Source organism: Solanum dulcamara, chromosome 12, assembly GCF_947179165.1.
Source record: "Solanum dulcamara chromosome 12, daSolDulc1.2, whole genome shotgun sequence".
Classification (NCBI taxonomy): Eukaryota; Viridiplantae; Streptophyta; class Magnoliopsida; order Solanales; family Solanaceae; genus Solanum; species Solanum dulcamara.
The window spans coordinates 13490288-13562376 of record NC_077248.1 but is presented as its reverse complement, the minus strand read 5'-3'; the positions used below and the strand labels follow the sequence as shown (position 1 = coordinate 13562376).

General features: G+C 36.0%; 2 protein-coding genes across 2 annotated transcripts; one reads left to right on the top strand and one right to left on the bottom strand.

Moving 5' to 3' along the window:
• The first annotated feature begins 20145 nt into the window (after nucleotides 1-20145).
• Nucleotides 20146-38727, top strand: LOC129875613 (uncharacterized). The gene is made up of 5 exons (XM_055950905.1): nucleotides 20146-20509; nucleotides 20665-20861; nucleotides 23725-23790; nucleotides 38422-38481; nucleotides 38659-38727. The coding sequence occupies exons 1-5, from the start codon at nucleotides 20146-20148 to the stop codon at nucleotides 38725-38727; spliced, it is 756 nt and encodes a 251-aa protein (XP_055806880.1).
• A 1617-nt stretch (nucleotides 38728-40344) lies between these two features.
• Nucleotides 40345-45675, bottom strand: LOC129876453 (protein ALTERED PHOSPHATE STARVATION RESPONSE 1-like). Its single transcript, XM_055951902.1, has 4 exons — nucleotides 44179-45675; nucleotides 43780-43985; nucleotides 42685-42908; nucleotides 40345-41872 (listed from the first exon to the last, which is right to left on the bottom strand). Exons 1-4 carry the CDS (start codon nucleotides 45446-45448, stop codon nucleotides 41125-41127), a joined length of 2448 nt encoding a protein of 815 aa, XP_055807877.1. The 5' UTR covers nucleotides 45449-45675; the 3' UTR covers nucleotides 40345-41124.
• Nucleotides 45676-72089: the final 26414 nt, after the last annotated feature.

The window sequence follows — 72089 nt, the reverse complement described above, 5'->3', positions numbered from 1 at the left end:
TCTTTCTTATAGACATTGAGACACCTTATTTATTTGCTACTCTTAGACAACTTTAGTTAGAGTCTTAGTACAATGACTTTTAAATTTCAAAATGTATTATTTTAGACTTCTGTTATTTATTATTTATTTATTTTAGAGACTTCTACTTATGTTGTTTACTCCTTTATCTTGCTTAGTTACTTGGAAATTTCATATGGTAGAGGTTAAGGTTTGGTTAGCCTACAGGGAGATTTGGTGTGGGTATCAGTCACGGTGGTTTAGATCATGACAGAATTGATATCATAGCCCTAGATTCATTGATTGCATCATAATAAAACATGTCCAATACAGTCTTGGTGAACAGTATAGAGACTTTTGTACTACTCATCAAGAGGTTGCATGACACAAGAAAAACTCACTACTTTCTTTCCTTTGTGTTATTACTTAATTTCAATTGGAATCTGGTGATTCAAATTGGTATCTAACTTTTTCTCTCTTTTCTCTCACAGATGGTGAGAACACATTTAAGTGAGGCTAGAGCTGAGGTTATCGAGCCAGTTATTGTTACCGTGACTTGCAATATAGGATGGGAGTTTAGCATACCGCAGTTATGGCTTCATAAATGGAAGAGGTTTATGATATGAGTGTGTTCTTGATGTTGGTGACTAGAGAAGAGCACGATCTATTCTAGAGGTTCACTAAAATGAAGCCTTATTTTCTAAGGTACTAAGTTTGAGGATGCTTGCGAGTTCATCATTAATTACCATGAGAAACTCCATAAGATAGGGGTAGTAGATAGATATGAGGTGGAGTTCACTTTCTAGTTGATGGAAGATGATATGTTATGGTGTCATACATGTGAGAGTCACTACAAAAAATACGGCTATTAGCCACGCATAAAATCGTGGCTACATGTTAACCAAACCGTGGCTACCACAACTTTGCCACGGTACCTTAGCCACGGTTGTCAGCATACCTATAACGGGCTTCGCCAGTAAATTAGACACAGTTTTATCATCCGTGGTAATATTTATGTAGCCACGTTCTTGTGTGTGTATTAGCCACGGTCTTATGTGTGTATTAGCCACGGTTCAGTCGTAGGTAAAGTTAATTGCCGAAAAATAAATTTCATTTTTAAAAATTAATTAGCGATGATTTAAATTTTTAAGTAGCTACGATTAACCTAATAAAATGCAGGACATTAATCTTAGCCACAGTTGAACAGTGGCAAAATGTGCAGTTTTTTTTTTTACAAAGTAGCAATTAATTCCCTACAATAACCTGATACTATACACTAACAAATCCACAAATCCTTACTTTAATTATCTACTCATCATATATATATTACTAACAAAATGTAAGTTTCATTAATAGCACAAGACTGCTAGTGTAATCAAAATGCAAAAAGGTAGAAGCAACACCATATATATATATGTAAACTAAGAAGAATCTAAGTTCAAAGTAGGAAATTCACTACCAAATTTAGCTTGTAAAAATCTATGAAGAGTTGCCAAGTGATTCTCATTTTGCGCAAGCCATTTCTTGGTCTCCTCAAGCTTTTCCTTAGTCTCTTCATATCCGATCAGCTTCTCTTCCAAGGTTTCTACATGTTTCTCTAGGTCATCAACATGTTGATGAGATATGTTACTGGAACTACCGACGTTAGCATGACTAATTGAATGTCTAGGCATCCCAAAAGCTGTTGAAGGACAAACATTACCACTTATACCACGCACACGACCAGAATGTTCAACTCCAAACACTTTTCCAATGGCGTCATTAGGATGAGCCAATATCTTCAACGGAACACCTAAAGTAGCAGCACATTCTTGATCTTCAGGTAGATGCTCCGATATTTTATCCTACAAACAAAATAGAAGACATGATACTAAGTAGTTGCAACATTTGATCCATCCAATACCCTGCAACAACATCAAAGAGTCAACAACTGATCATGAAGCTGCAAACATTCATCTAAACTGCAGCAACATACAGAGCTACAAACATTCATTTGAACTGCAGCAACATACAGAGCTGCAACATGTTGTATTCAATGAAAGCTACAACATGCTGTATTCAATGCAAGTTGCAACATTCTTGGAGTTCAAATCAACTAGAGTGCAGATACATAGAGTTCAAATCAAATAGAGTGCAGATACATAGAACTTTAGCTCAACCAAGTCAGAATTCAACACTTCCTAAACTTATAGAGAAACAAGAATTGCTATAGGCACTTCAATATAAAATTCAAGTGCAGTGTTACAAAAAAAAACATAAGAAAAAAGAAATAGGATGATCTCTATAGCTAGTAACACAAATCATAAATCATTAATATGGCAAAGACCGGAGAAACAGTTAATTCAAAAATATGTTGAATTGTCTATCGCTTTCCACTAAAACTAATTATTCTTTCGTGATTCAGTTATAGCTACATGAATCAAATGAGCCAAACAAAATCTTTAACCAGGTCATCATCTTTTTTCCCAATACATTCAGCTATGTTTATGTCTCAGCTTAACAGATAAATAATTATGATTAACTCAATTGGCTAGCAGATCTAACATACTGCAGCACCAATACTGCCAGGTAAGTCAACAGAATCATGTTCTCTGAATGTGGAGTTCCCATTGGATGTTCAATCAATAAAATGGTTTTGACTTCTAATTGATAATCAGATTGAGAATTGTATTATAGGTGTGCAACTTACAAATACAGCTAGATGGCTTATTTTATCTCATACTACTATAGACTATAGTTGTTATTTCATTGTAACATGGCTTGTCTGACACCCTTCCTTGAAAAGGGGAAAAACCCTCTGATTTTTTCACTTATATAAGAGAAGATATTGTCAGAAATGAAACTCATATGAATAATAATTAAATGGAATTATAATTATGATAGTATGTACTAATTGCTTACTGTTTTCATGTTGCATACTGCTTTGCAAGCACGTAGTATTCTACTTAAAATCCACATGTCATCAAAACAAAGAGCATGTGCAAATTCATTTACCAGTTATCAAAACATATAAAATAAAATGATTTACAACAGATGAGTATCTCTAGTATCATAAACAAATGGGATGAAATTTTTTATCAGTCAAGACTTGTTCAAAGTTCAGTATTACTAAAAGAAAATTTGTTGTATGTAAAAACTAAAAATGGAACAGAACTCAATGACCATAAAAACCATTAGATATTCTAAGAAGGCAGCTGCAATGTCACATTGCCACTGTTAAAAGAAATTTCCAGGTGGTCATTGGCAAATACCCACGTAGTTCAGTTATTTCCACAAAGATCAACAAACCATGTGTAGTATAAAGTTACATAACTTAAGAAGATAAATAAATTATATTTAAAACAGAATAAAAAGATGTCATTACTAGACCAAGACTGTCACAAAAAGTAGATAAGTATTTAAATCTTACCGCTAAAATCTTTCCCTCTTCATTAACATAATTGCCATTCTTTTTCAGTAAAAATGACAAAAACAACTTCACTTCGGCACACGGGCCTTTCCAATTTTTGCTCCTATCATTAACCAAGTATAGATAAAAATAATTAACAAGCAAAACATTTTATTTTGTATAATAAAGTTGCTCTCAAATAAGAATGGAATTAACACGCAAGCAAAACAAAGAACTACAAGAGTTCTGCTTGTCCCTTTGTTTGTCCCTTTGTTTGTCCCTCTGTTTGTCCCTCTTTAAAGAACTAATAAATCGATATTTATACAAAATCTTCTAGGAAGAGTTGTCTCAAAAAAGAACAACCTACAAGAGAAAACAACACTCTTCTTCTTTTACGTTACTGCAATAGGATGACAAACATACCAAGATACATATAAAAAGAAGAAAGCTTAAAAATAAACAAAATGAAGGGTAAAGCTGTAAATTTATAATTCAAATGCATCTCATATTTTCATTTTGATGGCATTAACATACTTATGGAGTTTTTCATATACTTCTTATCTACATAAGTTAACAAAATTTAAGAATTACAGCTCCATATCAGACTTTGTGAATTTTCTTATCAAAAACAAATTTCTATTCAGAAAATGTTAAAAATTGTTGTTCCACTCTGAGGCTGCAGCTAATTTGGTCTATTCAAAAAGTACTTGTGTTTCAAAGGGATAATATAACATATAATCTTGATAATTCAAAAATTAGGAAGTTCTTAATTTATTTTAAGGCGATATGTTGCACACATGGCTAGTAGATGACGGATTGAGTGAAGATGAACAATTGAAAGCACCAAAAGGAATATTATTTTATATAATAAAGTTGTTCTCAAATAAACTTCAAGGTAAATAAACTTACCATTTGACGATCTCTCCTTGCATTGCTTTTACTACCACCGGCATGTGAAACTTTAAGTTTTTTTCTATTTCTCGCATTTTGTGCACTTTGTGTCTGCGATAATCAAACATTCGTCCAAATATATAGACTCAAAGTAGCAATATCTATACATTAAAGTAGCGACATAGAAATTTGTGAAGCATAACAGTTCTTTAAAAGTCTTTAAGGCAATAAATTTTGGTCAAAAATGTAGAAGTAGTGATTGTTTTGAGTTTCAGGGTGAAGGATGATGAAATAAACTAAAGATCCAAGTACAGACAACCTAAGGATGGATTACTTCCAACTTTAGAACTTGATGTTAACATAGCTCTTGAGAAATGCAATTGTTTTGCTCGAAATGTAACTCAAATTTTCTCAAAAAGCTGCAGTAGTTTTACTTAAAATATGGCTGCAATTTCACTCGAATTTGACCAAAAAATAAGAGTGTACTTCAACTACTAAGGAGAAAGATAATCATTCAAAGACCTCCAAGCAAATTCAAGTTACAATGCATTCCTAAGACCTTTACTTAGGCGAATACAATCTAAATAATATTGTATTATCGAAAGGAATGTAGTAAACCAAAATAAAGCAGTAAAATAATACCAAATCTATAGCAAAATTGAAGATAAAGAGAGAATAAAATTATGAAGATCAATTACCTTCATCTTGTCCTCTTTATAGTGATGAACAAAAGCAGTCCAATCATTAGAATCCATGCTTGTAGGACGATTAGTAAGTATCTCTTCCTTACTTTTGTTAGGATAGAAACGCTCACATCTTAACTTATATTTATAGGACCTCCATCTTTCGCATAGAGAATGCATCACCCATTTAATTTCCACCGCATAATCAAACTCAAAATTCTCCTTCAAATATTTTTATATTTATAATTCAATGTCTAATGAAAAAAGATACATTAATTAAAGTAACTTGAAAGAATGTATTACCTCAACAATCTGCCACTGAAGGCGTGTTTTTGCCTCTGGCATCCTATCCCATCTCTCAACTGATATGGGGCAAAATATTGACTTTTGAGAAAGTTTGCCAAGAAAGCTTACGAGCAAATTTGAACCATTATCACTTCCTTGTCCATCTCCATTGAGTTCCACCATTATTTTTTTTATTTTTTTCCAAGTTCCAAACTCGATCTGGTTGAATCTTTTGAGTAGTAACTTCTCCGGTCGAAGTATCTATTATTGTAACAAGCAAACAACATTAATCAGTTGTTTTGTTAATAATAAAACTTGAAAAGTTTGAAGAAGAAAAATATGGTCTCTTACAGATCTGCTAATTTGAAAATAAATGTTACTTTTATTGCCAATAAATAAATAATACCAAAATAAGATAGAGATTAAAAAACAATAATCAACTCTAATATGAAATTACTTCTAACCTTTAACCTTGACAACTAAGGGCTCCTCTTTCTCTTGGATGTTGGCTTCATTAGAGCTTGAAGAATAATTTAAGTTGTTATCACTGAGTGTAGGAGTTATTGTGTTCTCATTTTCAAGTTGGTTTTCTTGTTGATCCTCATTAAATTGTTGTTGCAGATCTTGAAAAATTATGCTAATGTTGTCAGCTTGTTGTCCTCGTAAGCTTGCCAACAGTTCTTGTACCGACTTCTTACATTTTTGCTTCATATGGAAATTATCCTGTAGAGAATACTTTAAAGAAACAAGCTTAAAGTAAAAATCAACATGTATTATGCACACATACCAGAAAAAAGCTTTTTCATGATCACAAGACTGTAAAATTCCTTAAAATGTAAGTTTTTATTCCAAGTCACTAGCAAGCAAGACAGGAAATCATCCATACAATAGATTATGCAAAATATCTATCATATGAGTAGATAAATATACTAAAGATGCAAAACACACACAATTAATTAAAACAAGGCAAGCAGACTAGAATCTTAGTGCAATTCTTCAATTTCATAAAAAAGGAATTGAACTAATCTCGCATTCCTTCACCATTTCAATCACTCCCATCATCATCATCTCCATCACTGTCACCATCATCATCATCTCTGTTACTGTCACTTTCATAATCATCATTACTGGAATCGTCTTGTTCTTGTTCATCACGAATATCTCAGACTAATGATAAGTCTTCAATATTTTCCAAATGTTGCTCACAAAAAGGTATGTCCTCCATTGATGGCTCCTCTAAATCTACAAAATCCACATCTCCCATATCATATATGTCTCTCAGCTTCATATGACAAACACAACAGCAATCTTCTTCAATTGGATCATCAACATAGTACACCATTCTAGCATCAGTTACAAGTATAAATGGTTCATCTATTTCTTTTGCACCTGTGTGTATCAAACGGGAAAGGTTTACACTTGTAATTCCAAATTCATCTATCTTGATTCCCTTGTTAAGTGTAGCGTCTACCCAAAAACATTTGAATAACACAACCTTTAACTTGCCATAATAATTTAACTCTATGATGTCAATCAATTTACCATAGTACATGTCATCACTTGATTGTTCAATAGATTCTCTACCATTTGAAAATCTTTTAGTAACAACAGACATAACAACACCACTATTTTGTGTTTTCAATCCTTGCTTCTTCCACATAGTACGAAACTTAATTCCATGAATGTTATACTCCTTGAATCTTCTCACAACATTATTTGGTCCATTTGCAAGCAATTCGATTTCTGCGTAATCTCCACACCATTCTGACTTGCAACCTTTGTTATAAATATATATTAGGACAGTTATATATAAATTATAAGATTGTAAGTTTAAAAGGGAATAAAATATTTGAGATCTTACATATTTCTTAAACCACTCGTGAAAATGTTTGTGCACATATTCTTCCACAAATTTTGAGGAGTTTCTTTTGCCACGATGTATCCTAGTGACTTCAATTCTAAATTTTCTGAATGTAATTATAAATCATATATCAAGATATATATATATATATATATATATTAGAATTAAAAAATGAACAATATGAAAGATCATATAACTTACTCTCGAAATATATCAACTAATTCACAATTAGTTAATACATATCGGTGAGCTTGTATGATTTCCAAGGAAGATATGGATAGAGTCTTAATAGCCCCAATAGGCTTGCCCAATGCAGGAAACAAATTTGACAAGATAGCAGATTCACTACTAGCATTAATTTCACTTTCATCATCATTACGCCTTGGTCGATTAAACCTTGTTTCAATATTACCATCCTGAAAATATCTAGAAAAATTAGTAAGGTTTTCCTCTGTAAGGCAACCTTCAGCTATACAACCTTCTGCAGCGGAATTGTTACAAACATAAGATTTAAAATGACCCATTCCCCTAATAAAATATTAAAACAAATCATAAGATTAAAAAAAATTAAAAATACATAGACTTACTAAGCAAAGAATATACCTTTCAATAGGGTACATCCAATGACCTTGTACAGGACCAGCAAGAATTGCTTCCTCTCCAATGTGAATGACCAGGTGAAAATTGCTTCCATATTAGCATGATTTAACCAAATTCGTCGCTAGAGATCCTCTACATGCTTAACATCCAAAACCTTGCTTGATATTTCTCTAAAGTAGTTACATAACTCAATCAACATTGAAGTAACTTCTTTAGGAAGAGATCTTCTACAGGCAATTGGCAAAATATGCTCCATCAAAATGTGGGAATCGTGACTCTTTAAATTAGAGATCTTGCATTTCTTAAGATCAACACATCTTGAAATGTTTGATGCGTAATTATCTGGAAACACGACATTGTTTAAAACTTTTAGAAAGATATCCTTCTTATCTTTCTTCATGTTAAAGCATGATGGAGGAAACTTAGAAGAATTATGATATGGATGAAGTTTTTCTCTAATTCCCATCACTTGCAAGTCTTTACGAGCTTGCAAATTGTCTTTTGATTTTTTTTTGTCACCAAGTATTGTAACAATACATTTTCACAAACATTCTTCTTTATATGCATTATGTCAAGGCAATGACGAATAAGATAGTTCTTCCAATAAGGTAAATATCAGAAGATACTCTTCTTCTTCCATTGTTTTGGGCCAGCCTTACTTGTACTATCATCACGAGGCCTATTTCGACTCTCCTCAATTTGTCTTAACAAGGTTAATCCTGATGGTGGGATAGGTACAGGTCTATGCTCCTCAAAACCATTAAAAGACTTCTTATTGTACCTATATTTGTGATCATGTGGCAAAAAATGGCGATGTCCCATAAAGCAATTTTTTCTATCAAACTTTAGCCTCATAGAATCTGTATCATAATTACATAATGGACAAGCAACTAATGTATGTGTATTCCACCCAGATAAGTTATCAAGACCTAGAAAATCACTTATGATCCACATCAATACAGCACACAATTGGAATATTTCCTTAGTTGAGGAATCATAAGCATTTACACCATTCCATAATTGTTTTAACTCAGCAATTAGAGGTTGCAAGTAAACGTCAATGCTATTTCCAGGCATTTTAGGATCAGGAATTATCATCTACATGAAAAGAAAAGTTTGCTTCATAAAACACCATAGAGGATAGTTATAAATATATAACATCATAGGCTAAATGCTAACACTGGAACTTAGATTTCCAAATGGATTGAAACCATCTGTAGCTAAAGTAAGTCGCACATTACGAGTCTCTGAAGCAAAGTCTGGATAGAATGAATCAAAATGTTTCCATGTTTTTCCATCTCTAGGATATCGTAATAACCCATCTGGATTAGCTTTTGTAGCATGCCACTTCAACAGTTCTACAGTTTTAGAGCACATGTATAGCCTTTTCAGTCTAGGTATAAGTGGGAAGTACCGCAACATTTATGCTGGCTTTCGCTTCTTTCTATGTTGGTCATCAATTACAACATTTGCACCAACACCATTTTCATCTGATATATACCTGAAAGTATTACAGACCTTGCATTTATCTCTATTCTCATCCCCTGATGATCCCCAATATAGCATACAATGGTTCGGACATCCATCAATCTTATTGTAGCTCAAACCTAATTTCTTAATCATTTTTTTTTACTCATAAAATGATGATGGTAGTTTCGCTTGGAGAAAAGCATCCTTTAAAAGGTCAAGAATCATTGAAAATAATTTATCTGTTGCACCACATAAGACCTTAATATGATAAAAATGAATAATGAATGACAATTTACTATATTTTCTACAACCATCATAAAGTTCTTGATTCCCATCCTCCAACAACTTCTTAATTTCCTCTCTCTCTTCTTGACTCTTACCTTCATCACCTTTAGGATTGTCATTATTTAGTAGATTTGATGGACCAAAATCTTGAAATTCATTATTATCAAATACACCAAAAACATCATTCAACATATCATGCATAGGATAGTGTCGAGTCGGCTCATTATGTACTCGGGGTAATGATTCTACATTCGATTGAGCATGCTTTTTGCCATGCATATGCCAACAAGTATACTTTTCTGGAAACCCCCTTTGAAGAAGATGACTAAACACTTCAGCTCTATTGCGCATAATAGAAAATCCATATAAAATACAAGGACATAAAAAATTTCCATTAATAGAGGCATTTGAAAAGGCAAATTCCAAAAATTGAACAATACCATCCGAGAATTCTTTCGACCTAATTGGACTCTCAATCCAACTCTTGTCAATCATGTTGGACTAAAGTTGTTGAAGATATGAACAAATAAAAAATTAGGACTAAGTTTTTTATAAACTTAAGTGGAAAATGTTTTAGTGAATTTAATCGTATACTTACTTCTCCCCTCCAATTAAACCATTCAAAATTTCAAATTACAAGCATATCATAAAAATAACTAATAAAAAAAATCTTTATATTAGATGTTATGGCTTTTTATTACTCTATTTCTTTCCTTGCATTATTGTTTTAGCAATTTTGCCTATGAATGCCCAAATTGTGATATCTCCATGTACAACAACAATGCAGACTAGTTTTACTCCTTCTGAAATAGAGGCTCCAAATTGTGCCAAACACTTACTAAGTGTAAGTAAATATACTTGTGGATGACGTGACACAATAACTAATTAAAAGAGAACATGTGTGGTATGTAGATGCAAACTAATAATTTTAATATCATAAACTTTATCGTTGCTCACTCTAATCAGTGCACAAATTAAATTAATAATAATGATTAAAAAAAGAGTAGAAATACCAGAAATCATGATTACCATGAGGCCAAAAGATATTAGCAAAAGTTTCAACACTTTGAGGATTAAGCAAATCAGGAATACACAAACTCTTATATAGTGGCAATTGTGGAATCATCCCCATGTAGCCATGTAATGGTTTTTCTGAGAAATTTTTCAATTTGGTCTCCAAAGGAAATTCAAATAAACACTAGACATATATAGACTCACAAAATGGAATAAAGTTAGAAGTATAAATTCAAGTAGTGAAAATGGACACTTCAGGTGCCTTTAGCAAGAATGGAATAAAGTTAGAAGTATAAATTCACACCATTCATAAAATTGAGTACTACTACTTCAGAGTGAATCAATAAAAGTCCACAACTTTATAGCAATTGTCACATAAAAGTAAATAAAAATGGAATTAACACACGAGCAAAACAAAGAACTACAAGAGTTCTGCTTTTGAATCTTTCCTAGTACAACAGAAGCAGAAAAAAGCATTTCAAACCGAGAAGCTAGTTCACGATGTGTAGATTGTCGGACACACAACACATTTGGAGACAACATAAGAAAGTTCAATACCAATAATATGGATTATTCTTCTACAGAGTGTACATAAGCTAAACTTGGCTCACTTATCATGGACGATTATTAGTAATTATCTTTTAGGTGATGTGATAATGTAAAAGTCCCAATATAGAAATATTTTATTCTTAAATACTTTGGGTACTAGAAGAGCCATCACACATGCACCAGCATAAAGGCTTGTAAAGAAATATTTCTCAACAATATGCCTCTCCTAGCAGTATATATATTAAAGCCATTGGTGACTGGGGAGTGGCATCAACATAATCTGTAGTAACAAGTAGTGAAAATGGACCCTTCAATTGCCTTTAGTAGAAGAGTGAAATCAGAAATTCAACCACAACAATCAGGACTAGGAATGGATTAAAGTTAGAAGTATAAATTCACACCATTCATAAAATTGAGTACTAATACTTCAGAGTGGATCAATAAAAGGCCACAACTTTATAGCAATTGTCACATGAAAGTAAATAAGAATGGAATTAAAATGCAAGGAAAACAAAGAACTTTTGAGCAGTTCTTAGTAGAGCAAAAGCAGAAAAAAGTATTTCAAACCATAAAATTCCTATTCTACGATTACAAGTCATGTGAAAATAGAAAGTAGTATTTGTTGGCCAATAGAAGACTTGAAGGATTTCAAAAGACCATAAGCCCCGACAGGTTACTATTAGCTTTAGATTTTTGTACTGACTTTGTCATCACTTAATTTATCTATGATTCAAGCAAAACTCACATTGTTCTTTGGTACTTCTCTTCATTTCAAACTCAATATTGTAAGATTGATTGATTTGTTGGATAAGAGTGTGATCACTTGGGAAGAGTCTACTTCCGAGGTCAAGGATTTACATTCCAACAGATTAGGAGCTCCTTACTCTAGAGAAGTGGGAGAATCACCAAGATTAGAAGAGAACTTTTATGCAAATCCTTTTCAGGTTGTATTTATGATAGATCTTTGATGGAGGTGAGTAAGCAGCAAATTAAAAAGAGACCGAGTTTGAAGGCTATTGTACAAAGATATGGATTTATTTCAAAGTTTAAATTCTAACGAAAACAATACTAGGTGATTTTTTTTTGAGTTACTCAATCCTTGTGTTGATTAGATTGAGTTGATGGGTGGGAGGTGACATATATCTAATAGGATTAGTCGATTTCAGACAACACCATATTTTAGACACCATCTAATGAACTAAAACTTGCTACACTTCAAATTCAAATTCGACGTTTATCCTTCAAACATTGCGTCTGATCAGTAGGATAGTCAGTACAACTTCACTCCCAGTAAATAAGTACTATTTCAGAATGCATAAAAAGCAACAACTGCTCAAAAGTCTTTTAAAAGGGTTTAAAACAACTTGAAACCCATTTTCTGTTGATATATTTACAGGAAAATAGAGAAGGAAACTCTCAAACCCACAACAAAATTGTCTCCTTAGAAAATCATGTATACACTGATCACTCCTATCTATTTTTGCATCAAAGATGCAGTGCGGAAATGAACAAAAGATAAACTAAGTTGATACGAAGTACAATAGAGAAAAGATACTTTTTATTTGACTTTGAAAAGGGTAATTGGTTGTAGATTACACAAATGTCAGTATTTGATCTACAATACTATTCAAAGGGCTGTCAAGATTTTGGCCTTTTAGTATACTAGGAAGCAAGCAGAATCAAAGAGGACTTTGGAAATAAATAGAGAGCATAGAAAACAGAGGAACGTACTGAAGAACTTCACACTTTGCCGCTGATGAAGTTCGCCGGAGAAGAAGATCGCAACAAGTTTTTGCTGATGAAGTTCACCGCGCGCCGATGGGAAGAACTTCACACTTCAATTTTGGGCGTGAATTTGTGTTTATTTTGGGTGAAGTGAGGGAAAAGATTAGAAGTGTGGGAATAAGAGGAAAATAATAGCAAAAATAGAGGGAGTAAAATTTTTTTGCCGCTTTTTTTTTGCCACAAAATTTAGACACTGTTATTAATGTGTAGAGAATTTTAAATTTTAATTTAATTTTGCCACGGTATTTAAAACCATAGCTAATATACCGTGGCTAACATGCTTTTTTTGGTAGTGAGTGCAGAACTGTTACTTTCTTCTTTTGACATGGACTCAGTTTTACTCTATCTTTATGGAGAGAAGTATGTTCCTCATACTCTAAAAGACAAGAGATGCAATGAGTTCACTAGCATAGAGCAAAGGGGTTTGTCTGTCGCACTTTATGAGGATCATTTCACTCTTTGTCCATGTATTCATTACAGATGCTACCCACAAAGGAGAAGAAGATCAGTTGTTTTGTTAAAGGTTTGAATGTGGGACTTCATCTTTGGTGCTCTGTAGATGGTATTTTCTAGTAAGACTTTTCAGGAGATGGTTGAGCATGTTAAGAATGTAAAGGAAGTGAAGCAAGACTTTTATGCAAATCCCCAAAGAGTGGTGGCTTTAGTGTGTCCTTTTCTAAGGGACAAGTTTGTCAGGGGTATTCTTGTCATGACCCAACCCACTAGGCCATACGGATACCTACTCTATCACCTAGATAGGAGAACTCTTATCCCAAACTGAAATATGAAATGCGGAAGTGAACAAAATATAAGATAAATACCCTGTTGTAATTATAGAGATACTCTAACTTAGTTAAAATATATTACTTTTGTCAAGCAATACACTGAACCCTCCTGAAGTAACTAGTCTAAATAGGTACAAGAACTTTTAAAAAGCTGAAATAACATAAAAGAAAAATGGACTCAACTTTAACCATGGGCAGAGATAATTAAAATTTATCGGATATCATCATTATTTTCACCTACAAAACTTCACTGATCCTATAATCAAACTAAGTAGATAGCAAGAGTAGTATCAGTAAAAACAATACATATTGGTAGGCATCATCAGCTGATCCGAATCCACCATATCATATAATATAAATATTCAAAAAACTATCCAATATAAAAATCACCAAACCCAACCTTTAGCCATACGCTCTTACTATCCCAGACTATAAATCATGACCCAAAGACCTTATTTGCAGCCTCCGTACCTTATTCGCTGCCAGCTCTACCATTAGCCATTCTACCTTCTTCTCACTTAAGGCTTTCCAAAGTATACCCTTTATGCCATACTAAGACTTACCTTGTATGTCAACCACTACACATGAATGCAGAAAAATGAGCAGTTTTAAGGAATTTTCTACATTAACTGCGACTAACCCCGCTATAGCGGCCCAATCGAACTTCCAATCCCACTATAGCCACCTCAATCACACTGTAGCGATCCAAATCATCCCCATAATGGGAATTAATTTCCACCAATTATAATGTATCACCTGCTATAGCGTCTTTCATGAGACAGAACCTCAAAAATCCTTCTAAATAAGCCTATTTTACAACACACCTTCAAATCCTAACATAGTCAAACCAACTCCTTCACGCTAAGTTCAATATCGGAAGTTCTACTAACCCTAATTCACTTTCGTCAGGTCATACATAATAAGGAAAATAAAACCCACTTAGATGGTTCACCCGTTCTTTTTCCCAAATAGTCCAAGAATTCACCTTGCTTAAATTTTATTTGAGACTAACCCTAGCTTGAAATTTTCAACTTACTATTCTAGAAGTTTCCTCGCCTGATTTCTTTTATAATTAGTTTTTCCTTAATAAGTGAAAGAGACGTTACAATTCTAGATGCCCTGTTCAATCCTCCATGCAGGTATCAACTAGGGGTCAATTAGGGGCCATTACGCAGAGAGGATATTACACCTTTTTCACTTCAATGCAGATGTTGAATTTAGGCAGATTCTACTATAAGTGTATTCAGCTAAGTGTAACTCCTCAAAAGTTGGAAAGTGTGATTAGAAAGAAAAGAGTTCAAAAAGTTTCTGGTGTACTAGTTCTACGAGCCCATGTATAGATCATAGAAGGTTGTGCAGGCTGTAGGAACCAGCTATGGAATGAGGGTTGAGACTTGGAAAATGTTGAGTATCAGAAGTTGTTATATGAGGCAACCTACAGACCATAAAAGTTCTAATGGTCCATAGAAGAAAGTCTTAAGTGAGGTTCTGAAAGTTGAAAAATTACCAATCTCAGAAGATTTCTATGGACCAATAGGAAGGTCTGTAGATAGGGTGTATGGCTTGTTGGATGGATCGTAGATGAGATTTAGAGAGTTGAGTTTTCAAGGTTTGATAGGATAAGAGCTTCTATGGCCCATAGGGTGATTTATAGGGTATGGTATGGAATTTGGGTCTCCGAACAGTGATCTACAGACGACCAGGATGGTTCGTAAAAGGACCGATGGTCTGTAGATCTATTCGTACATCACCTCCGACAGTTATATTTTATGTTTATTTGGGTCTTTTCCTACCCTTTTAATTCCAAAACTATGTCGTTTTAAGCCTACTTCTAACTCTTATAATCGTTTCTAAAACCCCAAACCCTCCTCATTCCCTCTCTTTCCTCCAAAACCTAATTCTCTCTTCTCCGAGTTCTCTCCCAAGGAAAGCTAGGGTTCTTCAAGCTTTACGTCACTATTAAAATCTACCTTAGGGCTTAGAGTCGAGGTATGTGAAAATTCATCAATGATTTTTTTCATCCATTGAGTATAAAAGATTTCTATACTTCTTCCATGATTTTCAAATCTCATTTTTTAGGGTTTTGAAGTTTCTTATGGGTTCAATTATTTATGACTAAATTCATCCTAGTTGATCATATTATGCATGATTTGATATAAATTATATTTTCTCAATGGTTTTCTCATGAACCCATGCATTATGCCTATTTTAAGATTATGAATCAAACTTTGAGAATTATACATGCATCATCAAGAAACTATGATCTAAGGATGCTTTTAGATAAAATATCAAGTATTTTTTTACGAAAACAAGTTGCTTCAAAGTGAAGTATTCTCATCATGAAGGATTTTCATGATTTTTTATGAAAATCTTGTCATGATCTAGATGCTTTAGATAAGTGTCTTTTATGAGTATGTTATGAAATAATAATATTTTAAAGGAGCTATTCTTATGATTCAAGTATGTTATGATGAATTTTGTATTACTAGATTCTTATCATTTTCAAAGACTATGTTATATTCATAAATGATATTTTGGTGAGAGTTTACTTAGCACTGAGAGGGCTTTGGGATGACGGCTCACCTGTTAGTAGAGGCAGAGTTCCTTAGTAGCTATTCCTTAGTCTTATAACTATGTGCCCCCGTAAGATATCCCAATTGAACAAGCAGCCGAAGCTAGTGGATCCACAAATAACTCTTGTTCATGGTCCTTACCTAGCAAGTAGAATTATCTCTTTTTGGTGTAGGGAAAACACTGAATTCTATATTATAGCTCACATGGTTTATGTCGGATAATGGTATCTCTCATAAATACTTACGATTCTCATTTATGTTATGTTAAGTATAAGATTTTCTAACGATTATTGCATTGACCATGTATTATGTTTTTAACTCAGATTTATTAGATTATGTCATGTTTTAGCTTGGTCATTGTATTTTCATATTTTAGATTCATCATTTTATGTTTCTTATGTTCATGCATCTTTCCTCTTACTCAGTATATTTTGAGGACTGATTGCATACTTTTGGCTATATTATTTTATAATATAGATCACGACGCTTCTCATCAGGATCGTGATTAGTATAGAATCCTATCAGCTGTCACAATATTGGTGAGTTCTCATATTTTGAGACATTCATATTAGACTTTATTCATTATTTTATTTAGTTTTCCTTATATTAGAGATAGCTTAAGACATGTTCTAGCATCTCATCTATGATAGAAGCTTTTAGACAATTAGATGATCCCGCATATGTTTATTTGTATTTGATTTTCCTATTATATTATATTGGAGCATGTTGAGACTTATCTTCTACTTTTCGAACAACTTGCTAATTTTGATTACCTTAGTATCATGCTTATATCAAGTGGACTTTTAGGGACTTTCGGAATCATATTCACCATGTCACATCTAGGTAGTATCTTGGATTATGACAAACTTGGTATTCAGAACATTAGGTTTTAAAGAATCTTAACCAATATTTGATTGGATCTCTAATTTTCTTCATAGAAAATGGGATCAACTCCCCCATTGCGTATTGGTACTTATCGAGTATAGAATAAATCTGCTTCTTTTTGTTACTACGAATAGAAGGGTATCTAAATATCGCGTTAAGTAGAATTTTGTTCATCAATGTGAAGTGCACTACATCTATGAACAGGAAGCTACAAGTGGAATACCCTAGAAGTTGAGAAGCCAAAACAAGGGGAAAATATTGCATTAAAGTTGTTGGTGCCACTTCCCACGAGCCAACCTATAGATCGCAGGAAGTCCTACGGACCATAGAAAGGTTTTGTGGGAAGGACACTTAGGGTTTAAAATCTTCCCAAGTGTGAACTCACTCTACAAGGGGTTCCTACGGACCGTAGTAGACCTTACAACCTATAGGAAGGACCCATAGAACGAGTTCAGAGACTGAATTTTAAAAAAGTTGGCAGGACATAGATAAAACTCTTAGAGTAGGTCCTGAGGTTTGGAAATTTGACTAAGTGTAAGGGCATTTGACGAGTTGATTTAATGACCTGTAGAACCATCGACGATATGTAAACTTGAACCGTAGAGTGAGTATGCAATTTCCAGTAGCTGAAGTTTTGGTGCACTAGTCCTATGAAGGATTCTAACGACCTGTAAGATCTCCTACGACCCATAGGGTTATGGTAGTAGGAGTTGGTTCATTTTAAAACTGAGGTTCTACGATCCCTATGTATGGTCTGTCTCTCAACCTACGACTCGTAAGACTTGCTCATAGGTCCTTTTGATACTATTTAATGAAGAGTTTTTTAGACATTTCATATCCTATCAATGTCTAAGCTATGTTATTTTGAGATGATTTTCTAAGCCTATAAGTACCCAAATCCTTCAAAATTTACTTCATTCCCTCTTAAACTAGTTCATACAATAATTCTCTCACTAGAACTCTCTCCTAAGGATCATTCTTGTCCTCCAAGCTAGGGTTTCAAGATCAACTCAATTCTCCATTTACTTAGAGTTTTCTTTTGGGCTTTGATTATCCAAGTATGTAGGAACTCATCCATGGATCATCTTCCATCCATAGAGTCCCAAAGGTTTATCAATTATCTCTTTTATGAAATTCTCCTAAACCCTATTATGATGATTTTGCATTGGGTCAACTAAACTATACTTTTAATCAATTGCAATGATCTATTCATGCATGATTCTATCTCAATTATATGTTTTCAATGAGCTTTATAAAGACTCATGCATTATGCTATGAATTTCAAGTATAAATTATGGATTTATGATCATGAATTTGATGAAGTATAATGTATGATTTATTAAAGTCATGACTTATAATTTAATAATGTTTGCAAGCAACCATGAATTGTGAAATATTTTCTCACAATATAAAGTAAATCATAATTTAGATGCTTAGAAAGGTAAATGTCTATATGTTTATGTTATTATCATGGTTTTGAAGAGCTATTCTTAGGATGTTTTCTATGATGTGGATTGGTTGATTATTGACTTTCCTAATAATTATGATTTATGTATTTTGTTGGGATTAACTTAGCATCGAGAGAACTCTGTGGTGGAGACTCCACAAGGGAGCCTTAGTAGCAACCCCTAGTTCCAAACTACGTGCCCCTTAGTTGCTTTTATGGCCTAGCTAGTGGATTTACATATAGCTCATGTTCATATTCATACGGAGTCTACCTTGGCAAGTAGCCTCTCTCTTCTCTGTGTGGAGTTACATTAGATTTTATGTTATAACTCACATGGTCTTAAATGTCAGTTAAGATTAATATTCCACATATGTATATGCTTCTTCTTATAAGTTTTTTAAATGATGTTTTATGCTGCATTGATCTTATTAAATGCTTTCAAGTGTTTTTAAGCTTTACATCATGTTTAAAAGATGTTTGGTCATGCATTATTTATTCATATTGATTATGTTTGATTGTTCTTGTACATGCATGTTTCTCACATACTTAGTACATTTTATGTACTAACACATACTTTTGCCTACATTGTCTCATAATGTAGGATCCGACTCTCATCCACTCGTGGCTAGCTCGAAGATCAATTCACACTTTAACTTTTGGTGAGTCCTCAAGATTCAAGGGAGAGACTGTTATGTTTTTCCTTTATGTTTGGTGAGTTAATGAACTTTTCCTATGCCCCATCTTAAGTAGTAGATGCATTTTAAGACTCTATTAGTAGGTTTAACTTTTTTGACTACTCCTATATTGAGATTCTATCTTTTGAGAATTACCTTCTGCATTTATGATTTTCTTACATATATCTTATTTATCTTGCATATGCTATGTGTGATAAGAGACTTGGTTAGAGTCCTTCGAGATTCTAATCATTATGTTACATTTAGGGACTAGCCTGGGTCGTGATAATAAGACATTTAAGAAACTTCACTTTTTTCATACTCTTCATCATGCAATAGAGTTAAACTCTATAATTTTTTATTCTAACTCATGTTCTATGTATTTCAGAATCATGTCTCCAAGAAGATCTCCATTGAGAAAGAATTGAATCAAGATGAAGAGCAATAAACACCTCATGTTTTGGCTGATCCTTTGGCTGAATAAGTCACTTATCTCGTGTTTAGAGCCATTTTTCAAGTGTCGGCCTAAGTTATGATGACATAATTTAACCGTAAAGTTATAGCTCATGTGAACCCAAATATGGGTACGACAGCGAGTAGGGTTCGAGACTTCACTCAAATGAATCCTCTAGAATTCCATAGTTCTAAGGTGGATAAAAATCCACAAGAGTTTGTTAAGGAAATCCAAAAGATTGTGGACATTATGGGTGTGAATCCGATGGTAAAGGTGGACTTGACCACGTATCAATTGAAAGGGGTTGCTCAAGTATGGTTTTCTCAGTGGAAGGAGGAGAGAGTTATTGATATGGGTCCATTGTATTGGGAAAAGTTCAAGGGTGATTTTCTAGATCGATTCTTTCTACTTGAGATGAGGGAGGCTAAAGTGCTAGAGTTCACTAACTTGAAGTAAGGTAATATATGTGTGAAGTAGTATTCTTTGAAGTTCAATCAATTGTCTAAGTATTCCCTGGCAATGGTAGTCGACTTTAGAGCTCGAATGAGCAAATTTGTTTTTTGTATCTTGGAAATAGTGGTCAAAAAATGTAAAACTGCTATGCTGATCAAGGAGATAGACATCTCGAGGTTGATGACTCATGCTCAAAAAATTGAGAAAGATAAGCTTAAGAAGAAGGCTAGAGACACCAAGAGGGAAAGGACATATAGTGATGACTACTCTCATCAGAGCCCCAATAATGGCGATCATTCCCAGTTTCAAAAGAAATTCTCTAGCCCGACTGCATCTAGTGCTCCGGTTCAGAAGTGCAACAAGGATAGGCTGTCTAATCCTAAGCCTGAAAAGAGTGTTCCTAGTGGTCATACTTTCCTACTTGCCAAAAGTATGGAATGTGTAACCCAAGGAGATGCTTAGCCTGTACCGATGGATGTAATGGTTTTGACAAGGTTGGACATAGATTGAAATATTGCCCTTCGATTGCTTGCAAGGGTAAAGATTTTTGGCAACAGACTCAATCTACCTTTTCATGCCTCCCAGCTCATCAGGGTACTTCATATGGTTCTAATTTTCAGCATCATAATGGGTCTTATGCACTTCAGACTCGAAAAGATCAGGAAGATTCCCTTAAAATAGTTATGGGTATTTTAGGAGTCTTTCAGTTTGATGTCTATACTTTGTTAGATCCTAGAGATAATCTTTCTTTTGCAACTCCTTATGTTTCTATGAAGTTTGATGTCAGTCCCAAAATCCTATTAGAACCTTTTTTTGTCTCTACTCTTGCCAATTATTTAGTTTTTGCTAAGTGGGTTTTCAGGAATTGCCTGATCTCAATTTTTCTGAAAATCACCTTAGTCGATCTTGTAGAGTTAGATATGACTAACTTCAATTTTATTCTTGGTATGGATTGGATTCATGTTTGTTATTGTAACACCCCTCAAAAATTTTCCAAAGATTCGGGCCCTTCTTGTGTTCGAAAGGGGTCGAACCCGAGTATCTTAAAGTATATTCGTGAGTTAAGATGAGTCTCTGAGGGACTGAGCAGTGTTAGAGGTGATGTGGGGTCACCAAGGACCCCTAGGACCGAACTAAGTCCAAGATATTCGTCGTGGCTAAGTTTAGGATGAGTTCATATAAGGGTCGACTTTTAATGACCCTATCTTTTGAAGGACGTCAATCTGGGTGGCCCACGACCTATTAAATTAAAGGTCGTCGAGTCTTCTTTCCAACGCCACCAAGAACGTAAATTTTGGAGTTCGGAGTCAAAAGATATGACGATCCTAAGATGAACTAGCATGGCAAGAATTTTAAATTTGGCCTGGGTTGCAACTGCTGGGGAAATGGCCTTGGCGCTGTAAGGGCGCGACGCGCCACTATAACGCCAGAAACATGCCTCAGTAGTTTGGTCTTTGGCGCGATGCGCCACTAAAAGTTGTGCAGGGTTTCTCAGGCTAAATTTCCAGAACCCAGAAAATATGGCATTGGCGCTGTAAGGGCGCGACGCGCCACTATCACACCAGAAACATGCCTCAGTAGTTTGGTCTCTAGCGCGGCGCGCCACTATGAGGTGTGCAGGTTTTAGGCGTATTCAGCCTGGCGCTGCAATGGCGCGACGCGCCACTATCGCGCCAGGTGCGTTTTTAGCCTATTTTCAAAACTTTTGAGGAGGGGTAATTTGGGAACTTACCCAAGTTATATAGGTATTGACCTTGGTCATTTTGGGATCAAAATATTTTCATCTCTCTCTCTCTCTCTAAAAGCCCTAGAAATTCCTCTCTCCCTCTCTCTTCTTCATCTCCTTCTTCTTCTCCATTCTCAACAAAGATTTGTCCCAAGAGCTTCAAGATTTGAGTCCTCCATTGAAGACCCAACATCAAGGTTTTCTCCAAGTCTTCACTAAGGTATGTAAGGCTATCTAAAACATGGGGTGAGTCCACCCATGTGCCCTACTCTTGCTTTGAGGTTAGATGTCCATAGAAATGGAGTTTCTTGGTGTGGTTTATGCTTGTATGAACTTTGTCCCCTATGTATTTGATTCTATATGTGTTGATGTTGTTGAGCCAAGAAGTTTCTAAATTGAGCCTTTATGTGAGTATGAGTCGATGAAGGCGAGTTATTAAATATGCTTTATTGATCTTCTTAATTATGTGGATTATGATGAAGGATGCTATTTTCTTTAAAAAATGTTGCTTATCTTAAATTGTTGACTTAAAGCCTTGGAGTTGTGATAAGTTTCAAAGATTGAGTAAATGGATAGAGGAAATGATTGGTTGTGCTTATATGTTGCTATAAATGTGCATTCAAATTTCTTTTGAAAGATATGACTGAGATTGATCGGATAGTATGATTGAAAAAGATTTGATCATGATAGAGTTGATGAGTTGACAAGGTTGTAATGAGACTTGTCGATATGATTTGATTGAGTTGATTGGATGGAGTTTTATGAGCATTGAGTCTTGAAAGGAGTATCGAGCACCGAATTGGGCAAGATTAAAGTCCATACTCGAACCCAATAACTACGTCGCCAAACGTAGGAGGGGATTGAATCGTTAAAGTCGGATGTTTCCCCAAAAATATTTGTCCTGACATTATAGGACTTGATTGGATTAGATCCATGACTGGTTGATTCGTTCATACCCTGGCAAGGTATGAACGGACGCAGCAACAACGTTGGTTTGTTGTACTTTCACTGGCTCATAAGTGATGGTTGTCGGGTAAGAGAAACTCCCAAATAGGTCTTGATAGTACTGAGTCAGATTGAGTTAAATTATATGTGATTGGTCCCGTCTAAATCATATTCGTGTTTAGACTTAGGACATTTGATTGAGTTGTTATTCCTCTTGAGTTGAGCTTCCGAGTTGATAAATTCTTTCTTGATGTTCGTTGTATTCCGCCATTTTACATACTCGTACATTCTATGTACTGACGTCATTTGGCCTGCATCGTTTCATGATGCAGAGACAGGTACTAGCGGTCATCAACCGGTGCTCCGTTGAAGATCCACATACGTTCCCAGCTAGTTGGTGAGTCCTCCTAGTTCTCGGAGGATGTTGAGTCTTCTTGTATAGTTTTGTTGTCATTTCCTTTATTTTGATTATTGGTAGCCATGGACTTGTCATTGGCACCTCTTGGACTTAGATAGAGGCTTCATAGACTGGAGTGTGGGGAGGTTGAACGGTTATTTTGAGGAGTCTTATTTTATTTGTTTGTCGAGTTTATAAATATTTGGCCTTTGGCCCTCATATTGCGAATAGTATTTCATTAATTGAGTTTCCACTAAGAGAATGTGATTGAATGAATATGTGACTGGACCAGGTGGTTCGCTCGGAGGTCAAAAATGGCCTTCGGGTGCCGGTTACGTCTAGGGTACCCTCTCGGGGCATGACAAATATGGTATCAGAGCACAGAGTTCAAGTGTCCTAGGGAGTCTATGAAGCCGTGTCTAGTAGAGTCTTGCTTATGGGTGTGTTGTGCACCACACTTATAAGCAGGAGGTTATAGGACATTAGGAATTGTTTCACCTCTTTCATACTCTGACTTCGTGCGATAGAGTTAAACTCTATAAAACTTCTTTCTAATTCGTGCGTTTGTACATTACAGATAATGCCTCTTAAACGTATGGCTAGCCAGAGAAACATTGACAACGCCAAGATACCCCAGTCGGAGGTACGCCCAGCACGGGCTAGAGGCCGACCCGCGAGGTATGCGGAGGCACCCCAAGTGCCTGCTACTCTGCCTACACCCACGTCAGAGGCAGAATTCCGAGGGGCGATTGCTATGCTCACTCAATTAATAGCTGCCCGAAATGGTAACCAGAGTTCGCCGGCTCTCAGCTCTAGTTCCCAGAAGCCATCTGCTGCCACTAGAATTAGAGACTTTCTGAGGATGAATCCACCAGCATTCACGGGTTCTAAGGTCGATGAAGATCCCCAAAACTTTATTGATGAGATGTGAAAGATTTTGAAAGCTATGCATGCTACGAAAATCGAGGGGGTCGAGTTGGTGTCTTATCAACTCAAAGATGTGGCAAACATTTGGTATAACCAATGGGAACAGGGTAGGGGCGAGGATGTTGAACCTGCTAGATGGGATGAATTTGAGGGAGCCTTCTCTGACCACTTCTTTCCCCGAGAATTGAGGGAAGCGAAAGTGGAGAAATTTGTGAATCTGAAACAAGAAGGCATGACCGTTAAGGAGTATAGCCTGAAGTTCATCCAGCTGTCCAGGTATGCCCCAGAAATGGTTCCTGATGTGAGGTCAAAGATGAGGAAGTTCGTCTCCGAATTAGAGAGGCATGTGAAGAAGGAGTGCAAAGCAGTATTGTTGATCTCGGACATGGATATTTTGAGACTAATGATGTATGATCAACAGGTGGAGGATGAGAAAAGAAAAGACAGAGAGGAGCATCTGAGCAAGAAGGCAAAATCAGCGGGCCCTGAGGGTGAACTGAGGCAAAGCAAGGGCAATAAGTCCTTCTTCCAGAAGAGGCCTCCCAATTATGCCTCATCTACCGTAAGTGCACCTATGCCGCAGAACAAGTATGATCGGCAAGGACAGAGTCACCAGGATTTCAGACCTCGGGGTTTGCAATCCTAATCTAGCGTGGGTCAAGGCTCGCAAGGGAAGCCACCATGCGTCAAGTGTGGTAAGTTCCACTTAGGAGAGTGCAGAGCGGGAAGGGATGGTTGCTATAAGTGTGGCCAAAGAGACCACTTTCAGAGAGAGTGTCCAGCATGGGGGAAATAGGACCCAGCATTCTACCACTGCACCACCGACTAGACGTAATCAAAGGGGCACTACTTCAGGCACCGGCGGAGGTACAAACCGTTTATATTCTATGGGTAGTCGCTAAGATCAAGAGAACTCTCCAAATGTTTTGACGGGTATGATTCGAGTCTCTTCTCTTGATTGTTATGTGTTGATTGATTCGGGTGCCACCCTATCTTTTGTGACTCCTTATGTGGCTAATAAATTCAATAAAATTCCTGAATGTCTTCTTAAGCCTTTCAGTGTAGCTACTCTTGTCGGTGATTATGTCTTAGTTGAGAGAGTCTATAGAGCTTGCACTATGTCAATTCATCACAGGGATACCTTAGTTGAGTTAGACATGGTAGATTTCGACGTGATCCTTGGCATGGACTAGCTTTATGTCTGTTATGCCTCTGTTGATTGTAGAACTCAGATTGTCACATTCAAATTCCCAAACAAAACTGTATTAGAGTGGAGGGGTAGTTCTGTTATGCCTAAGGGTAAGTTTATTTCTTACCTTAGGGACAGGAAGCTAATCTCAAAAGGGTGTATCTATCACATTGTCCGAGTGAAAGATGGCAATGTTGAGTCTCCATCCCTTGAGTCGGTTCCGATTGTCAATGAGTTTCCGAATGTCTTTCCTGAAGATCTGCCTGGAGTCCCTCCTGATAGGGAGATTGACTTTGGGATTGACGTTCTTCCTGATACCCAGCCTATCTCAATTCCTCCTTATAGAATGGCCCCAACTGAGTTGAAGGAGTTGAAGGAGCAATTGAAGGACTTGTTGGATAAGGGATTCATTAGGCCGAGCGTCTCACCATGGGGTGCTCCCATCCTATTTGTGCGAAAGAAAGATGGGTTAGAATGTGTATTGATTACCGGCAGCTAAACAAGGTCACCGTAAAGAACAAATACCCTCTCCCCAGAATAGATAATTTATTTGACCAACTTCAGGGTACCACGTGTTTCTCAAAGATAGACTTGAGATCCGGCTACCATCAGTTGAAGGTGAGGGAATGTGATATTCCGAAGACTGCTTTTCGGACTCATTATGGCCACTTTGAATTTTTGGTCATGTCCTTCGGGTTGACTAATGCCCCCGCGGCTTTTATGGATCTCATGAACCGAGTGTTTAAACCATATCTCGATATGTTTGTGATTGTATTCATAGATGATATTCTGGTCTACTCCAAGAATGAAGAGGAGCATGCCTATCATCTTAGAGTTGTTTTACAAACTTTGAGAGACCAGGTACTGTATGCAAAGTTCTCCAAATGTGAATTTTGGCTTGCATCAGTGGCCTTCCTAGGCCACATTGTATCTAGAGATGGTATTCAGGTTGATGCTCAGAAAATTGAAGTTGTGAAGAATTAGCCTAGACCCATATCCCCGACAGAGATAAGGAGCTTCCTGGGTTTGGCCGGGTATTATCGAAGGTTTGTAGAGGGATTCTCATCCATATCATCACCATTGACTAAGCTGACCCAAAAGAAGGCTAAGTTCCAATAATCCGATGCTTGTGAGGAGAGTTTCCAGAAACTGAAGGTCAAGCTAACCAGTGCTCCTGTCTTGACTCTGCCCGATGGGATAGAGGGCTTTGTGGTCTATTGTGATGCATCTAGAATTGGGTTGGGCTGTGTACTGATGCAGAAGGGAAAGGTAATAGCCTATGCTTCGAGATAGCTTAAGGTTCATGAGAAGAATTACCCAACTCATGACCTTGAGCTGGCAGCTATGGTATTCGCGCTTAAAATTTGGCGCCACTACTTGTATGGAGTGCATGTCGACGTATTTACCGATCACAAGAGCTTGTAATATGTCTTCAGTCAGAGGGGACTCAACCTGAGACAAAGGAGATGGCTTGAGCTACTCAAGGACTACGATATGAGCATCCTCTACCATCCAGGTAAAGCTAATGTTATTGTTGATGCTCTTAGCAGGTTGTCTATGGGTAGCACTGCCCATGTGGAGGAAGGAAGGAGGGAATTGGCGAAGGAAGTACATAGATTAGCCCGATTGGGAGTTCGACTCGAAGAGAATAATAAAGGTGGAGTAAACGTTCGAGATGAGGCTACAACCTCACTTGTAGCAGAGGTAAAGGAGAAACAAGATCAGGACCCCGTCCTCCTTCGGTTGAAGGAAGTGGTTCACAAATAAGGGGTGATGGTTTTCACCAAACGGGGAGATGGTGTGTTGAGGTACCAAGGTATATTGTATGTTCCTAATGTCAATGATGTTCGAGGGAGGATTATGGCCAAAGCGCATAGTTCCAGATACTCTATTCATCCAGGCTCCACGAAAATGTATCATGACTTGATAGAAATCTATTAATGGAGTGGGATAAAGAGGGATATTGTGGAATTTGTTTCCAAGTGCCCGAATTGCCAACAGGTGAAGGTTGAGCATCAAATGCCATGTGGTTTATCCCAAACCATAGAAATTCCAGAATGGAAGTGGGAGATGATCAACATGGACTTTATTACAGGCTTGCCGAAGTCCCGAAAGCAACATGATTCCATTTGGGTGATTGTGGATAGAATGACGAAATCAACTCACTTCGTGGCGGTTAAGACTACTGATACCGTAGAAGATTATACAAAGTTGTATATACAGGAGATCGTCAGATTGTATGGGGTCCCTTTGTCTATCATCTCAAACAGAGGAGCTCAATTCACTTCCCAATTTTGGAAATCCTTTCAGAAGGGATTAGGTTCGAGGGTGAACTTGAGTACAGCCTTCCATCCCCAGACAGATGGCCAAGCAGAGCACACCATCCAGACATTGGAAGATATGTTGAGGGCATGTGTGCTCGACTTCAAGGGAAATTGGGATGATCACTTACCTCTCATAGAGTTTGCATACACCAATAGCTATCATGCAAGCATTCAAATGGCTCCTTATGAAGCTTTGTATGGGAGGAGGTGTAGATCGCTCATTGGGTGGTTTGAAGTTGGTGAAGCCGAGCTAATTGGGCCTGACCTTGTTCACTAAGCCATGGAGAAGGTGAGATTTATTCAAGATAGGCTAAAGACAGCCCAAAGCCGCCAAAAATCTTACACCGATGTAAGGAGGAGAGACTTAGAGTTTGAGGTGGATGATTGGGTGTATTTGAAAGTGTCACCCATGAAGGGTGTCATGAGGTTTGGAAAGAAGGGGAAGCTTAGTCCTCGATATATTGGTCCTTACCAGATCTTGAGGCGGATTGGGAGTGTTGCTTATGAGTTGGGATTGCCTTCAGATCTAGCCTCTGTTCATCCGGTATTCCACGTTTCGATGTTGAAAAAGTGCTTGGGCAATCCCTCGTTGGTAGTCCCCATTTATAGCATTGGAATTAAGGATAGCTTGTCTTATGAAGAGGTTCTGGTCCAAATTCTTGATCGCCAAGTTCACAAACTGAGGAACAAAGAAGTCGCCTCAGTCAAAGTCCTGTGGAGGAACCAATTTGTTGAGGAAGCCACATGGGAAGTGGAGGAAGCCATGAAATCTAAACATCCCCATCTATTCGTGCCTACAGATGAGAATATTGAAGGTAATGTCCATTTCCTTGATTTGAATTCATTTGTGCATCTTGAGTCTTGATTGATAATTGATTGAGAATTTGATTGATTGAATGACTGAGTTTTGATTGTGATTTTCACCCCGAGTTTGTTCTTGATTTCTCGTCATTCGAGGACGAATGATCCCAAGGGGGAGATAATGTAACACCCCTCAAAAATTTTCCAAAGATTCGGGCCTTTCTTGTGTTCGAAAGGGGTCGAACCCGAGTATCTTAAAGTATATTCGTGAGTTAAGATGAGTCTCTGAGGGACTGAGCAGTGTTAGAGGTGATGTGGGGTCACCAAGGACCCCTAGGACCGAACTAAGTCCAAGATATTCGTCGTGGCTAAGTTTAGGATGAGTTCATATAAGGGTCGACTTTTAATGACCCTATCTTTTGAAGGATGTCAATCTGGGTGGCCCACGACCTATTAAATTAAAGGTCGTCGAGTCTTCTTTCCAACGCCACCAAGAACGTAAATTTTGGAGTTCGGAGTCAAAAGATATGATGATCCTAAGATGAACTAGCATGGCAAGAATTTTAAATTTGGCCTGGGTTGCAACTGCTGGGGAAATGGCCTTGGCGCTGTAAGGGCGCGACGCGCCACTATCACGCCAGAAACATGCCTCAGTAGTTTGGTCTTTGGCGCGATGCGCCACTAAAAGTTGTGCAGGGTTTCTCAGGCCAAATTTCCAGAACCCAAAAAATATGGCCTTGGCGCTGTAAGGGCGCGACGCGCCACTATCGCGCCAGAAACATGCCTCAATAGTTTGGTCTCTGGCGCAGCGCGCCACTACGAGGTGTGCAGGTTTTAGGCGTATTCAGCCTGGCGCTGCAATAGCGCAACGCGCCACTATCACGCCAGGTGCGTTTTTAGCCTATTTTTAGAACTTTTAAGGAGGGGTAATTTGAGAACTTACCCAAGTTATATAGGTATTGCCCTTGGTCATTTTGGGATCAAAAAATTTCCAGCTCTCTCTCTCTCTGTCTCTAAAAGCCCTAGAAATTCCTCTCTCCCTCTCTCTTCTTCATCTCCTTCTTCTTCTCCGTTCTCAACAAAGATTTGTCCCAAGAGCTTCAAGATTTGAGTCCTCCATTGAAGACCCAACATCAAGGTTTTCTTCAAGTCTTCACTAAGGTATGTAAGGCTATCTAAAACATGGGGTGAGTCCACCCATGTGCCCTACTCTTGCTTTGAGGTTAGATGTCCATAGAAATGGAGTTTCTTGGTGTAGTTTATGCTTGTATGAACTTTGTCCCCTATGTATTTGATTCTATATGTGTTGATGTTATTGAGCCAAGAAGTTTCTAAATTGAGCCTTTATGTGAGTATGAGTCGATGAAGGCGAGTTATTAAATATGTTTTATTGATCTTCTTAATTATGTGGATTATGATGAAGGATGCTATTTTCTTTAAAAAAATGTTGCTTATCTTAAATTGTTGACTTAAAGCCTTGGAGTTGTGATAAGTTTCAAAGATTGAGTAAATGGATAGAGGAAATGGTTGGTTGTGCTTATATGTTGCTATAAATGTGCATTCAAATTTTTTTTGAAAGATATGACTGAGATTGACCGGATAGTATGATTGGAAAAGATTTGATCATGATAGAGTTGATGAGTTGACAAGGTTGTAATGAGACTTGTCGTTATGATTTGATTGAGTTGATTGGATGGAGTTTTATGAGCATTGAGTCTTGAAAGGAGTATCGAGCACCAAATTGGGCAAGAGTAAAGTCCATACTCGAACCCAATAACTATGTCGCCAAACGTAGGAGGGGATTAAACCGTTAAAGTCGGATGTTTCCCCAAAAATATTTGTCCTGACATTATAGGACTTGGTTGGATTAGATCCATGACTGGTTGATTCGTTCATACCCTGGCAAGGTATGAACGGACACAGCAACAACGTCGGTTTGTTGTACTTTCACTGGCTCATAAGTGATGGTTGTCGGGTAAGAGAAACTCCCAAATAGGTCTTGAGAGTACTCTGAGTCAGATTGAGTTGAATTGTATGTGATTGGTCCCGTCTAAATCATATTCTTGTTTAGACTTAGGACATTTGATTGAGTTGTTATTCCTCTTGAGTTGAGCTTCCGAGTTGATAAATTATTCCTTAATGTTCATTTTATTCGGCCATTTTACATACTCGTACATTCCATGTACTGACGTTATTTGGCCTGCATCGTTTCATGATGTAGAGACAGGTACTAGCGGTCATCAACCGGCGCTCCGTTAAAGATCCACATACGCTCCCAGCTAGTTGGTGAGTCCTCCTAGTTCCCGAAGGATGTTGAGTCTTCTTGTACAGTTTTGTTGTCATTTCCTTTATTTTGATTATTGGTAGCCATGGACTTGTCATTGGCACCTCTTGGACTTAGATAGAGGCTTCATAGACTGGAGTGTGGGGAGGTTGAACGTTTATTTTGAGAAGTCTTATTTTATGTGTTTGTCGAGTTTATAAATGTTTGGCCTTCGGCCCTCATATTGCGAATAGTATTTCATTAATTGAGTTTCCACTAAGAGAATGTGATTGAATGAATGTGTGACTGGACTAGGTAGTTCACTCGGAGGTCAAAAATGTCCTTCGGGTGCCGGTTACGTCTAGGGTATCCTCCCGGGGCGTGACAGTTATGTTTCTATTGACTGTAGAATTCGAGTGTTTAATTTTCAATTTCTTAATAAAACGGTCAAAAAGTGGAAGGGTAGCAATTCAACATTTAAGAGTCAGTTTATCTCGTGCCTTAAAGCTAGAAAGATGATTTCTAAAGGTTGTATCTATCATCTAGTTCTGGTTAGGGATACGAATTCCAAAATCCCTACTCTTAAGTCAATTTCTGTTGTAAATGAGTTTCTAGAAGTATTTTCCAATGATCTTCCTGGAGTCTCTCCGAAAGGTAAATCGACTTTGGAATTGACCTTCTTTCAGATACCCAACCTATCTCTTTTTCTCCTTATAGAATGGCTCCAAAAATATTAAAGAGTTGAAAGATCAGTTATAGGACCTTTTGGTTAAGGATTTTATTAGACTGAGTATCTCTTCATAGATTCTTCTAGTTCTCTTTGTTCGAAAGAAAGATGGTTATCTCAGCATGTGAATCGATTATCGATAGTTATTTATCTCAACATGTACAACGATTATTGATAGTTGAACAAGGTCACAATTAAGAATAAGTATTTCATCCCAAGGATAAATGATTTTTTCTATTATCTACAGGGTACTAGTTTTTTTTTGAAGAATGATCTTCGATTGGGTTATCATCAGCTTAGAATGAGAGAATATGATTTTGAAGATGGCCTTCACGACTCGGTATGGTCACTATGAATTTTTAGTTATGTTTTTTTGGACTGATGAATTCTCCTGCATCTTTTATGGATTTGATAAATAGGGTGTTCAAATGATATTTATATATATTCATTATTGTGTTTATAGATGACATCTTGATTTATTCTCGAAGTGAGAGTGAGCATGCCGATCATTTGAGGATTGTCTTTCAAATTTTCAAGGATCATCTGTTATTCTCTAAGTTTAACAAGTGCGAGTTTTGATTGAGTTCGGTTGTGTTCCTTGGTCATATTATTTTTGATGATGGAACTAGAGTGATCCTAAAAAGACCGAGGCGATTAAGAATTGGCCTAAACCTCTTTCTCTCTCAGGTATTAGGAGTTTCTTGGATTTAGTCAGTTACTATAGACGGTTTGTGAAAGTATTTATCTCTATTTCTTCGCCTCTGATTGCTTTTACTTAAAAGAAAGTGAAGTTTCAATAGTCGGAAGCTTGTGAGAAAAGTTTTCAAGAGTTAAAAAATTGACTTACTCCTATCCCAGGTTTGACTTTATCAGAAGGATCTGATGGTTTTGTTGTATATTGTGATGCCTCGAGAATTGATCTTGGTAGTGTTTTGATGAAAAAATAGTAAGGTGATAGCCTATACTTCTAGGCAACTGAAAGTTCATGAAAAGAATTACCTGACTCATGATTTGGAGTTAGCGGTGGTGGTATTTTCTTTGAAGATATAAAGACACTATCTATATAGTGTTCATGTGGATGTGTTCACCGATCATAAGAGTTTGCAATACATGTTTAAGCAAAAGAATCTTCGCCAAAGAAGGTGACTTGAATTGTTGAAAGATTATGACATGATTGTTCTTTACCATCCAAAAAAGCCAAATGTGGTTGTCGATGCTCTTAGTAGATTGTCCATGAATAGTATTACTTCGTTTGGTTTATTCAAAGCATGGTGCTGTTATTGTGCAATATGGATCAGAATCATCTATTGTGTTGTATGTGAAGGAAAAATAAGATAGTGATCCGACTTTGATTGAATTGAAGAAATCAATTTCAAAAAAGGCTATTGAGGCTTTCTCCCAAGCGAGATATGGTATGCTTCATTACCAAGGTCGATTGTATCTCTAGATGGTGATGGTTTGAGGCAGCAGATATTATCAGAAGCTCACAATTCTAGGTATTCTATTCATCTAGAATCAACTAAGATGTATCATGATCTACGAGAAGTCTATTGGTAGAATGAAATGAAGAAGGATATTACGAAAATTATGTCTATGTGTTCGAATTGCCAACAAGTAAAAGTTGAATATCAAAAAATGAGAGGTTTATCTCATAACATTAGCATTCCTACTTGAAAGTGGGAAGATATGAATATAGACTTCATTTTGAGTTTACCTCATACACTTCGTCAGCATGACTCGATTTGGGTTGTCATAGACCGAATTACTAAGAGCATGTTTGGGGTAGGACAACTTATGTTTTTTGACTTATAAGTTATTTTCAACGTATAAGCTATTTTAGATAAAATAAGTCAAAAGGCTTAATTATTTTTGGGCTTATTTTAAGCAAAAAAAAATTAAGTTGCCAGTCAAATACTCAAAAAAGCTTAAAACAACTTATAAGTTTTTTTAGCAACTTATAAGCCAATCCAAATGGGCTCTAAGTTGGCTATTTTCTTCCTGTTAAAACTTCTTATTCAGCCGAGGATTATGTTAGACTTTACATTCGAGAGTTGGTTAAGCAGCATGTTGTACCCCTATCCATCATTTCTAAGGTACTCAATTTACTTCTCAGTTTTAGAGATTGTTTCAGAAGGGTCTTGGAACTCAAGTTAAGCTTAATACAACTTTCAAACCTTAGATCGATGGTCAAGCCGAGAGAACTATTCAGACTTTAAAGGATATGTTGTGAGCTTTGTGTGATTGAAATTGAAGGTAATTGGGATGATCATTTGTCTAGAAAGTTGTCTTGAAAATATCCTCACCCCAAATCTTCAGCTGATAATATTTAGACCTTAAGTCAATCACAGAGAAGACTGACACACCCTACAACTGATAAACAAATCATCTATATATGGAAGGGGATACTTATTTTGAATAGAGTCCTTGTTCAACTGTTGACAGTAAATACACATATAATCTGTTTTCTTCACAAACAAAACAAGAGCACCCTCACAGTGATGCACGCTCACTAATAAACCCCTGACTAAGAAAATTCGATAACTGAATCTTTAACTCTCTCAACTCAGCTGGTGTCATCCGATATGATGAAATAGAAATAGGACGAGTTCCTTTCTCTAAGTCAATTACAAAATCAATATCCCAGTCTTGTGGAATGCTAAGTAAATCAATGAAAAATACCTCTAAGAAATCACACACTACTAGAATTGACCCAATCGAAGGGACCTCTACAATAATTATCAGAGATATGCTAGAAACGCCAAAGACCCCCTCCCGACTAATTTTTTAACATGAATATAAGATATGATCTTTTTAAGGGAAGGACTACAATTCTCCTTCTACTCTAGTCTAGACATCAGAGCATAGATATAGAGACAATTTTAGTAGGACAATCAAGAATAGCACAATAGAGAGACAACCAACTCATCCCCGATATAACATCAAAATATACCATGTCTAGAGTTATTAAATTTACTCATGTCTTATAACCCATAATAGTCACCACATAGGAAGGATGGACTCTATCAATAATCCAGAATCTCCCATCGAAGTAAAAACATGCACATGAACATCAAGAGACTCACAAATCATGCCCAGAATAAAAGAAAAATAAGTAGATACATAAGAAAAGGCGGAACCGAGATTAAATAAAGATGTAGCCATTCGTTCACAAATAAGAATGACAATTGTGATCACTGTGTTGGATGCCTCCATCTCGAGTATACCTGAAAAGGCATAAAAATGAGCCCTACCCCCTGCTTGTGAACTGTCCATGTTGGCTAAGTACTTTTTCTACCTTCCTGACCACCCCCTCTGTTAGGCTTAGTGCCACCTTTACCTACTATATGCATACCCTTCCTAAGTTGAGGATGATCTCTGCTAAACAAAATCTCTTTTCTACCTATTGGAACTATAACCTGAGAAGTATGTTGGTGCCTAGTATGCCTAAAAGTAGGGCACCACTTACGAATGTGCCTGTCATGATCCAAGTTACCCGTTAGACGTGACATGGAGAATAGGATCCTAAAAGACCTTAAACAAGCCACTTGACATAAGCACGATAATAAGTTAATCAACATAAGCAAATAATTCCAAAAGCGGAAGATAAGTCTCAACATAATCAGATATAACATAATAGGAAAATCAGATACAAATCAATATACACAGAATCATCTAATTGTCTAAAAGTCTCTATCATAGACAAGATGCTAGAACATGTCCCTAGCTATCTCTAACATAGGAAAAACTGAATGAAAGTCTAAATAGAGTCTAATATGAACGACCTTGGAATATGAGGACTCACCAATACTGTCAAAGATAATATGAGTATGTACTAACCATGACCTAATAAAAAGTATTGTGACCTATATCATAAAAATATATAGGCAAAAGTACGATCAGTCTCGAAATATACTGAGTATGAGGAAAGATGACGTGGGAAATATAACATGATGAATCTGAAATATGAAATTACAATGATCAAGCTAAAACATAACATAATTTGATCAATCTGAGTTAAAAGCATAATACACAGTCAATGCAATAATCATGAAAAAATTCTAAGTCTTTGTGAGAGATACCGTTATCCAACATAAACCATGTGAGCTATAACTTGAAGTCCAGTGTCTTCTCTACATCAAAAGGAGGTATCCATGTGAGCTATACTAGCTTAAGCTGATTGTCCAATTGAGACATCCTACCGGGGCACATAATTATGTGACTAAGGAATTGCTACTAAAGAAATCCGCCTCTACTAATGGGTGAGCCTTCATCTCAAAGTCTTCTCGATGCTAAGTAAACTCTCAATGAAATATCATTCATGAACACAACATAGTCTTTGAAAATAGTAAGAATGTAGTAATATAAAATTCATCATAATATACTTGAATCAAAAGAATATCTCCTTTAACATATCATGATTCATAACATACTCATAAAAGACAGTTATCTAAAGCATTTAGATCATGATAAGCATTTCATAGAAAATCGTAGAAATCTTTCATAATGAGAATACTTCACTTATTTTTATAAAAACATACTTGATACCTTATCTGAAAACATCCTTAAATTATAGTTTCTTTAATCATGATGCATGCATAATTTACAAAACATAATTCATAATCATAAAATAGGCATAATGCATGTTTAATGAGAAAATCATTGAAAACATGTAATTTCGATTGAATCATGCATAATAAGATCATATAGGATGAATTTAGTCATAAATAATTGAACCCATAAGAAACTTGCAAAACCCTAGAAAATTGGGATTTGAAAATCAAGGAAGAAGTAGAGAAATCTTTGGGACTCAATGGATGAAAAGAATCTATTGATGAATTCCCACATACCTTGACTCAAAGCCCTAAGGTAGCTCTTGAATTGAGACTTGAAGCTTGAAGAAACCTAGCTTGCCTTGGGAGAGAACTTGGAGAAGAGGAAATTAGGTTTGGAGTGAATGAGAGAGAATGGGGATGGTTTAAGGGTCTTAGAAATGATTATACGACTAATGAGTAGACTTAATACAACATAGTTTAGGAATTAAAAGGGTAGGAAAAGATCCAAATAACCCTGAAAAATAACTGCCAGAGGTGACCCACGAATAGACCTACAGATCATAGGTCCTTCTACGGACCATCCTATTCATCCATAGATTACTGTTCTGAGACCCAAATTCCATACCAAACCCTATTAACTACTATATGGTCCGTAGACCACCATATTGGTCATAGGACCTCTCATCCTATAGAATTATGAAAACCCAACTCTCTGAATCGCATTTAGGACCCATCCCACGAGTTGTACAACCTATATACGGACCATCCTGTTGGTCCATATAAAATCTTCTGAGACTTGCAATTTTCCAACTTTCAGGACATCACGTAAGACTGCCTTCTACAGACCGCATGACCTTGTATGTTCTATAAGTTGGCTCGTACACCAACTTCTGAAACTCAACATTTTCCAAGACTCAACCCTCATTCCACGAATGGTTCCTATGGCCTGTACAACCTTCTATGATTCGTACATGGGCTCGTAGAACCAGTGCACTAGAAAATTTCTGAACTCTTTTCTTTCCACACACTTTCCAACTTTTGAGGTGTTAAAATATATCCCCCTTGGGAACATTCGTGCTCGAATGGAACTCAGGCTAGTATAAATAGAGTAGGGAAAGAGATCTCACAACCCAACATGAATAAAAAACTTATCAAAATGCACATAACTAAGGAGTAATCAACCTCAAGTTAAAAGATGAACTAAAAAATTGATTCCATGAACCTACATACATATGGAAACATGAGGATATCTAAAAACATGAATTTGAAGGAGTAAACATAAGGAACTAATACCTCAAGTTGAAACTAAAGTGGAGGGGAAGAGATGGGGATAATGGATTTGGCCTCCCAAGTAGTACCCTCAATCAACTGATTCCTCCAAAGAACTTTCACGGAAGTAACTTCTTTACTTCTCAACTTTCTGAATTGATGATCCATAATCTCAACTAGAACCTCTTCATAAGAGAGACTTTCTTTCATACCAACACTTTCCAATGGCACAATCGAAGTAGGTTCCATTGATTGAGTTTTCCTATAATAATAATTATAACTCGAGTATTCAGATGGCTCCATTTGAAGCTCCCTATGGTAGGAGGTGTATGTCTCCTATTGGTTGGTTTGAAGTTGGTGGGGTCGCTTTAATAAAGCCTTAATCAATTCATGAGGCTATGGAGAAAGTTTGATTTATTAGAGAGAAGTTAAGGACTGCCCAGCGTAGGCAGAAATCCTATGCGGATGTGAGAGCAAGAGAGCTTGAATTTGAAGTTGATGATTGAGTTTATCTGAAAATATCACCTATGAAGGGTGTGATGCATTTTGATAAGAAAGGAAAACTCAATCCCCGCTATGTAGGCCCATATCAAATTTTGAAGCATTTCAGTAATGTGGCTTATAGGTATAGGCATTATGAGTTTTTGGTTTTCTTTGAGGCTTACTAATGCTCATGTCACATTTATAAGCTAGATAAATGATATTTTCAAATCATATCTGAATTTGTTTTTTATTGTTTTTATAGATGACATCTTGATGCATTCTAAGAGTAAGGAGGAGCATGAGAAATACCTCAGGATTGTGTTGGGACCGCTGAAAGAGAAGAAGTTGTATGTTAAATTCTCTAAGTGTGAATTATGGTTCCCCTTAGTGTTATTTTAGGGGCATGTAGTTTCCAAGAAAGGGGTTATGTTGATCCGTAGAAGGTGGAAGTATTTAAAAATTAGACTAGGCCCACTTTGGTGTCAGAGATCTGCAGTTTTGTAGGGTTAGCTAGTTATTATTTTCGATTCATGAAAGGGTTTTCTTCTATTGCTTCTAAGTGGACTCATTTAACTCAAAAAAAGGTTCCATTTTAGTGGCCCGATGGATGTGAGGAGAGCTTCCAAAAACTCAAGACTACTGACTAAAAGACCTATTTTAGCTCTGCCTATAGAAGGTAAAGATTTTGTGATTTACCGTGATGCTTCACTTTCTGGTTTGGGCGTTATTTTGATGCAGGATGTCTCTAGACAGTTGAAGGTTCATGAGAAAAACTATCTCACTCATGACTTAAAGCTGGTAAGTGTGGTATTTGCTTTGAAATTTTGGAGGCATTATCTCTATAGTGTTCGTTGTGAGGTATTCGCTAATCGTCACAGCCTTTAGCATGTGTTCAATTAGAGTGATTTGAATTTCAGACAACAAAGATGGATGGAGTTGCTTAAAAATTATGATATGACCAATCTATATCATCAGGGCAAGGCTAATATGGTAGGTGATGCACTGAGCCAGAAGTCGAGAGCATGGGTATCTTGGCTTTCTTAGAGGCAGCGAGGCATCCATTAACTAGAGAGGTTAAGACTCTAGCTAACAGTTTTATGATACTTGAGATGTCAGATTTTGATGGAATATTGTCTCTAGAGGCGAGGTCGTCATTTCTAAATCAAATTAAAGTCAGACAATTCAAGAATGCTAAGTTAAGCAAGATTCGTGATAAGATTTTGCAAGGGGAAGCTAGAAAAGCAGTGATAGATTAGGGTGTTCTAAGGATCAAAGAGTGTGTGCACGCCCCGTGTTGATGATGTGATCAAGCCTATTCTGATGGAGGCTCACAGTTCAAGATATTCTTATGGAAGCTCACAATTCAAGATATTCTATACATAAAATGGGATAGTGAGAATGAAAGTTAAATTCCTTAACATTGTTAGTAAACTGTAAATTGTGTTCAAACATGTATACCAGAAAAAAATTATAAATTGGAAAACAAAAATCAGAAACTATTAAGAAAAATATTTGAGACCACGAAATTTACTCTGTATCCTTAAAAAAATTTAATCCCTTCATTGTATCCGAGGTTATGAATTATTTTCTCCTTTGATAAAATAGATATACCTCTTATTGGTGTAGCAATACCTCAAACTCCAATAACTTCATTGAACTCAAAGTCAATATCAAATCACACAAAGACTCAATATTTATTTGTAAGAATATATGCAGAAGAATTTCAAAAACTTTGATGCAAAAAATAGGATAAACCTCATTATTTATAGCTAAAAATTGATACGAAGAACATATTTTCAAAACAAATGTGGCGCTTGTCGGAGGGAAGTGTCTATTCGGAAGGAACAGTTTCTTTTCGAAATTTCATTGGTAATTATTCCGTGAATTTAAAATAATTTCGTGCGAATTAAAATTAATTAGTGAAAATGAAAATGAAAATGAAAAATAAATTTTGTCCAAAAAATTTATCAATCAAATCATCTGTCAAAGTCAAAACTAAGTAAGCGAGAACAATAACAATGGCACGAGAGGAGACTCTCTTTTCAACTTTAAGAGTTAAGGAAGTATTTCTAATATAAACACAAAAGTTCTATTCTTCATTATTAATGAAGGAGAAATAAATTTTCTTCAAATTTCTCTTTTCCTCTGTTTCCCAATTTACATTACAGCTTATCTTTAAAGTTTAATCTTTAAAGAATCAAAACCCAACAGTTGGAACTAAGCAAATTCTTCTCTTTTTTTTTTGCTAGCAGAAAGTCTGCAACTGTAATAGTAGGTCAAAATCTGAAAGGAGCCAATATATAGCACAAGATTTTCTGTTTTAATTTGTGTATTACACCATATATACAAGTATAAGCAACTCTTTTCTCTAGACTTTGTATGCCCTTCACTGCTCAATACATGAAATTAGAACACTTTGTCCAGTTGATCACTGGAAAAGACTCGTAACAGTAATGATCACCATTTCTTTTTCTGTTTTTGAATTACACTCTGGCAGTTCCTTATGTAAAAGTAATCAGATATGCTAAGTTGAATTTCCTGTGTTTTACCAAGTTAGAAGGTATGCATTCTACCCAATACATGAAATTTATAACCACGGTCTCATTCCCCTATAACCTAAAAGAAGTCCATAATAAGAAAGAGCTAAAAGGCACGAAGAGATAAAAGAGTGCATAATCCTTCTTCCTGGAATTGTCAAAACACTAAATATGTTCAACTATTTCCTTGTCTACATGTCTATAATTTTAGATACTTATTATTGATTGAATCTTACAAAGACACGTCCCTGTTAAACAACCAAAATACAACTGATGCCTGATGCCAGGCAACTGCAGTTTCGTGACTTGCGTCACCAAACAGCCTCTGTGTCACTGTACAGACGCAGAACACCTCTTACAAAATGAAGTGCCATTGGCCTCAAAAGAACAATTCCCATAACAATTCCCTAGCATTCCAGCTTGGTGTACCGACATCGCGCACCTCCCTCTTGCAAATGTTAACAACCAGAACAGGTCAAGTCAATCGCCCTCCTCTTTTCGACACCCCAGCTTGGAGATCCTAGACTTCAGGACCATCTGAATATCTACACCAGACAACAAATTTCAGCTTTCAGCTTTCATCTTAAACACCTCCGGCCTGGTATATACATTGTTGGGATTTGACTGCTAAAATTGAAGGTTCGAGAATATCTGATCTGAGCATTGCAAAAAGTTTCAGTTGCAATGACTCAAGGCATATCGCTGTCAACTTAGTTTCTCTCTCTTTTCTGCGAAGGAGGACGAAACTGATCAAGCAGTAACAATGCTACAGCATAGGTAGCAAGTCCGACGAGGCAATAAAGGAATCTTCTGTTCCATTTCCCTTTGTCTTCTAACCTGGAATCTCTACAACCTCTAATTTAAAGAATAAGCATAAACAATTCCCCGGAAAGGGCAAGCAATGCTACGACACCACCTCAGGCTCTCTAGCAAGTCTTTCCTCCTCAATACGTTGCAAAAGCTCCTCGTATACCTTCAAGGAATTAGCAGTAAACCTTTCCATGGCCTCAAATATACGTTGTAGACCAACCTGAAAGCTACTATTTTTGCTAGTTTCGCGCTGGTAAACAACATGACTATTCAATGAAAGACTATTTTCCTCCCCAGAAACCAGAACTATTCTTTTGTCTAATGCATGAATCCCCTTTTGTATCTTCTGGTCTTCCCTCTCCAAGTTCTTCACTTGTCGCTCCATATCCTTGTTCACCATCATCTTTTGGCATAATTCCAGCTTCTCTCTCTCCCAGAGCTGAAGCACATTTGTAGCAAAATCTCGCATACAATCAACCACCTCTTTCTCTGAGACTCTTTCAAATGCTTGTGACCAATGATTACAAATGACAAAAATAGGGGGAGCACCAATCCTGCCAGGAGAAAAGGGAGCTACTCCATCGTCTGTTTCTTCGGGCACATATAGAAGACACTTCATAAGCCAATTGTTCAATGCTCTCACATAGCCCTTCTGTGCACTCATCCAACAAGAGAAACTCAAAGTCCAGTTCAAAAGCTCATGCTCAAGTTGCAGAGTAGCTTCAAGATGAGCATCACTGAAGTGTTTGTGAGATGCAATGGCATCTAACCGTTTTGCTTCTCCAATGGCTACGCATTGGTAGCGATGGCACTCAAGCATGGATCTCCACATTCTACTAAACCTACACGCAAGAACCATACAAGAGACACTTAAGAGTTGGAAAGAATAGATAAATGTTACATCAGGGAAGAAACAAAAAGTTGGCGAAAAAACTTGGAAGTGATTAGACTAAACTAGAACAAGAAAAGATATCAACTGCTGCAGCATTTATGCACTCGTCTATCCTGGAAATGGGATCCATTTGTTATTGACAGCATGAATAGCCATCATGAATATTACGTGTTGATGAGCATATATGCTCTTACTTTCTAATGGAGACCAGCAAATCACTGGCTTGTAAAAATTATATTATGATGTTTTCATGTCAGGTGCACTGATCCAAGATGGAAATCAAAAATTTCCATAAAGCCTAAAGCTGCGGTTCAATTTAATGGTAGTCTTACAACCTAATTAACTATAAAATTTACTTGGAAAATTCAACTATGTTAACAAAAACTAAGATGGCCAACTTAATAGGAAAAGTATTATCCACAGAAATTTTTAATATGCTTTACTCTCTTTATTGCCCCAAGGATAAAGATATGAGTACAATATTTTTGACCAAAATATTTTTTTTCAATTATTCAGATAAGTAGATTATTTTAACTGGTGCATTAGACAGACACATATGAAGAAACTGTCGAGAGATAAGTTCGTAGAAAAAATTAAAATTTTGAAATCAAAATGTAACAAAGTCATCCATTTTCTCTTCAATGTAGTAAAAAAAAATCTAATAATAACAAAACCGTTCTTCACAATCTCAGCAAGAATTTTATATGTGAAAAGCTATTTGTTGTCCATCCAACAAGGTCCAAAAAAAAAAATTGCACATACCCCTGAATAAGTTCATTCAGTTGTGGCCATAACTCTTCATCCCTCAATTTGTTTATCGTCTCAGAAACCTTATCAACTACCTGAATTGCAATTCTAAGCTTTGAGGAGAGACTTATAACCAATTTTCTGGTCATGTCAATCTTGTCAGACTCAGCACCCTTTTCGGTTAATTGTTTCAGCTTTCGACTTTTCCTTTCATGAAGCACCCTTATCTTCTCCTCCGCCTGCAAATCACAACGCAACCACATAATAACCCAGCAAGGGAACAAATTGAGTATCATGAAAATGTACGGTTCATAAAACTGCAATCACATAATAACCCACCAAAGGAAATACATCATTCTCATGCTAATTGCTAGTCAAACAGAATACAAGTCACAGGAATAATTGCAGCTAATGACACTGAGAGAAGAAAGGAGGACGAAATGTCAACATTCTAATCAGATTGAACACTTAGAAACAAGAAAAAAAAAGACACTCAGAAAATTACGGATCAGATTGTCAAAGATGGAGCTCTATGACAAAGTGGGGACATAGGCAGTGCCTATTAGATTAAAATCGGAAAATGTAAGTAACACCTTTCTTAGGACAAATGCAAGTAACACTTACCACAAAAGAAGATATGCTGATCAACCACAATAGTAATTCACAAGACATACATCCATTAAACTGATAATGCATTTAAGTGAAGAAAATTATCTACTCGGCATTAAACTGATAATGCATTTAAGTGAAGAAAATTATCTACTCGGCATTAGCGAAGCAACATTACAAGATCAAAAGTACACATGTTCAGCATTAGAATTTCTCCATTAGCGCAGAGAAATATGGATTGTCCATAAAAGTTCTGAAACTATCAAGCACCAAACCACCCCATTTTCATTACGACTTACTGGACATGTGAAAAAAGCAGAATGAGAAACACACCCAGCCTACGAAGAAACAATCTTAATTCCCCAGATCATTTAACGTACATATCAAGCAGACAAATAAGACCAGTGAATGCCATCCTCCAAGATTGAAAGACTCATATAAAGTTTGTAAATGATGGACAATTGGAGAAAAAGAAGAGTGAATCAGTAGATCCAACAATACCTTGACCTCCTCAAACAGTTTCTTCTCCCAGAGGTACAGCTTCTGTAATGTAGAAGAAATGTTTCTTGGCCTTGAACTAATATCTCCTTCTACATCTAAAATGGCATGATCAGCAATCTCCATCGCATCATTCTTTGAAGTAGAAGGAAGCGAGAGTACAGACGAGGAAGGGGTAATTGCGTGCAACATCTTGGAAGAAACTATCCCTGTAAATGACCATTAAATGGAAAGTGAATGATCAAATTAGGCACAATCTCAGAGATCAACAAATCATATTGTGATATTTGCACTAATCAACAAAAACTCAATTGACGCTTATTGTCAAAGCTCACAAACATAAAAGACAAAATCTTTCAAAGGAAAAAGACATCAAAATCAAACTTGGCAACAGACACATACCTTGATATGCGGCGTGCTTACGGTTGTGGGGAAGTTTTCCAACCTCGAGCATCTTAGCAAGCTCACTCCCTGATTCAGAAGCTCTCTCAAATTGAATCTGAATCTCCTTGACAACATCAGAATCGCTATTGAAACTCCGAGCCTTCGAACCAGCTACATTACCGCGATTCTCTTCATCAACCACTTTCTTATCCACCACGTGCACCTCATACTCAACCGGGTCATCCTCCATGGATGAACTTGGACTTGACTGGTGTATGGACTCTGAATCAGCTACCTTTTCATTCTCCTCAACTGCCTTTGAATAGCTTCCACTTGCAGCCTCGTCCACAAATCTTTGATCCTCATGAACTTCCTTGACAACCTCATGTTCAAAATCCTCATCTTCCAAATCAGGTATACCTTCCTCTTCTCTCACCTCTCTCGAGTCTCTGCTTGGTGGGTACACTGGATAGCTCTCAAAAGTCTTAAAAGGATCCAAGAATTCCCAAGGTGAACTCCTCGGAGGAGATGGCGGAGGCGGAGGTGGTTTTGAACTCGAAGGCGCCAACGAAGTCCCCACTGCCGCCTCCATCGCCGGCGTGGATGAGGAATAAAAATCACCTCCGTAATTTTGATAATCCTGGTAGTTAGTAGCATGAGGATAAGGGTAGTAGGAAGAAGAAGAAGAAGAAGAGGGTCCACTCATGTGAACAGTCTCCGTACTCACCGGTCGTTGTTCATATGTGACAGACGGCGTCGTTTGGTTCCTCATGAAATTCATATGCATAAACCCACCACCCCCATTTCCCCCAACTGGATAAGGAGCTCCAAAGCCAAGCATTTCATGATTCCCATAAGTAAACTGACCGTACTGATGAAACGGGATGGAAGTACCGTCTAAGTGATGATGTAAAGAATCTGAACCAGACCCTTCATCCTCATCAGAATCAGAGTGAAAATGAAGATGTGAACCGGAACTAGAGTGAGAATCATGATTCTGATCAATGGCAACAGCAGCAGCAGGAGGAGGAGGAGGAGGAATTGGTTTCTTGGGGGGTTCAGGGAGTGGGGGGTCACCTTTAATACGAACAGGGGAATGAGATGTTTCAACATTTTCTTTGAAAAAATGGTGAAGAGAGAGTCCAACAGTTTTAAGTGAATGAAGATAAGCAAAATGTGCCTCAGCAAGAGCGTAACGGTAATGAATAGCTTCATCCAAGAAAGAGCAACGTTCACGGCAGAGAGCGACCGCCGGCAAATCATCAATCTTGGAGCTGGTGCATCCCATTATTAATTACGCAACCAAGAAAAAAAAACAATTAAAGAAATAGACTTGGAGAATGATTGTTGGTTAATAAAATAATTTTAATAAAAAAAGGGGGTGTGGGGTTGCGATTTGTGAGAATGAAATAAAGAAAGTGATGGGGAATAGTAGTAGAATTTTAGGTTTGTGGGAATGATAAGAGGAACAGATGAGGAAGAACAACAAGCAGGGTAAGAGGGACAATTAAAGATGGAATCTTTGCCAGCTCGGAGATTGTCGTCTGTTTGTAAATTTAGCAGACAGAAAAAGGAAGCGCACCAACTGATTGAGTAGTAAGTATTTTTTTATTAAAAATTTTAAGTTATAATTATTTTTATTGGAAAGTATTTTATTTTTTTATGTCAAATTTTTTTTATAAAAAATTAAATTTAATCGAATTTAAATATAAATATTAAATATCGAATAAAAAAATAAAAGTAAGAGGTGGATGGAGGCACACCGGCAAAACAAATGGGGGGTGTAAAGTGGTATATTGCCAAAGAGAAAGGTGCAGTAAAGCGAGCACACTGGATAGTACATAGTAGGGAGAAAGAAAAGTGAAAAATTACCCACCTTATTTTATTTTATTTTTTATATATTAAAATTTAATTAAATTTAAATTTATATTAAAGAATTTCACATTAAAAATAAAACGCTCCTCAACAAGAAGTTATTTTTATTCTAAGAATAGAAATGTAAGCTAAAATCGCTGCTGTGTAAAGAGTACTCCCTCACTTTCATTAGCTATTGTTATACAAAGACAGATGTTTCTCTTACTTATTTATTTTAATAATAATTAATGGATTCTTTATTTTTAAGGTACAATTTTACTATCCATCATCCAAAAGTATTTAGTTTTAAAAGATGGTTTTTGCTGATTCACGAAGAATTTCACGCGCCTTATGATATTTGAGTCAAAGTTGTATTTTTTTCGTCTCATATTAATTTTTTATATTATATTATAAATAATTGTTCTAAATTAATTTATAAAATTATGATAGAATTAATTAAATTATTTTCATTATATTTTTATATATAATTCTTTTTAAAATATATATATAAATTTGTAAAGTTCTTTCAGGATAAATTAATAAAATTATTTTTTTAAAAAAAATAATATTTTTTTAAGAAGCCTATAAAGAGAAAAACGAACAACTAATATGAATATAGAGAGTGAAATTTTGAGCTATTTGACTTTCACAATATTCAAGCTACTTTGCCTAGGATGAGAAATTTGTTGTTTCTTTCAAAACTATCCTTGTTATTAAATAGTTATGTAAGTATTAGTAGTTTAATTTAAATTTTTAAAATTATTAGTAATAAAATTAATTTAATAAAATAATTGCATAATAAATATTCTGAAGAAAATGATAAATTAATATGGACCAAATTTCAAGTAAAATAAAATAAGAGAGTACTAGTCATAATAAGAAGTAATTAGAACTTTCGGTTAACTCAATTGCTTTCAACATGTGCAGTTTATTTTATTTTCCCCTTTTTGTGCCTGAAGTTGAAATAAATATTAGTAATACTATTATAAATAAAAAAAATAAAAAGGAGAATTTGTTTATTGTGACAATTTGTTTGAAGTTTAAGCCTGCTGGATTGGATGCTCAACTGGACTAACTTTTCAAAACACGTATCTAATGCTGCGACTTAATAATGCGAAGGATATTCCAACATTGTATCTCCTTTTATTCCTTTCATCTTTAGTTAAATCATTTCTCAATAAATACCGATTCAATTCTTATTATCCTCCTTCTTCCTCTCTTCTATTTATCATGTAATAAAAATTATTATTTTCTTTTTAAAAAACAAATAGGAAAAAGTCAAAGATTTTTTTCTGAATTTAAATTATCATGGCGACCTATTACACATATTTACTATTTAAAAGTAGATTTATTTAGCCCCTAATATTAACGCGGGAAAAAAAAAATATAGCGCGTCAGACTAAAATTAAAATTAAAAAATTAAAAAATCAAAATCACCTCAAACCCCACGTCTTTTCTTTTTCACACCCATCCTCCTCCTTTTCTTCACACCCCACCCATTATCCTCTTATTCTTCATTCCTTATTTTTCAACACAATTCTTTATTTTTATCACAATCTCAAAGTGTGAGACCACGAAATAACATTGAAAAATCTCCCTCCGGAAGTCGTTGCCGGTGAATCTTCAAGTGTCTTTAGAACCTACGTGCCCTACCTTTGCTTTCCTCCATTCACTCTCCATTTTGAATCTTGATTTTTTTTTTCAAAACCCATTAAAAAGAAGAAGAAATCTAGCTAAAAACCTTTAAGTCAATGGGGTTGATGAGAAAATCAAGATTCTTTTGTAAATATAAAAAAAAAAAAAAGGTTTTTGTATTTGGATTTTTTGATAATGGTGGTGGTGATATTTTGTGATGGGTGACGAAGAAGAAGAAGAAGAATTGAAGGTGATATAGTGATGGTGAAGAACAAAGACTCAATAGTAAAGGTGGTCGGACATAATTTTTTCGGTGAGATGAAAGATGAAGAGGGTGGGATTTAGTGATGAAAAAATATAATTATTCGAGAATTTTAATAATTAATTAGGAATTAATTAGTGCAAAATATAATTACCAAAAAAAAGTTAATTAATAAAGAAATATAAAAAATTATAATTTTTGACATGACGTTGACATAGCGCTAATGTGACAGCGAGTGTAATACACCACATACTGTGAGAATGGTATTGCACGTCTTGGAATGGTATTAAATTCATTTTTAATTAGTAAGGGTCTGTTTGGAAAGTCACCTAGTAATTGGAATTGGTGTAATTATTAGGGTAGTAATTACCAGCCTAAGAACTACACAGCCTAGTAATTACAATGATCTGTTTGCTTGCCAGAATGTAATTACAGTGTAATTACAAGTGCACTGTTTGGTTGCACAAGTGTAATCATAAGGTTATATTAAATTTTAAAAATAAAAGTTAATCATTTAAAATTTAAACATTATGTTAGACAAATAAGGACCTTTATAAATGATATTAAATTAAACATTTAAGATATATATTAATTAATAAACATATGTTCTTAACTAATATTATAAAAATAAATTTATTTATATTTTTTAAATTAGTATATTTTAACTAATTTAATCATAAAAACTAAAAGTATAAAAATTTTATGAACATCATGAAATATATGTTGGACACGATATTAATATTATAAATATAATGTCATAAAATGATTAAAACAGTAGTGATTATAAATATAAATAAAAAAAAAAAATTAAAAAGTTTCATGTAATTACCAATTCCTTACCCTCCTTTGGGAATTGAAGAGTATAATTATTCATCTTCAATTACACCCAATTCATCTCTTAACAAGTAATTAGTTGGCCCACCAAACATGCCAAATAATGTAATTACACCCAATTACATGAAATTTCAATTACATGGTGGCTTTCCAAACAGACCCTAAAGGTGTGTAATAATCGTCATAATAATTAAAGTATGTAACAGACTTTTTCTAACAAATTCAGAGGAAATTTATGACTTTTTCTAAAAAAAAAAAGTATCTTTCTCCTAAGGATTAACATTAGTCAATAATCAAGTTCAAATGTGTGAAATCTAACAAATAGGATTATTGCAATCATATTATTATTAAAAATCTAATAATGATTGATATTTTAGAATATTTAATTGTCAACAGTGTAACGTTTACTTAATTACCTTGTTTCGATGTACTTGCTTTTTCCCATTGTGGCCTTCACATGATTAGATTTCAGAGTAGAAGTTGAATCCTGATCTTGGAACTCGAATTTTAATTTCTTGATATCGGAGTGAGATCTGTAATTGGTAGAAACTTTTTGATTTTATTAGAATATATTTTTAAACTACACTTATTTTTTTCAAAGTTAAGAAAATGACTTTCCTACATAAAGTAATCAAAACATTTTTCAAAACTCTCTTTCAACCTCACCACCTCATAATCCACCTAGACATCATAGGACTTTGACCCCTCAACCTACCACCCAGTCACCTGACCCGCCCCACCCCCACCTTTCATTCAAGCATACACTCTCTCCACCAACCCACCACTCGTTCCTCCCCTCTACTACCTCAAACTCTGCTTTCACCTCACCCCCACCTACCCTAACCGTTTTACTTACGCTTACCCCTACCCTACCCTCCATCAAAGCTCAAGACTTTAGCTCCGGGCCGGCGACTGCAACCTAGAACACTAACTCGACCTCAATCCAACCATAGTTTGATACATGAATCCAACCCCGACCTTAATTATTAAACGAGTATCGACTCAACCTTGAGACACAGAACCTAGAACGATCTCACTTGGAGATCCGATCATAATATGACTTGAGACTCAACCCTGATCCCGATCTGGGATCCGACCTCAACCTTGACCTGAACTAGACATTTGATTCTTGAGTTTGGATTCTTGACTCCTGACCCTAACCCTTGATAAAAGACTCAATTCCTGGCCCTATCTTGATCTTAACCTCAACCCAGGACCTTGGGCATAAATTCAAACCCAAACCCAACTCAAGACTCGACTCATAGTCTTAACCTGACCCTAATTAGAGACTCGGTACCAACCTTGAGCCCTGATCAAAAACAAAAACCTGACCCATTACCCGACTCTTTACCCCGACCTTGACTCAGGATGACCCCAACCCTAACTCAATACATGACCCTAACTTGATACATGACCTTACTCCAAACCTAACCCTATATGAAAATTCTGTAACACCCCCAAAATCATAACTCATATCAAATTAGAAAAGCTCAGAAAATGTTAAAAATTTCTGTTGAAATTGAGAACCACGAGCAGCACCTACATACTGTAGATGGAACCACGGGACGTGAATAAGGCTCATAGTTCATATTCAAACCTAGTGAAATTTTCCCCTTTTTTGACTTTTTACGGACGATGTCTACAGCTTGTGGAATGAACCACGGACCGTAGGTAGTGCTCGTAAAAAGATTTCAAAGACTCAGAGATCCCAAGTGTACGGGATGAGTCCTTGTACGATTGGTAGGACCATCTACAGACCGTAAATGGGTCCATAGATCAAAGTCCTGAAATTAACTCTTAGTATTGCTTTTATGGTTGAAAAAGGCGACTCGTAGAACCTTGTACAGACCTTAGAAGGGTCCGTAGTCCAACTATAGAGAACCCATCCCATCCAAGTTTCTATGGTTGGCTCTTACGACCCATAGAAGATTCTATGGATCATAGGTGGGCCCCATAGATGACTTTAGCGGTTTTAAGGAAGGATATTTCTATCTTTTTCACCCTTGTCAAGTCCAAGCCTTGATGTTTTGGAATGCAATTAAGTCTCATAACAATGTCATTAGACCTTTTTCCCCTCAAAATCACTTTCAGGACTTAGAGCGAGGTTTCAAGAGTATTCTTCAAGTTCTTCAAGTTTCTTCAAGAACATCATTATTCCATGTATATAAGGTTATTCATAGTATTTGACTAAGTTCATCCTTATTACTTACATCTAAATTCAATAAGTGAAGAGATAAGTCTAGAGTTCTACCCAAAGCTCCATGAATTTCTGAGTTTGGTTTGTATTTTGCATATTGAAGTATGATTTTCTTAATTATTGAAATTACAATACTATATGTTGTTGAATTTCTTTGAGTTATTGTCCATGCTTCTAATCACATAAACCCTAGTTATTGAGAATTTGATTGAAAGTCTTTGTGCAAACATTTTCATGCATTGATTTTGGAAATTAAAGTGACTTCAGAGATACTTCCAAAGCTTCTTTAAAAAGAGTTTTTAAGGAACATAACTGGTTCCAATTGTATTATTTTGCATTGAGAAAAAATATACTATTTTGAGAAGAGCATAAATGGTTTTCAGAAAGCATTACAGTTCTATAATGTAACGTGAAGTAAAGATCTTTTTTTTCTAAAGAGGTTTTTTTGAGTATTAGCTCAACACAAATATTATATGAGCATTTATTGAGATTGATTTATTTTTGGGAATAATATTGAGCACCGATTTGGATAAGAGTTCATATGAGTCAAAGCCCCATAAACCATGTAGCCAACATAAGATAGAATCATACAGGGTGACTCCTCACTTGCCTCTGAAAAGGCCTATTAGATGGATCAATAAGTTAAAGTAATTGACCTATGCCCCGACAAAGTATAGGATGTCTCTGGAAACGTGGGCAGAATATTGTATCATCACGAGGCTCATAGTGATGGTTGTCTGTTAGAGAAACTCTCCAATAAAGTAAAGTATATTATTTTTAATGTTTTGCTTCTATTGCATATTATATTGTAAAGCTTAAATGGTTTTTACTTCATGTTTATATCGTATTTCGTTTGAGTTATATCCGACCTTACAGTTCCGTTATTTGTTTTGTTCATTCATATTACATATTGTATATTTCATATACTGACATCACTCGACGTTGCAACTTTTCATGATATAGATACAAATATCATGGATCATTAACACGCGTTTATTTGAGATCACCCATCCATCAGCTTTGGTTAGACCTTCTTGCTTCCAGAGGATTCTATTCATTTATTATGCTTATTTCAATATTAATAGACTTTAGAATTTTGAGGTGGACAGAGGTCGTATTCTGGTACCGGCCATAATCTTAGTAGAGGCTTTATGGACACAGTTAAAAAGTCAGTTTAACATTTCTCTTCAGATATTTTGAAACACTTTCAGTATCAATATTCATTTCTTTCAGACAATTATTTTAAGATTTTCTTAAAATGTTTTAAATGCTTATCTACTTAAGCTTCCGCGAATCTTATTGAGTTATTTATTTTGTAGTTAAACAGGCCAAGGGTTTGCTTGGGACCATCAATGGTTTTTGAGTGCTCGCCACATCTAGAGTATAGGCTCAGGGCATGACAAACTTTGTATCAAAACACAGAGCTCAAGAGTCTTAGTATTTATATTAAGCCATGTATGGAGTGAAGTGCACAACATCTATTATGGGGAGGCTACAGAATATTAGAAATTAACTCACTTCATTCATACTTCAGTTAATGCAGTAGAGTTTGACTTTATGAAAGTTTCTTCTAATTCATGCGTTCACGTGTTAAAGATCATGCCTCCAAGAAGAGACATCGATCACCTTATACAAAGTAGGAATAGAGGACTTCTCTCTATGCAAGATGAAAATGGCAAGAGACGTAAGTTCTCAGTGGACCAAGGAGTCCAATTGAACCAGTTGTGCAGTCACCTCAGGCTGAAGTTACAAATGAAGAGCTTTGCGAAGCCATACAGATGTTGGATCATGCTATGACAGCATAGGTTGACCTTCAGGGAATAGGCCGACAAGAAGTTCCAGACACTTCAAGGATTTATAAGTTTTTAAGAATGAATCCATCTGAGTTCACTGGGTCTGCACTTAATGAGGATTTAGAGAACTTTGTGTATGAGATTCAGAAGTTGGTTCAGGTTATGCATGGTGCTGAATCAAAGTTTGTTAAGTTGCCTACATATCAGCTCAAGGGTGTTGCAAGAATATTGCACAACCAGTGAAAGAAGACTAGAGGAGAAAATGTACCACTCTTAAACTAGATTGTGTTAGAAAATGCTTTCTTGGGACGTTTCTTTCCCCAAGAGCTCAGTGTGTAAGAGAACTCCCTATCTTGAAGTAAGATTCAATGAGTGTGCAGGAATTCAGCTTCAAGTTCACCCAACTGTCTCGCTATGCTCCGGATATGGTAACTGATATGAAGAGCAGGATGAGCCTATTCATGTCGGAACTTATCGAGTAAGGAGGGTAAGAAAGTTGTGTTGATTAGAGGACAAGGATATAGCTAGGCTAATAATGTATGTGTAGCAGGTTGAGGAGGATAAGCTGAAGGACATGAAGGAGTTTCAAAATAAGAGAGATAAGCCATCAAACCATGAGTGTAACAAGCAGAGGACTGGAAATGAAAATCGGCCATCTTTTTAGCAAAAGTCATCTGAACCTGTACCATCATCGGTCAGCGTATATCCACCAAGGAACAGAAATGATCAGAGGTCCCAGAATACTCAGAATTTTAGAGCTCAGGGTTCTTAGTCACAGGGTTATATGGCACAAAAATTTACTCGAAACCCACCCTGTGATAAGTATGGTAAGCCTCATTCGGGAGAGTGTCGTGTTGCCATTAATGGTTTCTATAAGAGTGGACAAGTGGGCCATTTTTTAGAGACTGACCAATATAGAAATGGGGTTATGGGAAAATAAGGCCCAGACGGCTTTATTAGCTAGCAAGATTGCCCAAAGGGGTGCTACTTCAAGAGTAGACAGAGGTTCAAACCGTCCATATGCTATGGCTAGTCGTCATGATTAGGAGAACTCACCAAACATCATCACTATTATGCTTAAAGTCTTTTCCCTTGATACTTGATCTAGGTGCAAATTTATCTTTTGTGACTCCTTATATAGTCATGAAGTTTGGGGTTGATCTCGAAGACCTTCTAGAACCTTTTAGTGTATCTATTTCAATTGGTGACTCCATTCTTGCTAAGAGAGTCTATCGAGATTACATTGTCTCAGTCTATCATAAAGACACCATAGCTGACTTAGTCGAGCTAGACATGTTGGATTTTGATGTCATTCTAGGCATATATTAGCTTCATGCTTGTTATTCCTCAATTGATTATAAAACCCGAGTAGTCAAGTTTTAGTTTCCTAATGAGTCAGTCTTAGAATATAAGGGTAGTCTAGTAATGCCTAAGCGTCATTTAATCTTATACCTTAAGGCCAGAAAGTTAGTTTCTAAGGAATGTATTTATCACATTGTCCTAGTTAGAGACTCTAATGTTGAGACACCATCCCTCTAATCCAGTTGTGAATGAGTTTCCAGAAGTCTTTCCCGATGATCTACTTGAATTCCCTCCGGATAGAGAGATAGACTTGGGGATAAATGTCCTTCCTGATATGCAATCTATCTCGATTATGCCACATAGAGTTGTTGAGTTATTTGTTTTATAGTTAGCCAGACCAATGGTTTGGTTGGGAATATCAACGGTTTTCAAGTGCCGCCACATCCAAGATATAGGCTCGGGGCGTAACAAATTCGACCCCGACCCAAACTTGACCCCAAATCCTGACCACCTTAACTTGAAATTCGACTCCCGACCTCTATCCTAACCTAGGACCCCCGACCCTGATTCAAGATTCGATCCTTAGCTTTCAACCCTAATCCTTGACTTGGGCTCCCACTCGACTCTTGACCCTAGGACTCCACCCCAAGTTGGGTCCCAAGTCGAGATTAGAGTCATGTCTTGGATCGGTGTTGGGGTCGAGTATGTTCTTGGGTCAGGATCAGGTCGGGTCTTGGGTCGAGATAGGGGTTCACATTCGTGTTAAATAGGTGAAGGTCTGAGTTCGGTGCCATAATATTGGTTTCAGATTATACCTAAATGTTTTTGGAATAATATTTTCTTCTTACTAACCAATCACGAAAAAATAAATAGGAAAACCACTTCGTTTCAAAAAAAAATATTTTTCAAACCAGACACATCCTTAAACTTAATTTTACTTTATATGCGTAGTTAATTTTCTCCTAAAGTATCGTCTCAATAAGAATTTAAGGAGGCTAATATGTAAATATCTTTGGATGATATGACAGTATAAATTCTTTTTATTACTGACAGTGTATAGTATAAGTTAACATTACTTTCAACAGTTATGTAGTATTAATTTGAGTTTCTTCTATACGTTTTTAAGTTCAATTTTTCACTAATGATAAGCTTTGTAGAAACAAAAATGTAATCATTTTCACTAAACACAAAATGCAAAGTACATGTATATATACAAAAACTTACTTTAATTTTTTTTTCCATGACATACATATGAGAATCGATCGAGTCGAAGTGATAATTGACTTCATCATTACAGGTGGAGAATTTTACGTGATTTTCACATGGGAAAAGTAATGTTAGGAAGAAACAACATGGACTATAAATCATTAAATTCAGGGACCATTTTGTAGGTACGTAGTTTTAAAATTAACATCAGAAGCAAAGCAAGTAGTCAAATCCAGTAAATTTTATTTAAATAATATATCTAAATATTAAATTTAGAATTCAATTATATATATATTCATCATGGCTTAGTAAGTAATGATTAGTTAATTAATATGATGGTGAAGTGGGTTGTTTATTTGTTTATTTGTGCAATCACTAGACGATGAATGTTATATACTATATATTAGTAGAATCGATGTCATCAATATGCCAAATCCGACAGCAGTAGTACTCTCAGACTCATAATTCCTTGAGCACATTATGTATTGTCCCACCTCACATGCATTTGTGTTGACCAGCAGAGGAGTTAAAACTGATTTATTTATTTCATGTGAATTCAACACTATATTTCAAAAGCAAACAAAAAAATATACAACCCTATTCTTGGCTATCAAAGGACTAGATTGAACTTCCTAGGTCGGTCCACATGTTAAATTTAGTAGTAGAAACAAGTAAAGCTCAAAGTTTCGGCCGTTTGGTTGGTGAATAAGTTAGATTGAAATTATAATGTCGAATTATATTATAAAGATTAAATAATGATGAAGTTATTTAATGAATATATTTTTATTAGTAGATGTTTGGTTCATTAGACTAACAAAGTAATATATATATTTTTTTTCTTTTTGAACACATATTTTTTCTAAAAATATTTTTCTATTAGCAAATATTTACCCTAATTCAATTTGGAAAAAAATTATAATATAAAAATATTTTTTAGTTTATTATAATTATTTTTAAATCTGAATAAAAACTATGATGGGTTTATGATCTTATATATATATATATATATGATATAAGTTATCCATTAAAAGGGTACGTAAAATTATTCTATTTTAATTGCTAAAATGAGATTAAGAAGAAAAAAAATTATTTCCTACATCTTTATATGTTAAAAGTGGTTTTAAAAGAGAAAAAAAAATAAAGTTCTTTAAAAATAATTTTTTTATTCGGGATAAGATGTGTTTAAAAATAAAAAATAATATATTTATTCGAAAAGGAGCATTTTTGACGCATTTAGTAACAGTAGGGGCATTTCTAGACTAAAGTATTGACAACAAAGATATTTTTGGATCAAAATATTAATGATAAAGACATTTTAAAACCAATTTATAAACGAAGGATATTATTGTCCATTCCACATAGTTTAACTCGATTTTGACCCTTTTCTGTATATAATATATACTTAGTTGTGCACTTAATTGTAAATTGGGATATAATTTTATTTCCAACTTTAACCATGAAACACTTTGGAGAAGAGTTGTGGAGATTTTTGTGATTTTATCTCACACAGAGTTTGATATAAAATAATGTCCCAATTATAATATAAATAATTTCAAAATTTCCAATCCCAAAATTAAAAAAACAAAATAAAACATTCTCATATTTTATTACAAAGTTATTATTCCTTTATCCTAAAAGTCAAATGATATTCCACCACACAAATTTCAAATTACTGGTACTTTGTCCTAGGAGGATAACAGTGCAAAGGTCAAATGTGTGTAACTTGAGATTCTTTTTATAATAATAAATAAATAAATAATTGAATCTCACTTTTGTTCCTGGTTCTTCTTTGAAAAGTGGACCTTTACTACTAAGGTAGAAAATATAATAAAGAAAACATCAATCGGAAGTTCTTTTGTATTAGTTTAAAAAAGAAATGAAAAATAAGCATTTGGAGTACGCTAATCTCATCCGATTAATTTTTTTCTTAAGCAGCTTATGATTTAGTTTTTTACGCAACAAATAGGGGAAAACAAGTGTTGCGGTAGATGGAACTATCATGGAGGTCATACATTTTATTTTAAAAAATAATAATAAATAAGAGTGGAAAGTAAAAGCAAGTGATCAAAAAAATAGTTCCTTTTACGAACAACTAATTACTAAAAATTAATTGAGGTCATTTAGTGAACGAAAGAACAAAGAGAATCCTATCCTAAAGGAGAAAGAAAAGTAAGAGTACATAGTCAATTTTCTTTAAAGGCTGAGCGAAATGTAATGTCAAATAATTGTGTCACTCATAAGAAATTTTTAATAGAAAAAAAGATCATTACTAATTCATAAATCATTCCATTCAAGTGGCTCAATTAATAATTAATGGCAAGATTAACAAGAAATTCATAATTTCTCAATAAAATTTAATGTCGTGACACACTTTCTTTTTTGTTCGATAAACTCATTTGAGAGCAAGTTCATGTTTCCAAATCTTTTACATTGAGTATATGTCAATGAGACCCTTAAGTCCCTAAAGAAGAAAAAGAGGAAAAAGGTATATTGGCTCATACATTTGGTCAGACTGCTCTCTTTTTTATTCCTTTAATTACCAATAGTAACAAAATCCGTGCAGTGCCACTATGGGAAAAGTTGCTAATTTCCTCTTACTTTGTGCTAAAAGAAAGAAAAAGTGCTTTAAAGATGCCAATCAAAATTGAATATGCCCCTATACGACCGTGCAACTTAGATAAATATTTGCTTTTTTAGTAAGATGATATCTACATTTATAAATTAGAATACTACAAATCTCATGACCATGTTAAAGCATATAAACTACCTCTGTTGAGTCACATTCAATTTCTAAAAGTTTTAACCCCCACTCGACAGCTATTGTAAGTCCTCACAATGAAGTTAGTTCACTAATATACACCTCCTAACATGTGAGTCTGATTCTTTTTCATGGGCCAAACACATGGAAATTCTTTTTGATATGAGTGGCGGTGAGATTTGATATCAGGACTTCTGTCTGCTCTGATATCATCTTGAAGTGTGTGACCATCTCGTCTAGAAGATTACGTTGTTAAAGAGGGCACACTTTAATTAGTTAATTGTATTCTCAACAGTATTACAAATTCTTTTAGTAAAATCAATTACATACACAATTTTCATTTCATATTTTGACTAGGCCTCTTAACCCTCCAATCCCAAGGTTACCGAGGCAAGAGCCATCAATATTGAGTTTAGGAGACTCTATCAAGAAGCTCCCATTTAATATGTATGGTGTTTCTAGTCTTTATGTTGGAGGTATTGTTGATTAGCAAATATACTCCAAGGCCTTAGATAGGGTGTCTTTAAGGTTGATGGGGTATTTCTTCTTGTTGAATTGATTGATATTTTTGATCAACCAAATCCTTCATAGACGAAAGGAAATTAGGTCATTCCAATTGATCAAGTTGTCAAACGCTTGATTCCTAATTTTTACCCAAGTTTGTTGTTAGTTTTGGTCCTAGACATGGAGTCCATTTTTAGAGATTTCATGGGTGCTCTTACTATATACTTTGGTTGAGAACACAGTAGTATTAGGACATTCAAAAAAGATGTGATTGTTGTTCACAATGAATTCTGCATAGAAGCAACAATAATTAAGGATGTTTAAACATTTGTTGGGGTTTGGGGGGGGAGGGGGGGGGGGAATAGTCGCTATGGCTTGCACGGAAAAAGAAACTCCAAAATTCTCCCTCAAGCCCTCATTTTGCAACACAGCCTCGAACCTTGACGTTGTAAAATAGCTTTTTCACGCGAAGTTTGATATCGGGAGTTCTAATTATTTGATTTCAGTTCTAAAAAGCCATACGGATTTCCTAACGCCGTAGCTACTAGAATATATAATCAAAGCTTAGACATTAACCTCAATCCTTTCCCGAATTGACCTAGACCTTATCTTACTCAGATTCCGTTTGAGACCGACCTAACCTGAAAATTTTTAAGTTACTACACAAATTTTCTAGCCCAAATCTTTTCACCCTTGGCTTTTCCATAACCACGGCAGGGGTCGTTACAGTAACACTAAAGAAAATGATAAAGCTCGGTTCAGAGAATAACATCATCTTTTGAATGTCTACTGACTTGTATCTTGCTAATTCTAGTAGTTCACATTTTTATACTCAAATTGTTGTTTAACTATTTCCTTTGTTTCGATCTATTTATCTCGATTTGGATATGTTGTTGTTATATCTCGATTTGACTTGGTTTAGAATATTTTTTTTAAAATTTTTATGATCTTAAACTAAAAATATATGTAATGTACTTCTTACACTCCATATTAGATGTCCACGTACTAAAAATAGTTGCCCAAATTACTTGTCAATTTACATAAATAAGATTGAATTAATTAATTTTTTTCAATTTTATCCTTACAATTAATTCTTTTTGGAAGTATAAACAATCTTGTAAAGTTTCAAAAAAAAAATTTAAGGGGTAAACTAGTAAAATTATGGTTCTTATCTATGATTGTTTAAGAGACCTGTAAAGGTAAAAGTGGACAATTAATGAGATTCATGAGGATTTTGGCAAAGGAGAAAGTGGATAATTAATATGAGATTCATGAGGGATATATTAATATGTTGGATTGGGTTCCATCGAATTATGACCTAAAACGCCTTTATATGGATAAGACATTGAGTTTGAGTGTCAGTGCACCGTAGTGATGATGCAATGATGACTCGGATAAAAATAATATATTTTGATAAAAAGTCATGAAATTCGTCCCATTAAATTTGTTCCATTCTCTCAAGAGAATGTGGTAGCAATACATGATAAGTTTGAAATCTACCCAATTGATTTTCTCCATTCTATTGTATAAATGTGGTAGCAATGAATAATAAATCTGAAATATGACAAGTGATTGAATAAATGAATAAGGGCGTGGAGGAACAAAACTATAATAGTCATCATTGTGGTAATTATAAGAGGAAGAACATTGTGGGTTCTCCAAATAGTCCTTCAAAATGTGAAAGTAATTTTTATCATCATAATGTCATAAAAGATGGTTGCACTCGTGGTCGTTGTGCGACATAATAATTTTGATAAATTTATAAATCCTCCATCAAAAAAAAAGGAAGATAAAGTGGTGGTACACTTGCCCTTTCAAATTGATGTTGAGGTGTATCATGAAAATATGATGAATTTCAAAGGCATGACAATGAATAAATAATATTTTTTTAATAAAAAATCATGAAGCCCATTTCACTGGAAATGCTCCCTTACCGGAAGCAAATATGGTAGACGCATAAGGCCAGTCTGAAATAAGACAAAATAAATGGGGCCAGAATAATGTGCATGGGCATGACAAGGGCAAGGGACGATATAATAATCGTCGAGGTGGTACCTCCAATTCTAATGCCCGGGTAGAGTCACATTTGACTCTTAAATATGATGTTTTTAATGGCCTCGATGATATTACTCATTTAAAAGTTGGAGACTTCTTTGGGGATTGAAACTGAAGATTTATCATTGAACTGAAAATGAATAACGTTGTTATTTTTATGTGTTTTACTTAAAGTTGAAGTACTTAAATTTTTCTTTTGTTAATTTTCATACTCCTTATTATGAATTTTTTTTTATGAAGAATAACAAAATTTCAGTTTTCAGTTGGATTCAAGATAAGTAATGGAGATATGTGCCTTCTGGACAGTGTCACAACTCATACGATACAAAATCGAAGAAAACAATAAGATTACTCATTTGCTCTCTCCTCCTCTTCTTAAGTTGGTTTGTCATTTTATTTATAACTTCTTCTCTTTTGTATATTTATCCATGCTTATAAGATATACAACAACAACAACAACAACCCAGTGAAATCCCACATCGTGGGGTCTGGGAGGGTAGAGTGTACGCAGACCTGACTCCTATCAATATAGGACGGTTGTTTCCGAAAGACCCTCGGCTCAATAGAAACATAGAAAAAGGTCAGACAAGAATATTAGAGTAAATAAGTAGATGACGAACACGATCCAAACAATAGTATAATCAAAGCACAAAACAAACAGTAGATATTATTATATAATAACATAAATACCATAAATAACATAAATCAGAGTACAAGAAATCATAGTGCGTTAATACGCCTACGAATAAGGGGGAATAAAACCACTATGTACTAGCCTTCTACCCTAATGTGTGTCCTCCACACCCTCCTATCTAAGGTCATGTCCTCGGTAAGTGTAAATGCGCCATGTCTTGTCTGATCACCTCTCCCCAATATTTCTTCGGCCTACCCCTACCTCTTCTGAAACCATCCATGGCCAACCTCTCACATCTCCGCACTGGTGCATCTGGGACTCTCCTCTTCACATGTCCAAACCATCTCAGTCGCGTTTCCCGCATCTTGTCTTCCACCGAGTCCACTCCTACCTTTTCTCGAATAGCCTCATTTCTAATCCTGTCGCTCCTGGTATGCCCACACATCCATCTCAACATTCTCATCTCGGCAACCTTCATCTTTTGCACGTGGGAGACCTTAACTGGCCAACACTCCACACCATATAACATAGCTGGTCTAACGACCACTTTGTAGAACTTGCCCTTAAGTTGTGGTGGCACCTTCTTATCACATAACACACCGGAGGCGAGCCTCCATTTCATCCATCCTGCCCCAATACAATGTGTGACATCCTCGTCGATCTCTCCGCTGACTTGCATGATAGAACCAAGGTACTTAAAACTACATTTCTTTTGGATGGCTTGGTCCCCGAGCCTAACTTCCGCGCTAACCTCTTGAGGTGTCTCACTGAACTTGCACTCTAGGTACTCTGTCTTGGTCCTACTCAGCTTAAACCCCTTAGACTCTAAGGTGCGTCTCCAATCTTCCAGCTTAGCGTTAACTCCGCTATGAGTCTCATCGATGAGGACTATGTCGTACGCAAAAAGCATACACCATGGCACCTCACCTTGAATTTGTCGCGTCAATCCATCCATCACCAAGGCAAATAGGAATAGGCTAAGAGCTGATCCTTGATGCAACCCCATCACAACTGGGAAGTGTTCTGAGTCCCCTCCTACTGTCCTTACCCTAGTTTTGGCACCCTCGTACATATCCTTGATCACCCTTATGTACGTTACAGGTACACCTTTAGCCTCCAAACATCTCCATAATATCTCTCGTGGGACTTTATCGTAGGCCTTTTCCAAGTCGATGAATACCATATGCAAGTCTCTCTTCCTCTCCCTATATTGCTCCATTAGTCTCCTCATAAGGTGGATGGCTTCTTTAGTTGAGCGTCCCGGCATAAATCCGAACTGGTTCTCTAAAATAGACACGCCTCTCCTCACCCTCATCTCTACCACTCTTTCCCATGCTTTCATAGTATGGCTTTGAAGCTTGATACCTCTATAGTTGTCACAACTCTAGCTATCCCCCTTGTTTTTGTATAGCGGGATCATGATGCTAGATCTCCATTCTACGGGCATCGTTGCCGTCATAAAGATGACATTAAATAACCTAGTCAGCCATTCCAAACCTACCAAGCCCGCACTCTTCCAAAATTCTCCAGGGATCTCGTCAGGTCCGGTCGCTCTTCCCTAGTGCATCCTACGAACAACATCCTTAACCTCATCGACCGTAATACTCCTACAACCCCCAAAATCATGACTCCTTCCTGTATGTTCAAAATCTCCCAACACAATTTCTCTGTCCCCTTTGTCATTCAAAAGTTTATGGAAGTATGACTGTCATCTTTGTTTGATAAGGGTCTCCTCTACCAATACTTTTCTGTGTTGGTATTTAATGCACTTCACTTGATCCACATTGTGTGCCCTTCTCTCTCGGGCCCTAGATAGCCTAAATAATTTCCTGTCCTCACCTTTCTCTTCCAGTTCAGCATAAAGGCGTTCAAAAGCTGCCATTTTTGCCATTGCAACCGCCGACTTCGCCTCCTTCCTCGCTATCTTATACAGTTCTCCATTCGTCCACTTCTCCACCTCATCCTTGATCTCCATCAACTTAGCATACGCCACCTTCTTTGCTTCCACTTTCCCTTGCACTTCTCCATTCCACCACCAGTCCCCTCGATGCCGACTACGACTACCTGTCGAGACTCCTAGCACTTCCCTTGCTACAGCCCTAATACAACTAGCTGTCCTATCCCACATAGAGTTCGCATCCCCACTACTCTCCCAGGCCCCCATATCCTTCAATTTCTCTCCCATCTCTAGGGCACTAACCATTGTCAAACTCCCCCATCTAATCCTAGGTCATTCTTCCCCGACCCTCCTCGTCCTCATCATCTTGATCCCTAAATCCATCACTAAGAGCTTATGTCGGGTTGTAAGGTTGTCGATCGGGATGACCTTACAGTCTTTGCACAAACCTTTATCATCCTTCCTAAGGAGTAAAAAATATATCTGAGTTTTAGCCACTAAACTACGGAAAGTTACCAAGTAGTCCTCCTTCTTTGGGAAACTCGAGTTGGCTATCACCAATCCGAAAGCTCTTGCGAAATCCAAAAGTGTGATTTCTCCTCCATTTCTGTCCCCGAAGCCAAAGCCCCCATGCACATCATTATACCCTCCCGAAATAGACCCGATGTGCCCATTGAAATCCCTTCCCACGACAAGCTTCTCAGTAGGTGGTATGCCTCCCACTAACTCATCCAACTCCTCCCAAAAGCGCCTCTTATCCTCCTCGCGTAAGCCCGCTTGCGGCGCATAAGCACTAATAACGTTCAACATGATCCCTTCAATGACCATTTTAATCGATATCATCCTATCATTGACTCTCCTAACATCCACCACATGATCCCTTAAATCACTGTCTATTAAAATGCCTACCCCATTTCTATACTTCGATTTACCAGAAAACCAAAACTTATACCCGTCTACCTCCTTAGCTTTAGAGCCGACCCATTTTGTCTCCTAGACACAGGCTATATTAATCTTCCTCTTCTTTAGAATCTTAACCAGTTCTATGGATTTACCCGTTAACGTCCCAATGTTCTAAGAACCTATTCTCAGTCTAGACGCTCCTTTAACCCACTTACCCCTTCTTACCCTCGTCCCCGTCCATGAGCGAGAACATGACCCTAGTCTACCATCACTATCCAAAGCCACAAAAATGCGTATGAACTAATAAATTATTCGGGGGTTTAAAGTCGGCAAAATGTAACTACAAGTATATGAACAAAGGATAGATATATAAAGATATAAAAATCGAAGGTACCAACTCCGGTAGAAATGAACCTGGTTGCCGCTGGAAAATACTGCTCACATCGGAGTACTATTGACCTCGGCGTACTTAGTTGAGTTGCAGCGGTTGTTCATCACCGGGAATACAGATCTGTACACTTGGAAAAAAAAGGGCTTCGCCAGAAAAACTGGAGCTTCGCCGGAAAAACTTGAGATCTATTTCAGCAGTACCTTTTCCACCGATCCACAATGGTCCTCTCACAAGAGCTCGGCAGCAGCCAAACAACGCTGCAGCTGCCAGTGCTACTTCTCCGTCAGGATTTGGTGTTAGGATCAAATCAGAGGTGCTGCCAAAGGCTGAGGTCGGTGTAGAAGAGGCGGTGAAGGTGGAAAGTACAAGCAATCCAACGCCGAATGCTTTGATAGGAGAAGAAATCAAGAGGAGAAACAGACAGGAAAGAGACCAGCTTCCAACTCTAGAAACTTCACTATTTTGATATTCTTGCAAATAATGCCGGGACGGATCTTGTAGATCCGTCTTTGAACCGTCGGTGGCTGTGCGTGGCGGTTTTACTGAAGAGCTACCGTCGTTGCAGCTGTGCATCATCGACGTCGCTGGTTGCTGTCGATATGTTATTCGTGTGGTTGTTGCTCGCTAGATAGCAACCCGGAGGAGAAAGAGCGACGGTGGTAGTTGCTATAGTTTGTCGTGGTGACGTGAGAGAAGAGGTGCTCATCGGAGGCTGCCGCCGGAGGTTCTGCTGGTTCGCTGGAGGAGAGCGACGCGACGGTGGGAGCTACTGGTGGCATCGATGGTGGATGCTGCTCGGAGCTGCGGGCTACTGCAGCTATTGGCGTGACTGCTGCAATTGTCTTTGGCGAAGAGAAGACGACGATGTGGAGTTTATCATAAAGAAACAAGCAAATATAATTCGTCTTTGTGATTCATGCTTACAAGATATAGTGGAAAACAAATTATGGTGGAAATACATAATAGTGGAAGCAAATTATGGTGGTGGATAAGATATAGTGGAAACAAATTGTAGTGGAAGATAAGATATAAAAGGACAGCCCGGTGCACTACAGCTCCCTCTATGCGCGGGGTCCGGGGAAGGGTCTGACCACAAAGGTCTATTGTACGCAGTCTTACCTTGCATTTCTGCCAGATGCTGTTTCCAAGGCTTGAACCCGTGACCTCCTGGTCACATGGCAGCAACTTTACCAGTTACTCTAAGGAAAGAAATTGTGGTGGAAGATAACATGGACATATATTATTTTGTAACACTCCCCCTTAGATATCTATGTAAAATAAAGGTTCTAATGAAAGAATAGGTATATACCTTTATTCCTAATACGCATTATTTACTGCCTCATTAAAAACCTTACCAGAAAAAATTCTTTGGGATAAAAACCTAGGTGAAGGAAAAAAGAGTGCAGCGCGTATTTACTCTTCTTGATGAAACCATCACTTAATATCTCGAAGACAATGCATTCTAATTTTTATCTCATTTTCTCATAGGTTGAAGTTAGCAATGCCTTGGTAAACATATCAACTAAATTATCACTTGAATGAACTTGTTGGACATCTATTTCACCCTTCTTTTGAAGATCATGAGTAAAAAAGAATTTTGGTGAAATATATTTTGTTCTGTCTCCTTTGATGTATCCTCCCTTCAGTTGAGCTATATCTGCAGCATTGTCTTCATACAATATTGTTGGAACGTCTCTTTTAAAAGAAAGGTCACATATTTCTTGAATGTATTGAGTTATTGATATTAACCAAATGCATTCTCGACTTGCTTCATGAATGACTATTATCTCTGTATGATTTGAAGAAGTGAAAACCATAGTTTGCTTTGTTGAACGTCATGATATAGTTGTATTACCACATGTAAATAAATAGCCTATTTATGATCTATCTTTATGGAGATTAGACAAATATCTTGCATCTGCGTAACCAATCAATTGTGGCGTGAATTCATTTGAGTAAAACAATCCCATATCAATGGTCCCTCGAAGGTATCTGAATATATGCTTAATTCCATTCTAGTGTCTTTGTGTTGGATAAGAACTAAATCTTGCTAACAAGCTTATAGAGAAAACTATATCTGGTCTAGAATTATTGGCAAGTTATATTAATGCATTAATTGCACTAAGATATAATATTTCAGTACTAACAAGCTTGTCATCATTTTCATGAGTTGAAATAGATCTTTATTAATATCAAGAGATCTCACAACCATTGGGGTACTCAATGAATATGTTTTATTCATGTAAAATCTCTTTAAAATATTTTATGTATATGTTTACTGATGGAAAAATATCTCATTTGTAAAATGTTCAATTTGTAGACCAAGATAAAATTTTATTTTTCCAAGGTCTTTCATTTCAAACTCATTTTTTAGACATTTTACTAGCTTTGAAAGTTCTTCAGGAGTTCCAATAACATTCAAATCATCAACATATATTGCTATTATGATAAATTCAGATTCAAACCTTGTCATAAAGACACAAGGTTAAATTGGATCTTTTCAAAATCCTTCTTGTAGCAAATATTCGCTAAGACGATTGTACCACATTCATCCTGATTGTTTCAACCCGTATAAGGATTTTTGAAGCTTTATTGAATAAGTTTCTCGAGAATCCTTGCATGCTTCATTCACTTTGAATCCTTCAGGAATTTTCATAAAAATATCATGGTCTAATGAGCCATATAAATAGCCAGTGACCATGATCATTGGGTGTATTTCAAGCTTTTCATTAACTGCCAAATTCATTAGATACCTGAAGATAATTGCATCCACCACAGGAGAATATGTTTTCATATAGTCAATGCAAGGCCTTTGTGAAAATCCTTGGGCTACAAGTAGTACTTTATATCTTACGACTTCACCTTTTTCATATTATTTATGCACAAAAACCCATTTGCACCCAATGACTTGACACCTTCAAGTATTCAGATTATTGATCTGAAAACTTCATGTTTTTCAAGTAAAATTAACTATGCTTAAATTGCATCCTTCTATTTTGGCCAATCATTTCTCTATCGACATTCATCGATAGATTTTGGTTCAAGATACTCATCTTGTTGCATTATTTCAATGGCAACATTATAAGAAAAAATATTATCAACCACAATATCATTTCAGTTTCACTTTTTTCGTGTCGAGATATAACTTATTGAGATTTCTTCATTCTCATTATTTTCAGGTACTTGGACCTCCTCGGTGGTATCACCATTTGTTATGTCTCTGGTATCTTCTTGAGCAACTACCTTAAAATTATGATAATCTTGATCATTTATTCTTTTCCTTTTTTGAGAATTTTTATCTTTAGAACCAATTGGTCTTCCACGTTTTAAGCATGACCTAGACTCGTTTTCTTGAACAAGTTGTCCTATTGGGACATCAACTCAAACTTGAGCATTAGCAACTGGATATGCAATTTAGTAACCTGAGGAAGGTTAGTAAATGCATCCGGTAGTTGATTTGCAATATTCTGCGAATAAATCAACTTTTGAACTTCTTGCTAACATTAATTTGTTCGAGGATCTAAATGAGGTAGTGATAATGAATTCCTATCTATCTCATTTTTCAATTGTTTATGTTCTCCCCCTAATATTTTGTATACTTATTCATCAAAATGACAATCAACAAATCTTACCGTAAATAAATCTCCAGTCATAGATTTCAAATATTTTATAATAGAAGAAAATTCATACCCAACATATATTCTCAACCTTCTTTCGAGACCCATCTTTATGCAGTGTGGTGAAGCAATTGAAACATATACCGCACACCCAAAATTTCTAAGATGGAAAATATTTGGCTCTTTCCCAAAAACCAACTGTAATGGGGAGAATTCATGAAAATTGGTTGGTCTTATGCACATAAGTGCTTTCGCATGCAAAATAGCATGGCCCAATATTGAAAGAGGAAGTTTTGTCCTCAATAGTAATGGTCTAGCTATCAATTGGAGGCGCTTAATCAATGATTCTGCTAGATCATTTTGAGTATGAACATGAGCGACTAGATGCTCATTTTTTATTCCAATCAACATACAATAATCATTAAAAGACTGAAATGTAAATTCACCAGCATTATCAAGATGAATTGTCTTTATTGCATAATCTAGAAATTATGCTATTAACCTTATAATTTGAGCTAACAATCTCGCAAAAGCCATGTTGCAAGTTGATAATAAGCACACATGTGATCATCTTGTAGATGCTTCTACCAAAATAATAAAATATTTTAATGATCCACATGAAGGATGAATTAGGCCACATACATCACCCTATATACGTTCTAGAAATGCAGGGGATTCAATTCCAACCTTAGTTGTTGATGGTTTAATAATTAGTTTTTCTTGGGAACAATCAACACAAGAGAATTCTCTAGATTGAAGAAAATTTTGATTCTTTAAATTATGTCTATGTGAATTCTCAATAATTTTGTGCATTATATTATAATCGAGATGACTCAATCGGTCATGTAAAATGATAAATTTATTTTGATCAATAAATCTTTTATTTATCATTGCATGTGATTCAACCACATCAATACTTGTGTGGTACAACCCAGAAGAAAGTACAGGTAGTTTTTCATGCACAATTTTTTTTCTGCTTTTATTGTAGTAATATAAAGGTACTCAACATTTTCTTCATTAGCAGACTCAATATGATATCCATTTTGGCAAATAACCTTGAAACTTAATAAGTTTCTTTGATACTTACTATCATGCCCCGGGAGGGTATCCTAGATGTGGCCGGCACTCGAAGACCATTGTTGGCTCCCAAGAGAACCAATTGATCCAATCACACATTCATTCAATCACATTCTATCATCGAAAGACTCAACTCACAAGAATACTACTCATAAATAAGGCCAAAGGCCAACCATCTATCCAATCAACAACTAGTAAGAATGAAACTAGTCAAAATGAAACAAATCAACATCATCAACACTCTAGTCTATGAAGCCTCTATCAATAATTTGAAAGGTGTCAATGAAAGGTTCATAGCTACCACAAATCAAATAAAGGAAAGCTAACTCAAAGTTGAAAAAATAACTACGGTATCCTCCGGAAATAATGAGGACTCACCAACTAGCTGAAAGCGAATAGATCCTCAATGGTGCATCTGTTGATGATCTCTAGTACCTATCTCTACATCATAAAATGAAGCAGGCTAAATTGCATCAGTACGTGGAATGTACGAGTATGCGAAATGGTAGAATGAAACATGCATCAAGGTAGAATCAAATTAACTAGGAATCTCAACTCAGAAGAAGGAACAACTCAATCAAGATGTCCTAAATCTAAACAAGAATATGATTTAGACAAGACCAATCATATACAATCCAATTCAATCCATCCCAATCTGAATCAAAGTACTATCAAGACCTATATGAGAGTTTCTCTTATTCGACAACTATTACTTATAAGCCAGTGATAGTACAACAAACTGACGTTGTTGCCACGTCCTTTCATACCTTGCCAGGCTAGGAACGAATCAACAGTCATAGATCCATAACCAATCAAGTCCTATCATGTTAGGACAGTAATTTGGGAAACATTCGACTTTAATAGTTCAATCCTCTCCTACATTTGGCGATATAGTTATTGGGTTCGAGTTATTACTTACTCTTATCCAATTCAGTGCTCGATACTCCTTCCAAGACTCAACTCTCATAAAACTCTATCCAATCAGTTCAATATAGTCATTTTGACAAATCTCTTTTTGACCCTTATCAATTCACCAATTCTATCACAATTAAATCACTCGACCGATCATACTATCCAATCAATCCCAATCACATTTTTCAAGAGTACTTTAGATATGCATTTATGACAACCTTCAGGACTATCAATTCGTCAACACTATCAATACTATCACCATGCTCACATTCCAATCACAATCAAACATTCACAATCTTAGGATGGATACAACTTACTATCAATCAACATGCTACTAGGGTTTGAGTAACAAGTAGTTCAATTCATGTGTTCAAGGAATTTATTTGTAGAAAATCAATATTTCATCAATAATTAGTAAAACATGTATATTTTTAAGACAATAATTTCTCAAGAAATACAATCATGGAGACTCAATCCGTTCACAATCAATCTATCATAATCATGGGCGCATAAAGGAAAAAAATCCATGTTTTAGTTCAGTCTTACATATCTGGACTCGAAGAACAATCAAGGATTCGAAAATCTTACTCGAAGAGCTTAAACCCTAGTCTTTCCCTTCTTCTCCAATCCTCGCTCTCAATTTGTCTTAAGTGTTAATAAGAGAGTAATGTGTTTAGGTTACTATTAAGAGACTTAATTTAGTCCTAAAAAGTTAGAGTTTTAGTATAAGAAGGGTAAAAAAGACCAATTTACCCTTCGTTAAAAACTAAATATAGTCGTCTATGAGTCATAGGTACGACTCGTAGAAAGTTTTACGGGTTTTCCTCTTCGATTGCAGAATTAGGCTGGAAAATATTAGGGTCTACGACTCATGTCTACGAGTCATCAAGGACTCGACGAGTCGTAGATTCAACTCGTCCTGCAAATCCTTAAAAATCAGAGAAACTAAGTCTCTGAACTTTTCATACGAGCCCTTATTACGACTCATATACTCCTCGACGGGTCGTCAACTTGACTCATAGGAATGACATTCAGGGTTTGGAATTTGGCTAAGTGTCAGGGGTCTCTACGAGTCATTTCTACGACTCGTGATCCTTTCTACGGATCGTCTTGTCAACTCGTAGTCAAAGTACTGCGGCTTATATTTTTCAGAAGTTAGACCTCGACCCTATGACTCATTCTTACTTGTCGTCGACTTCTCTATGAGTCATCAATAGACTCGTTAATTCACTTCTAGACTTGGCCAGATTTCACACCTCAATGCCATCACTACGAGTCCCTCATACGATCCATAGGAGTTCCTACGACTTATAGGTTGACTCGCACACATATGTACAACTCACTTTTTCTCAATCTTTCTCATGGTTTTTGAACTTAGTCTAGAGTAGAATAACACCGGGTGTTACACTTACTATAATACAAAGCATTATTTTTTTTTTATTTTTTTTTTATTTTTTTTTACCCCCCATTTTGGAGGATTTATAGTGTTTCCACACTTTCCCTCCAATGTGACTCGAACCCAGGACCTACCGGTCGTGGGTGGAGGTGCTTAACCAATTGAGCAAGCCTCACTTGTTCCAATATTGTTCCCCCAGGTAGTGATAAGGCTTCTCTTCCAGAGCCCTCAATTATTTTTATACTATCGGATATTGTATTAATATTGATCCATTTCATAATCAAATGAGAGAAATATTTCTTTTCTTTTAATGTAGTGTGCGTTGTAGCACTATCCAAAAGGCACATATATCCATTACTCATCTTGGATTCAATTAAAAATTGAGAAATTTATTTATCTTCATAAAATAAAAGTACATTATAAGAGATAAGATAAGTAACAATATTGCTAGAAAACTTAAGTCCATTTTTTTCTTTTTAAATAGATAAAAGTAAAAACATGATAATTAAAAGTACATAAAAATGACAACATATTGTAATTCATACAATAAAATTAAACATCAATTATAATCCTCAAAGAAGTCTTCAACCTCCAAATGAGTAATATCATTGATGTCATTAAAATCGTCATCCTTCAAAGCCAAATTCGCTTCAATATTATCATTGTATACTTGCGAAGGTCTTGCCTCAACATTATTTTTAA

What these genes read in the sequence shown, in the direction of transcription:
- LOC129875613 (XM_055950905.1), top strand. Translation starts at nt 20,146, where the DNA reads ATGGTAGTCGACTTTAGAGCTCGAATGAGCAAATTTGTTTTTTGTATC. An exon ending in ATGTTTCTATGAAGTTTGAT is followed by an intron (nt 20,862 to 23,724) that starts GTCAGTCCCAAA and finishes TGTACATTACAG; the next exon opens with ATAATGCCTCTTAAACGTAT. An exon ending in TCACTCATGACTTAAAGCTG is followed by an intron (nt 38,482 to 38,658) that starts GTAAGTGTGGTA and finishes CTATATCATCAG; the next exon opens with GGCAAGGCTAATATGGTAGG.
- LOC129876453 (XM_055951902.1), bottom strand. Translation starts at nt 45,448, where the DNA reads ATGGGATGCACCAGCTCCAAGATTGATGATTTGCCGGCGGTCGCTCTC. An exon ending in TAAGCACGCCGCATATCAAG is followed by an intron (nt 43,986 to 44,178) that starts GTATGTGTCTGT and finishes GGTCATTTACAG; the next exon opens with GGATAGTTTCTTCCAAGATG. An exon ending in CTGAATGAACTTATTCAGGG is followed by an intron (nt 41,873 to 42,684) that starts GTATGTGCAATT and finishes TCTTGCGTGTAG; the next exon opens with GTTTAGTAGAATGTGGAGAT.